The 72,089-nt window shown below is 38.1% G+C and overlaps 1 protein-coding gene across 1 annotated transcript; it reads right to left on the bottom strand.

The window, feature by feature from the left end:
- Window positions 1-39,186: 39,186 nt before the first annotated feature.
- Window positions 39,187-43,360, bottom strand: LOC133801070 (uncharacterized). The gene is made up of 3 exons (XM_062239203.1): window positions 43,068-43,360; window positions 42,535-42,950; window positions 39,187-39,963 (listed from the first exon to the last, which is right to left on the bottom strand). Exons 1-3 carry the CDS (start codon window positions 43,230-43,232, stop codon window positions 39,525-39,527), a joined length of 1,020 nt encoding a protein of 339 aa, XP_062095187.1. The 5' UTR covers window positions 43,233-43,360; the 3' UTR covers window positions 39,187-39,524.
- Window positions 43,361-72,089: the final 28,729 nt, after the last annotated feature.

A 72,089-nucleotide genomic window follows, 5' to 3' on the forward strand; every position in this document is an offset into this window, starting at 1 on the left:
GCTAACCAATCCATATCAAGGATTATATCGAAGCCAATCATAACCAACCCCATCAAATCAACTGATGAGTCATTTCTCACCATAACCTAACCCATCTCTTAGAATTACCAATAGAGTATCACATTCCCATCACAACATAACCATGTAATCTGCATAACAAATCTATGTCTCTCTAGATGCAACAAGCAAAGAGTAATCTGGCACCAAAACTAGTCGGCATGATACAAAAATCAAAACTAGAAAGTTGACCCGCCACTACTGAGGAACCAGCCTCAATCTCAGTCTCAGTCTCTGACTCTGACTGCATCTGAGCAAACACCCGAGCTGGAGTTGAGCTATCCACCCCCTTTTGCTCATCCTTCCTTCGCCTTGGGAAATTTCTCCTGAGGTGCCCAGCTATCCCACACAAGAAACATTCCCTTGCTCGACATTCTCCCAAATGATGTCTTTTACACCGAGTGCATTCTGGGTAGATTTTCCAATCCTTGTCTTCGCCCGATCTAATAAATGGAGGTATCACTATCCGAGCTCCGTGCTCTCCGGAACTCTCCTTCTCAATCTAATTTCCTGTGCTCTCAACAGCAAGAGCCTTTCCTACCACCTGAGCGTAGGTAGATATTTCATGCATTAGGGTAACTCTAATGCCTTGAGCTATTATGGGATTCAACCCCTGGATAAACCATTCTTTCCGAGCTACATCTGTGGGTATCATATCAAAAACAAACTTGGCCAACCCATCAAATCTATTAACATACTCGGTTACCGTTGCATTTCCCTAAACTAGGTTCAGAAACTCATCCGTCTTAGTAGTCTTGACTGCATCATAGTAATATCTTTCATTAAACAGCTGCCTAAATTCTTTCCAATTCATTACAGTTGTATCTCATGTTTGGGATACAACTTCCCACCACGTCCAGGCATCATCCCGCAATACATGTGTAGCACAGATCACCTTATCATGACCTACCACCCCCATATTATCGAGGATGGAACTGATCATGCCCATCCATTGCTCAGCTCTTAATGGATCTAGGCCTCCCTCAAAGACTGGAGGGTAATATTCCTGGAATCTTCCACAAAGAAATTCCCACCTGTTATCAACCCTATGCTGAGCCAATACTGGTGCCATTCCCGACATAGCAAAGGAAGAGGTGTTCCCTGATAGAAACTGTTGTTGTTTCAAACACCTGATCTTTTCCTCTTGCCTCTGCAATCTTAATTGTATATCTATAAACGCCTGGTGGAAATTATGAAGGGCAGGTGAAGAACTCAAACCTTGGCTGTAATTCCCAGCCTCGGTATAACCACCACCAGGTCTCATTAACTGTCTTAGGTACATAACCTCTTATTAAATCTGCAGTCAATAACTTCACCCAATAAACATGATGAGCATATTCAAAAGCTTTCCCCACGGGAACAGTCACACAACACCACATTCACAAACCACTGCAGTGCTAAAAACACGCCAACAACATTCATATATCAATCATAACCCCTGCTCTTCCAACATACATACCATCCTCTCAACTCCAGCATACAAATAACACATTTATATAATCACTAAGCAGGTAATCACATAATCATATCAATAGTCAAGGGCTAAGCCCTAACAGCTCATGCTCCTTAATACAGTATGCAAGTAAAGCATTTACATTCTATTTAAGAAATTAAGCACATAACCACATAAATAGTTACCATACCCTAAGTGAAGCTTGTCTTCAGTGATGAATGTACATGCCCAGCTTGTCTATAGGAACCCTTAACCTTGACTCACTCTGATACCAATTTGTAATGCCCTACTACCTAGGGACCGTTACGATGTGCATTTAAAACAGTGCTAAACTTGCCAAATGAGTCATTTGGCCATAATCGTGTAACTAAAGGAGATTAACGGTTTAGGGTTAAAAATTTTGGTCAAAGGTACAATGTTTCACTAAAATGTTTACTGTATACATATGTGGTGGTCGAGCAGCCGCATATGTACACATCGTCACCTAAGCTCTCCAACTCAAGGATGGTCTAGCTTTCTTTTGCCTTTACCTAAACCACATAGCACTCGTGAGTTGAGGCTCAGCAAGAAAACTCAGCATGCTCATAAACAGATAATAACATATCACTAAATCATAATAAGCATGCCTAGCTATAATAGCCCTATTCATGCATGCAGGCAAGTCCAAATAAATGATTATGGGGTCCTGCGCCCTGTGTAGATGAGTGTCAAGTCAATCTAGGGTCCTGTGCCCTAAATAAATGACTAATGAGTCTATCTTTGGGGACCTGCTCCCTAAATAGATGACTAATAAGTCTATCTATGGGGATCTTCTCCTTAAGTAGATGACTAATGAGCTTATCTCTGGGTAGGTGACTAATGAGTCACTCTCTGGGTAGGTGAATAATGAGTCACTCTCTGGGGCTTTGCACCCTAAGCCATGTGATATTTCAGTCACCTGGGTTTTTTGGCCCTGACTCTAAGTAACTAGCCTTTAGACTAGACAAGCGGTTTAGTTTTCTTCGACCAATGGGTCGATCAAGCATTTAATGCTCATGTTGATTAGATCTAATCATTTTGGTTCTGCGTTCAATACTCTAATGCCGCTCTTGACTCGTACGTCAATTCCATACGACCAGCGCTCAGTACTATTACCGATCATGACTAGTACTAACACCAATGCCATTTCTGACTAATGAGTCAGTGCCACTCACAAGTAAGCAATGCAACAAGGCATATATCATATGTCAAATATCTAAATATAAGGCATTCAGCATGCTTACTCAACAATCACCAGCATAATTATGATCATGCACATTTACAGAGATTCAAGCTCTGATAAATGTAATGACCCAACTATTTCTAAGACCTTGGACCATTAAAACTACTAGACATAGCTACTACTCTTGGTGAAAACATACATAAGAAATAATCATAACATTATTGAAACTCTAAAATAATATTGTATCAATAACATAAAGTGTAAAATAAAATGTGATAGGGTATGGGATCCCATTGTTTACAAAACATAAAACATAATTTTAAATACTAATTGTGAAATTACATTAAGAAAACAGAATTTAAAAGACTAAAAATAAATAACTTCGTCCTCGATCGACATGCAGTCCATTCATTCCATTCATCCTCAACACACAAGCCAAGCTACCAAGAATCCTTCCGCCTCCATATCTATTTTCCTGCATCACACTAGAAATAAAGGAGTGAACCTAATGCCCAGCAAGGAAAAATATACTAACAATCATATAACATAAATCATAAACATATACTACCATAACTTTAACCCATAAAAAAATGGTAATCTTGGGGTTTGCTATCTAAGCAACTATAAGCCCCAAGCAACATAAAAACATTGGGGTTTGCTAGCTAAGCAACTATAAGCCTCAAGCGACATAAAAGCATTGAGGTTTGCTAGCTAAGCAACTATAAGCCCCAAGGACTACAAGACATATTCATATATATCATAACATATAAGCATATAAATTATATCCTATTTTCCTTACCAAAAGCCGAGAAATTTGGGAACAGGACGAGATTTAGAAACTTCTATAAACCAACAGTAGAAAATGGTGAGAATCTTTAAGAATAAAGATAAATATGGGAACTAAACCATCAAGAAGAAACTTACCAAGAAGGGTCTTAAGTTTCAAGAACTTAAATACCTAATCAAGAATCAATAATAAGAGTTAGGATCTAAATAAAAGAAGCTAAAGAATTATAAAGAATTGGACATAAGGAATAGGAATACCTTGAATAACCTTATGAATTGGTCTAAACCTCAATATCGAAAACACTCTATTTTTCACTTCCCAAGTGTTTATAAAAGCTTAGAATGATTAAAGCTTTAACACAAAACCCAAGTGTATCTCTCTATAGTAACACTAGCACCTTGGAGGCTCTAATCAAATGCTTGAAGAATGAAGAAAATGGCTGAGTACTAGGTCCTATTTATAGAGTTCAAGGAGTGAAACTAACCCCTTTCAATTTGAATAAATAAATTATTATAAAATGAAAAAGATTTGAATTTTCATTCAACTGACGTCCATAACTCGATCAAAATCGTTCAAAGGCGGGTCTAAATGGTTAAGGGTGTTTTTAAATTTCAAAAAAATCAAGCTTCAAAAATATATCACTAGGGGCGATATATCACCCACCTATAGGCGATATATCGACTCTACCCTAATCTCAAGCCCCGATTCATACGTTCTTGCAAAGTCGACGTGTTTTCCGTATCTTTCGTAGGCGATATATCGGCCCTTATGCTGCGATATATCAGCATACGTAGATATATTAAACAAGTATTTGCACTTTTTCAGCATAATTTGAATTGGATAAAGAGCTTTGACTGAGTCATAATACGATCCTAACAGTTGCTGGAAGGTTCTAGAGCTTCTAGATCTTTCTTTCATTAAAATTATTCATCAAAAATACTTAATCCCTTAATAATCATGCTTATGACAACTGTCATGCTCTTATTGGCTTTATCTAAACCTTAGGTGATAATAAATAATATATCTAGGACCAGCAATATTAATTAAACCTTATGTTATAATTAATATTCTTAAACTATAGGTTAAACTTATAAAATCCATAACTGTTGCTATGAGTTTCTAACTAAGTCCCGACTTGAATCAAAATCCACGGTAACTAACATACTACTAACTAATACTAACTACTACTACTACTACTACTACTACTACTACTACTACTACTATCTAGCTAGCCTAAGTAAACATTCTGGGACTCTACAATTCTCCCCTACTACAAAGAATTTCGTCCCCGAAATTTACTTACCAAAAAATTCCAGATACTAGGCTAACATGTCCTCCTCCAACTCCCACGTTGCCTCCCATTCAAAACTATTACCCCATAGTACTTTGACTATCAGAATACTCTTAGACTGTAATTCCTTCATCCCTCTATCTAGGATGCTAACCGGTCATTCCTCGTAACTCAAGTCTTTCTGAAGTGCTATCGTATCGTACTTGAGGACGTGAGATGGGTCTGACACATATCTACGCAGCATTGAGATGTGGAACACATTGTGGCTATCTGCTAGAGCTGGCGGTAGGGCTAATCTATATGCAACTGCTCCCACTTTGTCCAATATCTCAAAAGGACCTATAAACCTAGGACTAAGCTTGCCTTTCCTCCCAAACCGCTTCACACCTTTCATAGGAGATATCTTTAAGAAGACTTGATCTCCGACTTTGAATTCCACATCATGCTTCTTGGCATCTGCATAACTTTTCTGACGGCTCTGAGCAGTGAGCATACGTTTTATAATCAACGCGACTACATCCTGAGCTTCTCTAACAGCTTCAGGTCCAAGAAGTTTCCTTTCTCCTACCTCATCCCAATGTAACGGCGATCGACACCTTCTTCCATAAAGTAACTCGTAGGGTGCCATCCCGATCGTTGACTGGTAGCTATTGTTGTAGGAGAATTCTATCAGCGACAAATACTTACTTCGTGATCCTTCGAAATCAAGTACACAAGCGCGCAACATATCTTCTAAAATCTGTATGGTACGATCAGACTGTCCATCAGTCTGAAGATAAAATGTCGTACTAAGACTTAACTTGGTACCCATGGCTTGCTGCAAGCTTCCCCAAAATCTCGATGTAAACACCGATCCTCTATCGGATACTATTGTCTTAGGAATTCCATGCAGTCTTACTATTTCTTGAACATAAATGTCTGCGTACTAATCTGTTGTAGGCAGGAAATTAGTTGACTTGGTTAGTCTATCTATTACTACCCAAGCCGAGTCATGCTGCTTATTTTTTCGTGGCAATCCCATCACGAAATCCATAGCTATGCCGTCCCATTTCCATTCTGGAATACTAAGTGGTTGCAATAAGCCTGCAGGTCGCTGATGTTCTGCTTTCGCTTGCTGGCATACTAAGCATTTAGACACATACTCCGCTACATCTTTCTTCATTCCTGGCCACCAATACATTGCCTTAAGATCGTGATTCATCTTAGTCGACCCTGGGTGAACTGAGTATGGAGTATTGTGCGCTTCTTCGAAAATCTTCATCTTAATCCCTTGATCATTTGGCACACTTACCCGATCTTTAAACCTCAAGAACCCCTGCCTTTATATCGAGAAATCGGTGGCCTTGCCTTCTTTAACTACATCCACATGTGATACTAATGTGTCATCATGCCCTTGCCCGATCCGTATATCTTCTAACAGACTTGACTGGATGGATAAGTTAGCCAGTTTACCAATGACTAGTTCTATTCCGGCATTGATCAACTCCTCCTGTAGCAGCTTTACTATTCCAGCTAACATTGCTAGACTTCCATAGCTTTTCCTACTTAGTGCATCAGCAACTACGTTTGCCTTTCCCGGGTGGTATAGGATTTCTCAGTCATATCCTTTACTAATTCTAACCACCTGCGCTGCCTCATGTTGAGCTCCTTTAGAGTGAAGAAATACTTTAAGCTTTTGTGATCTGTATAAATCTCACACAGTTCTCCATAAAGATAATGGTGCCAAATTTTCAACGCAAAGACCACCGCTGCCAACTCCATATCGTGCGTTGGATAGCGCTGCTCGTACTCCTTCAACTGCCTTGAGGCATAGGCTATCACCTTGTCATTCTGCATCAGCACACAACCCAAACCTTGCTTCGACGCATCACAGTAGACTACAAACTTGTCGTTGGGTGTCGGTACACAAAGTACTGGTGCTGAGCATAACTTATCCTTACGCAACTGGAAGCTCTCTTCACACTTATCAGTCCAATTGAATCTTTGTTGTTTTTGGGTCAGGTTGGTGAGCGGAGTGGTTATCTTAGAAAATCCCTCTACAAACCTCTGACGCATTCTTCGGTCTTGGCCAATCCTTCATAGCCTCTACCTTAGATGGGTCTGTAGAAACTCCTTCCTTGGATACAATGTGCCTGAGGAATGCTACTTGCAAAATCCAAAATTCACACTTCTTGAACTTGGCGTAAATTTGATGCTCCTTTAGTCGTAACAAGGTCATCCTTAAATGCTCCTCATGCTCAGCTTCGTCCTTTGAGTACACCAAGATATCGTCGATGAACATTACAACGAATTTGTCCAAGTAATCCTTGAAGACCCTATTCATTAAATCCATAAATGCAGCTGGAGCATTGGTAAGACCAAAAGACATAACTAGAAACTCGTAATGTTCATAACAAGTTCTAAAAGCTGTCTTAGGAATATCCTCTTCTCGTACCTTGAGCTGGTGATATCCGGACCATAGATCAATCATTGAAAACACAGTTGCTCCTCGGAGTTGATCAAACAAGTCATCAATTTGGGATAGCGGGTATTTATTCTTAATTGACACCTTATTCAGCTCGCGGTAATCTATGCACATCCGCATGCTTTTGTCCTTCTTCTTCACAAATTCTCCCCATGGTGAATGGCCCAGTCTAATGAAACCCAACTCTAAGAGTTCTTGTAGCTGCGTATTTAACTCCTTGAGTTCGGTAGGTGCCATCCAGTATGGTGCCTTTGATATAGGCTCGGTGCCCGGTACTAGCTCGATTGTGAAGTCAATTTCCCGAGTTGGCGGCAACCCTGGTAAGTCGTCAGGAAATACTTCTGGGAATTCTTTTACAATGCGGACGTCTCCAACTTTTAGTGGTGTTTCTTTTTCCACATCCGTGACACTGGCTGAGAATGCTTGACATCCTTTTTCTATCATCCTTTGAGCTTTGAGGGATCAAATAAGCAGTGTGCGTAGTCCTGAAACTTGTCCCATAAAGCATAATCTCTGGCCGTCAGGAGTCTCGAACGTCACTTTCTTGTGTTTGCAGTCAATGGTTGCGCCATGCCTTGCTAGCCAATCCATGCCCAGTATCACGTCGAAGTCCTTGATCTCTAATTCTATCAAGCCTCCTTCTAGTTCTACATCCTCAATTTTGATTGATACACCTCGTACTATTTGTGATGATAGGACTACTTAGCCCGAAGGCAACTTTGTTACAAACCTAGTTCTAAATCTTCCATAAGGTTTGTCTAATTTCTCTATCATTCCTAACGAGATATACGAGTGAGTGGCTCCTCAATCAAATAATACTGAACATACTTCATTGAGGTTAGAAATCTGACCTGTGACTACTTTATTCCTAGCATCAACTTCTCCCTGGGTTAAGGCAAAGACACTGGCAGGAACCATCTTGTTGTCCCTTTTCTCCTATGGCTTGAGCTGGGGACATTCTTTCTTTCAGTGATTTTCCTTACCACTATTGTAGCATCCCTTGGTGTTTGCACGACATTCACTAGGATGTTTCTTTTGGCACTTAGCACATTGCGGATATTCTACATAACCCGACTTATTGCCTCCATTGTTTGTCTGTGCTCTTTTATCGTTGTCGGACTGCTTGTTGTCAGGATGTCGTCTCTTCTGACCATTACTATTGTTGCCAGACTAATGGTTGCTGTGGTTTTTGTTCCAACCATTCTGAGGTTGACTCTACTGTTTAGGCTCAGGCTTACTACACTACAAGAAAAAACAGTATTCATAACACTTAAAAAGTGCTATCGGGGACTATTGATAGCACTTCTGAAAATGCTAACATAGCCCATGTTATTAAAAGTCCAGTCTTTTCTATAACATTTTTTGAATGTTATGTTCGGTGTTATCTTAAACTATTCAATAACACATTTTTAGGTGCTATAATATTCAAATAATAACATTTAGATAGAGTTTTTGATTATAAATTTGAAGTTTAATCTTGTATTTTTTTCATAACACTTTTCAACTGTTACATTTGATTATTTTGATAACATTTTTAGTTTGTTATATTATATAAACCATAACGATTTTTTACGCTTATAATATGCTTTTAAATCATAACATATAGTAATAAAATTTTAAATTTTATTTTGATAAATATACTTATATGGTTTTTTTTTTAATTAAAAGATTTTCATTATTGTATTTTGATAAAAAAAAAATTCAAAATTAATCATAAAGTGTAATTCTCAATAGATTGATAAACCATAAGTATTACATTAAACAATAACTAATTCAAACCATGAATGTGTCTACTTCATGAGATCTTAGTTCTAACTTAAGTTTGAACGCATAACATAATAAAGTTTTATAATCTTGAACAATTTTTACTTCAAAAATGAAAAATAGAAACATTACAAGATACACAAAAGTAAACCATGCGTGAAACTTGCTCCATCCTTCAATTCATCATCCTTTGTGCACTTGTCTTTGTTGTGAGTCCATTTGTTTAGCTACAACAAAATTTAAATAAGTAATGCTTCAACTTAAAGTTATAGTAAACTAAAAGAGTACATAAAAAAAGTTAATTACCTAATTATAACTTTATCAGCTGGCCATGCAATTATACTACAAGCAAAATCTGCTCTATAAAAAGATAATATTAGGGCCTTCTCACCTTAAAGAATGCAACCGTCCAACAACAGCAGACTTCTCATGCCAAAAAAATGGTGTGGGTTTAACATGCTTCTTGATGATAGACTGCATAAACATAATACCAAAAATCAGCTTGACCCAAATTATATATTTGTGTTTGTGTGTGTGTATTATATACATGCGTTTATAATCAAAGCAAGAGAAACTGGGAGCATCAAATAAAGTAAGTTTTCTCATTGAAAAGTTTCCATCAACACTTTTTCTCAAATTAAAAGGTAGGTGTAAAAATCGGGTCATTTAAAAGTTAAAAGATGCCATTGGTGCTCAAAACCAAATGTTTGTTTTCCAATCCAATCACACAATTTAATTGATAAAGCTGAGATGCCAGGCATCATTAATGCCACACAAACAATTACTCTAGAGTCCAGACTAAAACTAACAAACAAGGTTAATAAACTGATTCATAAACACAAAAATAAATCATTGGTAATGAAAGTTACTACCACCAATTTTTTTTTTTTAACTAGGCTCTCCACCTAAAAAATTTGAACAAGAAACCATAGCAATTGCTATGTAGGTGCCCAGGAAAAATTTGAACAACAGATCTTGTTGGAGTAAATTACATGCCTCACCATTTGAGCTACCCCTCTTAAGTTACTACCACCAAACCATATCTTGGCTAACCAAAATGTGAAATTCTACTGCAAGACTTTCATTATTTTTCTTATAAAACCAAAACTGTTGTTGCAAGCACAAGGTTGTGAAAAATTACCAGTTTTGAAAGATCAAGGCCAGAAAGTTTAACACCTCGAAAACTAACTTTCTACTTAAGACAACATTGATTTCCTCCATAAGTCCCTGCAATCAATAATTTATGGTTGGCCAGCAGTCACTTATGATGAGTAACAAGAAGATGAAACATGGAAAATCAGATATATTATATCATCTTACATAAGTAAACACACGAAGCTGAAGGAATATAAAATGAAATCTGAAGGAATAATATGTAAACTAAATACCATTTCAGGATCCTGACACACAGTATGCCAACCACTGAACATTGTAGCAAGCATTGAATAAGGCTCTCGTTGAGTCAAAGTATCAATTAAAACAATTGTAATGTTAACCAGATTGTAGCAAAGTATCAATTGTAGCAAGCATTCCAATCAATATAATGCTAACCAGATTGTACTTTATTTCCTTAGACTTTGTATATATGTTTTGCCCTTCTTTATGATCAATTAAAACAAAATTTAAACACTTCCACTTAGTGTCATTATGTCTAATTTTCATATGTTGGTGAAATGGTCTTACTAGCAAGAAAGTGACAACTGTTTTAGGTTTAACTTTCATAGAAGTAATTGAGCAATTAGGATTATCTGATATTAAATTGAAATTTGAATTAAAAAAGATACCTCACACAGACAAATTTGAATTAAATTGAACTTGTGGACTTTTGTAGATTTCTGAGGCTGGAAGACAACCTCTGTACTCGACCACACGCATACCTCCTTCCACTCCAAAGCTGAAGCTCCTTCGCTTCGATAATCCCTAGGCGAGTACAAAACTTGGAGCGTCGAATGCACTGTGATTTCGAAAGAAAAATGCACATGATGACTTAGAGAAACTGAAGACTCAAATAAAAGTTGATAGAAAAAGATACAAAGGTTAGTGTGTAGATTAGATGTCTCAACCACAGCTAATTTTTATTCAGAAATGGAAATGGATTTTCACCTAATCCAAGCATGCTTGTCGATAATCAGACGACTGACTTTAGATCTTTTGATATTTCTCAAGGCATGGAGATCTTCTGGCTTTCCCTTGAACTCCAGAAATTCTCCAAGTACATATTTATTACCTTTGAGCTCCACCCTGTGTGCAAACAAAATAGTAAAATCTTTCAGTAGTGAAAGCCAGATATCATGGAAACAAATGGACTATATTTGACAACCCCTGTTCACTGAGATGCCAAACACCCTTACTTGTCTTCGGAGAATCAATTTTTAAATCTAAAAATAGAAAAAAATAATAATAATAATTATTTAGTATTAACACCAAACAACTCACAACTTATGTGAGGCGAGTTGACAGTAAAAAAATGAAGAACTCTTCTCTTTCTTTGCAGCAAAGATGCGAGATTATATCATCATAGCCAAAAACTCTTCTCTTTCCATGACACACAAAATAAGTACTCATAATACTTATGAAAATCATATAACAAAATTTTATATTTGAAACAATCATTTCTTTATCAGTTCAAGATTCTACTCAAGACCCCACAAGACCAGTGAAAAGATACGTAAAGAAAGTGCAATAAGCTTGTCCTTTGGCACCATAATCCAACAAAGCAAAACGCAGAAAAAATGGAGAGGTTTATACAAGTTCAAAACATTAAGTATAATAAATAACAAAAATGATACAACAAGAGCAAATCAAACAGAATGCAACAAACATCATCAATGATGGAATCTTGTAGAATCAACATGTTTACCTGAGGATGCTCTGCATTGAAGGGTGGAATACCAACAATCAGTTCAAACAAAATCACACCAACTGACCACCAATCGGCAGTTGTACCTGCAGGGGATGGTAAAACAAAGGATTAGTAATCCATCCATCTTAGTAACTGATCACCAAACACAAGAATCACAATCACAGTACAACATCATACAAGCTTACGGCCTTTAAACCTTATCCCAATACATCATAATGAATAACACAGAATGATCTCACTACATCATAATGGATAACAAACTTATCTCCCAGATAACTATACTATTCTAGGCCACTAAATTAATTGGAGTTTAGTACAAATAAATTGAAGAAATTCAATGCACCTCAAACAGAAAGATGACTATACAAACCATGTCTTGTTCCCAATAGTACCTCTGGTGCCAAATAGTCAGGTGTGCCAACAGCCGAACGTTTCTTTCGTCTTTCTTGCTGATGCTCAGGCACAGATAACTCGGGCTCATCTTCCACCATTAGAGATGTGGTACTTACGGCTGGGCCGGATAAATCATCAGTACTGTTGATAAGACCAACCTTTGAGAGCCCAAAGTCGGTCAACTGTTAAGAAAATGAAGAAAGAGATCAAATAAAAGCTTCTCTTTTTTATTGTATTATTATTTTTTTAAATGAAGTAAATCTTTGGTAACAAGTGCAAAAAAGGAATTCCAAAAGATAAGGTGAGAATGACATGCACTTTCGGTACCATAACTAGGACTACTCAATATTGCGAGAATCAAAAGTAAAGCATTTAGAAGGCTATACGTCAGTGTGTAGAACACACACCTACATTCTAAGATGTGCAATAACAGAAACCAACTGGAAAAATTTGACTAAAAAGCATTTGCATACCACAAACAAAAAACCACTGAAGAAATAATTCCATGTATAAAATGGAAAGCATTTAGAGTGCTCATGCAGGGTGCAGTCACACCGCACAGCATGCAAGCTCATAACTGCTCACCCTCTTTTATTTTATTATGATTTGCATTTTGTGCAAATTCTCTTACAACATTTCCATAAAATCAAATTTTGTGTTGACAATGAGCATTGAAATTGTTTTAAAAAAAATGTATACTCATCTGAATCAAAGGGAATTTTTTTTATAAGAAACACAATTATGTAATAGATAATCACTTATTTATTATTGAAGATGAGAAACAATATGACCTCAAGCCAAGCAAATGCATGGGACTTGTGAGTATTCAAATTGACAGGCATTCAGGATGTAAGCTTAAATCAATCAGGACTTATGAGTATTCAAATTGACAGGCATTCACAACTTCTTACATAATAACCTACTAATAGATGTAAAGTACATTAAATCAAGACCAATGTAGTTTTAACACTGGAGATGTGTATTCACTAGAACAGGACAGCCTAAAAACATACATAAATGCACTTGTGTGCACACTCCTAAAAACATGCCTGTGCCAGTGTAAAAGATATTTACCTTAATATGACCATCATGAGCAATTAAGAACCTGTGGCAGATAGCACAAATGAACATTCCGCCAAGATACTTTCAACTGCATTTTTCTGGATCATGTCAGCCTTTTTAAGAACCTGTGGCAGATAACACAAATGAACAGTTGTTCAGTGCTTATTTAAGAAACATAAAGAACTACAAGGAGAGTTAACTGTGCAACATGAGAGAGACTCATGGGTTAAAAAGTGAGTAGATAAATATTCAGTAAATCCCTGTAATTTTCACAAAATCATTTAGTCCACATGCGTCACTGATTCAATCTAGTAAACTACTTGCTTTTTTCAAGCATGGAACTAAGTAGGCAAAGAATTAAGTAGTGGCTTACAAAGGGAAAGCTGTCTAAGAACGCGTAGCATAAAATAGATGAGAAACTATCAGGAAGATCAATATGATTCACAGAAAAATAGTACAAAAAGATAAAAGAATTATGATCCTCATTATTTAAGAGAAATTAAAAAAGAAACCTTTATGGCAAAAAAGTCCCATGTTGTTCTCTTTTTGGCCAGGAAAACCCGTCCAAAAGCCCCCCATGAGTATTTTAACATAAATAGATTAGAAAATTAAATATCTTTAAACCAGTATACAACCACAAACACTTAAGAAAACAAATTTTTTGACATTTATCTATATCACTCTCTTGGAGGCATTTCAACAAACACATTATATGCAAACAAGAAAGCTTTATCATAAGCATCATTCGAATTTCCAACATTTAACTTCAAAGGCCAAAAATCTATTCTCTTCCCCTGTTTTATAACAACAAGAGGTTCTGACTAAAACACTTGAAAATCAACTTCTTCAAACCCAAAATATATCATATTCAAGTTCTAGAGATACCCTATTCGGAAAATTATTGGAGACCTGAACTGAAAAAAAAAATTAGCTTGAAGACCCAAAATATGCCATTTACTCAGTATATATTATGTGTTTTATCATGAAGTCAGCATATCAAAAATATCAAATTCAGGGCATATATAGTTGACATTTAAACACTCAAGAAACACTGGAAAATTAACTTTTTCAAACCCAAAATTTATCAACTTAATTGAAAACAAAAAATATTTTACATTTAATCACACAACAAAACTTACTTCAATAATATCATAATCGAAACATCATCAATAGTTCTAGAATCAAATAAAAAAATACACATATAAATCCCAACGCAATATTTTTTATACATATAAAGAGAGATGGGTTGAGCTCACCTAGAGAGAGAGGGAGAGGGATAGATCGTTGTCCTCACAAAGCTCATCTATGGCATTGGTGGCAGCGGCTTTGAAGGAAAGCAGGGGCTTGCTGCTCAAATGGATAGATCGATCGAGATGAGAAGATTAGAAATTGAGAAACTATTGATGGAGAAAAGAGAGTGAGAGTGTAGCGTCCAACGGATGAGGAAGTCTGTTGAGAAAAGGCATTTGGTTTCAAGAACGGATATTAATTTGAAATCTGAAAAAAAAAATGAAACATATACCTCACAGTCACCTGGGTTCTTGCTTCAATCCCTTCAATCCCTTCCATTGAGCAGCTGAAGCACACCATGACCACACCATTGCTGAAGCGATGAGCTCTTGTCCTTTTCCATCGCTGTGTATCTCTATAGCTAGCTAGAAGCAAGAACCCAGGTGAAGGGTGAGAGTGGGAGAAAGCCGACTGGAGAGTGGGAGAAACCCAGGAGAGAGACTCTGAGAGAAAGAAAGAGCGAGTGAGAGTGGGAGTGAGCCGACTGGAGTGTGTGAGAGAGAGAGGCAGCGTGTAAAGGGTTTTAGTTTTTTTCTTTTTGTCATTTTCATTTGGCGCCCACTATATTTTCATTTGGCGCCTATTGCTTTACACTTAATAAAAAAATATTTTCTGTATCTTTTTTATTTGTATGTATCAATAACGTTTTGAATAATATGCTATATTTTGGTGTTATATTTGGTCAAAATTGTTGTAGTGCTAGCTTCCTCCTGGCTAACATTCGCCTGAAGCCTTTCTACTTCTATAGCCGTTTCTAGAATATCGGCATAAGTAGTATTTCCCGGGTTTGCTAGCTTAACCCCTAACTCAATCTTTGGTCTAAGTCCTCTAACGAACTTGGTAACCCTCAGAAAGTCAGTTGGAACTAACTCTGGTGCAAACTTGGCTAATCGGTCGAACTGCCGAGCATACTCTGATACCGTCATGTTGCCTTTCTTCAGACTAGCGAATTCCTCGACCCTTGTAGTGATGGCTGCCAAGTTGTAGTACTTTTTGTGGAACAGCTCCACAAATCTAGTCCATGTCATGGTGGCGACATCGTGAGTCTGCTGAACTAAGTCCCACCATATTCTAGCATCTTTCTTAAGCAGAGACGAAATGCAGGATATGCGGTCCGCGTTGCCGAGATTCATGTGCGCTAGGATCGGCTCTACATTTCTGAGCCACTCTTCCGCCTCGAAGGGGTATGTTGTCCCTTCAAATTTTGGAGTGTGTTTCTTACGAAACTGCTCATAGATTGGCTCCATGTACTGAGCAGGGTATGGCGCATAGTTCGCCATTGGCCATCCCCCATAAGGACCTACTTGATGGGGTGCTAGAGCCATTTGCTGAGGTTGAGCAAAAGGCGGAGGTAGAGGTTGAGTCTGAGTCTGTTGTCGTTGTTGTTGCAGCAATTCCTCCACTTGTTGTCGAAGTCTGGTAATTTCTGCAGTGTTTTCAACCAACGACGGTGGCAGCGCACTTCGGTTAGCAGCAACACGTACTCCCCTTCTGCGAACTGGAGGGGCTTCATTAGTCTCAGGAGCGATGCAGGAGGCATTGGCATTGGTGCGTGCAGACCTTTTGAGCGACATCTTCAGCAGAGTTCTAATAGTCGAGAAAAACATGTTAGAACTTACCCTAATAGGCTCTAAAACAAAACTTAATCTAAGCAAACATAACTCGGGCCTATTAATTATGATTTTTTTTTGAAAAATTATATAAGCCTTCTTTATAATTAAGGTGTGTTTCTATACTTAGAAAAATAAGCCATCTTTATTATTTTCTAAGTGTGTTTCTAATCATCCTATATGACTTAATTCTCAGGCTCGAAACTCGTTATTGCTCCAAAGTTAACCATATTGAGGGAGGGTTGGGATTAGTAAAATCGTTCCCACTACTATGGCCCCCTAACTCTCAATATAGAACTTGGTCCGTTGATTTGTATCCACCCTCACCGAACTTGGTCATTATTTATTAAATTTATTATTTATTATGATTGTAAAAAAAATCAAACTCATACATGTCAACAAAATAACAATTATATTTATTTGGAAAAAGGTTTTCACTATATACAATCATAAATGCAAAGATAATAAATAAAATAAATAAAGAAACTAATCTAATCTAAAAATCAGGATCATCTACATCCGACCCTTCATCTAACATATCATCATCTATCTCCTCATAATCATCATTATCTTGAGCCTCAAAATCTCCTCTAAGGAAGATTCGTAAAAATTCTATGTTTTTGCTCATTTGTGAATTGGAATTCCATCTTAGAGGTGAACTTAAGTATGAGAAAATAATATCTCATAGCTACCGATAATTTATCTTTATCATCTATAGCCTCCCATATTTCTTCTAAAGCTGCAATTACAGTAGGATAATCTTTAAAATGTCTAATCACTAAAACATATTGCTCCATTGCTCTCATCATGATTTGTTTAGTTGTTTGGAGGTGAGCTATCTCTCTGTGGAATAAGAGTAATCTCCGAGTGATTCTTTCTAGCACTCCTACTGTATTTCTTGGCTCTCTAATTCGTTTCAAGGCCTTAATGGCTCGGATATCCTCATAGGTTAAGGCTCCATCCATTCTTAACTGAAAGCATAAGGCTAAAATGTTAGATAAACATATAAACATATTAACTATAACATAAACACTTACCTTGGTAGTTAGAATCGGAGCTTGAGCATGTGTATTGAGGAAAACTTCATACAAATGAACCGTTTGCTCTGATACAAACTGTAATGACCCAACTATTTCTAAGACCTTGGACCATTAAAACTACTAGACATAACTACTACTCTTAGTGAAAACATACATAAGAAATAATCATAACTTTATTGAAACTCTAAAATAATATTGTATCAATAACATAAAGTGTAAAATAAAATGTGATAGGGTATGGGATCCCATTGTTTACAAAACATAAAACATAATTTTAAATACTAATTGTGAAATTACATTAAGAAAACAGAATTTAAAAGACTAAAAATAAATAACTTCGTCCTCGATCGACACGCAGTCCATTCATTCCATTCATCCTCAACACACAAGCCAAGCTACCAAGAATCCTTCCGCCTCCATATCTATTTTCCTGCATCACACTAGAAATAAAGGAGTGAGCCTAATGCCCAGCAAGGAAAAATATACTAACAATCATATAACATAAATCATAAACATATACTACCATAACTTTAACCCATAAAAAAATGGTAATCTTGGGGTTTGCTATCTAAGCAACTATAAGCCCCAAGCAACATAAAAGCATTGGGGTTTGCTAGCTAAGCAACTGTAAGCCTCAAGCGACATAAAAGCATTGAGGTTTGCTAGCTAAGCAACTATAAGCCCCAAGGACTACAAGACATATTCATATATATCATAACATAAACATATCATAACATATAAGCATATAAATTTTATCCTATTTTCCTTACCAAAAGCCAGGATATTTGGGAACAAGAATGAGATTTAGAAACTACTATAAACCAACAGTAGAAAAGGGTGAGAATCTTTAAGAATAAAGATGAATATAAGAACTAAACCATCAAGAAGAAACTTACCAAGAAGGGCCTTAAGTTTCAAGAACTTAAATACCTAATCAAGAATCAATAATAAGAGTTAGGATCTAAATAAATGAAACTAAAGAAAACTAAAGAATTATAAAGAACTAGACTTAAGGAATAGGAATACCTTGAATAACCTTATGAATTAGTCTAAACCTCAATACCAAAAACACTCTATTTCTCACTTCCTAAGTGTTTATAAAAGCTTATAATGATTAAAGCTTTAACCCAAAACCCAAGTGTATCTCTCTATAGTAACACTAGCACCTTGGAGGCTATGATCAAATGCTTGAAGAATGAAGAAAATTGCTAAGTACTAGGTCCTATTTATAGAGTTCAAGGAGTGAAACTAACCACTTTTAATTTGAATAAATCAATGATTATAAAATTAAAAAGATTTGAATTTTCGTTCAACTGACACCCAAAACTCGGTCAAAATCGTTCAAAGGCAGGTCTAAGTGGTTAAGGGTATTTTTAAAATTCAAAAAAATCAAGCTTCAAAAATATATCACTAGGGGCGATATATCGCCCACCTGTAGGCGATATATCGGCTCTACCCTAATCCCGAGCCCCGATTCGTACGTTCGTGCAAAGTCGACGTGTTTTTCGTATCTTCCGTAGGCAATATATCGGCCCCTATGCTGCGATATATCTGCATACGTAGATATATTAAAATTTGCACATTTTCAGCATAATTTGAATTGGATAAACAGCTTTGACTGAATCATAATACGATCCTAACAGCTGTTGAAAGGTTCTAGAGCTTCTAGATCTTTCTTTTATTAAAAATATTCATTAAAAATACTTAATCCCTTAATAATCATGCTTATGACAAGTGCCATGCTCTTATTGGCTTTATCTAAACCTTAGGTGATAATAAATAATATATCTAGGACCAGCAAATTAATCAAACCTTATGTTATAATTAATATTCTTAAATTATAGGTTAAACTTATGAAATCCATAACTGTTGCTATGAGTTTCCAACTAAGTCCCAACTTGAATCAAAATCCACGGTAACTCAACTGGGTATAGGATGTCGCTATAGGATGTCGAATCCTACTCAACTGGGTAGTAGGATCAATCCCAGGCCCTTAGAGTTAAGTTCCAACGGCTAAAAACCAACTCTGGCCAAAAATGCACAAGCCGGTCGCGACTTTGCCCTGGTGTCGCGACTTGCCCCCAAGACAGAGAGCCTCTGGCTGGGCTTTAGGGTGTGAGCCGCGACTTGGCCCCTCTTTGGTCGCGGTGCGCCCCTCAGGCAAAACCCTCCTGGCTCCTGGTTCATCCAGATCGCGACTTGCTAGAACAAGGTCGCAACTTGACCACGAAACCAACCATTTCCTACGATTTTTCTCATTTAAAATCCTCCAAAAACCTATCCAAACATATTCAAATCCCAAAATCAAAGTTCCCAAACATCCTAATTATCCAAAACCATTAAAACCCAAGTCTCAAACCATCCAAAAACTCATCAAAACATAAAATCCAATCAAAGCTTAAAAACTTTAAAACTTAAGACTTAAAACTCGGATTACCTTCGATTGAGTCTTTTCCCAACAAAATTCTCTGGCTAATAAGCTTCTAATCTTCCCTACAATCGGTATGCCTCGATCGTTGCTTGAATCCGAGTTCTAAAACTCGAGTTTCCTTCGAAAATGTGAAGGAGTGTCAAAAAGGGAACGGAGAGAGAGAGAGAACGTTCTAAATGTTATTTTATAACTCTGACAAGTTACTTCGAGCTTAAGTAACCTCAAGCAAATCCTAATGCTCGGGGTCCCAAAAACGCCCCCGGGTAAAATAGTCAAAATTCCCAGAATTTCCCCCTGATCTCACTAACTCCCTATTTATCATCAAATATTGATTTCCATTACCCAATATCCCGATAATGTGCTAAATACCCAAAATACCCATTGACTCACTCTGAGTCAAGTATGGGTACTGTTGTGACTTACCCACTAGCTTGCTCCCAAGGATCGTCTTGTGCTGAGTAATCCAAACATAACCATATAATAATTTAGTACCACACACATACCACGTATATGCCAAATATACTCATAACTAGCCAAATTATGAAAATTTCCCTATTAAACAGAAATGGGCCCACGTGCATATTTAATACACCCAAACATGCATATCAAGTTATATTATAATATTATTCGCATAATAACATAATAATACACATAAATATCATATAGTCACATAATTCCATAATTTTCCATCCAGGCCCCCTAACCAAGGCCCTAAGCCTTATTAGGAAATTTGGGACGTTACAGTACTATTTTTGCAAGGATCTCTTTTAGGACCCTTTTTGTCTAGACGGCTTGGTGGTCATTCTAGACTTATTGGGGGATACCTTCCTTGAAGCCTCACCCCCTGTGGGGATGTCAACCTTTGGTGGGAGGTTATCTTTGTGAAGCTTCTTAATTCTCTTGATATTCATAAGGGTAGCCAATCCTTTTGAATCCAAGAGACAGCTTGTCGAGTTTTCTCTTCTTCTTCTTTTTTATTTTTTATTTATGTATGCCTCCTATTCTGCCCCCCAAGTGCTTGGTGAGATCCATTCCATTGAGCACTTTGATAATTTCACTCCCAACAGAAACTTTATCTGTTATATAAATGCTTGCATAAAGAAGAAATATAACATGCGAGATAGGAAACACTTTCATTTATAGCAAGTAGATTACAAAGGTATGTATAACAACATTGCATCTGCTGTGAGGTTATCTAGGCAACCTCTTTGATTTTTATCTAATAAAATTAGCATAACACAAACAAACTAAGTAAGGATATTTTTGCATTGGATGCGAAAGTCAAACTGGTAGTATTTCTTGAGATGTTCCGCGTTCCATACTCGGGGTACTACGGTATCATCCAAGCGTGCTAGTTTGTAAGTGTTTGGCGGTATCAGCTGGGCGACTTAGTAAGGTCCTTCCCAGTTCGCTCCTAGCACACCTGCCCCTGGGTCTCGTGTGTTGGGGAGTACTTTTCTCAGCACTAAGTCTCCTACTCTGAATGCTCTTTCTTACACCCTAGATTTGTAGTACCTCGCGGCTCATTGTTGGTATGTTGCCAATCTTAGTTGTGCCCTTTCTCTTCTTTCTTTTAATAGGTCTAAATTTGCATCCATTGTCGTATGGTTGACTTGGTCCTCGTATGCTTGTACCCTGAAAGAACTAATTTTCATCTCAACCGGGAGGACAACCTTGCATCCATATGATAAGGTGAAAGGGGTCTCCCTGGTAGTCGAGCGCAGCATGGTTTTATAGGCCCAAAGCACATTGGGTAGCTCACCAACCCAAGTTACCTTCAGTTTTTCTAACTTCATTTTTAGGTTCTTCTTGAGAACCTTGATAATGGCCTCCACTTTCCCATTGGCTTGCGGATGTACCACAGCTGAGAAGTTTCTCCTTATTCCTTTCTCCTTACAGTACTCCTCGAATGTTCCCTCCTTAAACTGAGTGTCGTTGTCAGAAATGATTTTGTAGGGAACTCCATATCTGCAGATGATGGACTTGTTAACGAAGGTGGTGATCTGCTTGGCCATTATTTTGACCAGAGGTTCTGCTTTAACCCACTTGGTGAAGTAATCTACCGCTACAATTGCGTACTTTGCTCCTCCTCTACCCACGCGGAGAGCGCCAATCAGGTCTATTTCCCAAATAGCAAAAGGCCAAGGGTTGGCCAGGCTTCATTTGTGGGCTATTGAGAGTGGTTTGCGTGTCTTTGGCATTTGTCACACCTCATTGCGAAGTCGCTAGCATCCTTCTCCATAGAGGGGTAGTAGTACCCTTATCTCATGGCTTTCTTGGCCATGGATTGCCCACTCGTATGGTTGTTGCACTCGCCTTCTTGTATCTCATACAGAACTTTCATTGCTTCCTCCTCACCGACACATCATAGGAGCGGGACAGAAAAACCCCTCTTGTACAAGACTCCATCCACTAGGGTGTACTGGACGACTTTGTATGCCAGCCTTTGAGCTTCTTTCTTATCTGTCGATAGGGTTCCATCCTTCAGGTATTTCATAATTGGGTAGGCCCACGACTCTCTGGGGGTGTTGACCATGTGAACATCAGATTCGACGATACTCAACTTGGATAAGTATTCCACAGGTACAGACTCGAGCGTATCTCCATGCGACATTGGTATTCTTCACTCTTGGGATTTGCTCTATGGTATACCCCTCCAAACGATCTAACTAGCCTTTTACCCTCGCCAGGTATGCAACCATCTTGGGGCCCCTCGCATGATACTCACCTCTCACCTGAAACACTAACAATTGTGAGTTGTTAAAAATGTGCAAACGCATTACTTATAGCTCCTTGGCCAACCGCAAACCAGTTAGAAGTGCTTCGTACTCTGCCTCATTATTCGAAGCCTCAAATCCAAACCTTATCGCACAATACATCTTGTGCCCCCCGGGCCTAGTCATCACAATGCCTGCCCCAGCTCCCCCTTTGTTGGACGCTCCATCTACATGGAGACTCCACTCCTCGAGCTTTCTTTCTTCTTCCTTACAAACTGATTCACTTTCTTCTATTCTCCTTTGTCATTTGGTCTATAGGAGAACTCAACTATGAAGTCTGCAAGCACCTGCCCATTTATGGAGGCGCTTGGGGTATAGGTGATGTCGAATTGACTAAACTCAATTGACCATTTCAAAAATCTCCACGAGGTTTCAGGTCCATGCAAGACCTGCCTCAAGAGGTTGTTAGTGAGTACCTCAATCGCATGGGCGTGGAAGTAGGGCCTTAACTTTCTTGAGGCCACCTCGAAGGCATACACCAACTTTGTGTATCAGTTTTTTATGTCTACTAAGAATTTACTGATGTAGTACATGGGTTGTTGGTGCTTCTTCTCTCCTTTGATCAAAGCAGCGCTTATGGCATGCTCAGACACTGCTAAGTACATGTATATCCTCTCGCCTTTTTTGGGTTTGCCAACAGGGGTGGCTTTCTGAGGTGCTCCTTCAACTTAGCAAAGGCCTCCTCGCAGTCTTCATCCCAAGCGAACTTTTTCCTTCCTTTTAGGATGTTGAAGAAGGAGAGGCACTTGTCTGTGGACCTCGAAATGAACCTTTTGAGCATTGCTACCCTTCCCATTAGACATTGCACCTTGTTCTTGTTATTGGGAGGATTCATATCTAATAAGGCTTTAATTTTTTCAGGGTTGGCCTTAATGCCTCTAGAGTTAACCATGAAACCCAAAAAATTTCCTGACGAGACTCCGAAAGTGCACTTGAGTGGGTTGAACTTCATCATGTATCTTCAAAGCGTGCCGAACATCTCACTAAGGTCCTAGTTGAGTTGTCCGACCTTTTTGGTCTTCACCAACATATCATCTACATATACCTCCATATTCCTTCCTATATGATTAGCGAACATCTTGTTCACCAACCTCTGGTAGGTGGCGCCTGCATTCTTCATCCCAAAGGGCATCACTCTATAGCAATAGAGTCATTTATCTGTCATGAATGAAGTATGCTCCTCGTAAGCTAGGTTCATGGGTATCTGGTTGTATCCAAAATAAGCGTCCATGAAGCTGAGTAACTCATGTCCAGCTATTGCGTCCACCAATTAATCTATTCTCAGAAGCGGGAATCTATCATTGGGGCAACCCTTATTGAGGTTAGTGAAGTCCACATAAGTCCTCCATTTTCCATTTGGATTCGGGACTAGTACAGGGTTCGACACCCATAGTAGGTAGAACACTTCGTGGATGAATCCATTTGTTTTCAATTTGTTGACTTCCGCCTTCAAGGTTGCATATCTCTCTAGGTCAAGTGCTCGCCTCTTCTGCCTCACAGGTCTTGCTTTGGGTTCGATCTTTAGGTGATGGCACATGATGGAAGGGTCTATCCCTACCATGTCTTCGTGATTCCAAGAGAATACATCAAGGTTATCCTTCAAAAACTTTACTAATTTCTCTTTTATGTTGCCTTGAAGGTTTTTTCCCACCTTCAACTTTCTCAACGGTTCCTCCATCACAACAATCTCTTCCAATTCCTCTCCAGATTTGGCCCTAGGCTCCTCTGTGACACGGGGGTCTATCTCCTGTGGGTTTGTGCCTCCATGTATCACCATCGCCATGGGTTCTTGTGGCTTTACAGCTGTGTGGAGGGAGGTGTTATAACACTCATTCGCTTCTTTTTGTTCCCCTTTCATGCTTGCTATTCCCCCAAGAGTCGGGAATTTAACAACTAAGTGATATATTGAGGTTATCGCTTTCAATTCTCTTAGGGATGGTCTCCCTAATACCGCATTGAAAGTTGAAGCGCAATCTACTACGATTAATTTTTCCATGACAATGGTTTGTCTGGGTTGCTCTCCCACGGTGAGGGCCAATTCAATTATTCCTAAGGGTCTTGAGTCCCTAGTGAATCCATATAAGGAGGTATGGCAGGGTTTCAAGTTCCTAATGCCCAAGCCCATCTTCTCCAAGGCGAGGAGATACAAGATGTCTACGGAGCTTCCATTGTCCATGGGACTCAATGTACCCTCATATTGGCCAACTAGACAGTCAGCACCAGGGGTTCGTTGTGGGGGAAATGCACCCCTCGTGCATCCTCCTCTGTGGAAGGTGCATACCCATGCCACCTACATGGGGGACTAATGGTTCTAGATGGCCTCCATTAGGTTGGACAACAAGGGATGACACCTCCTTTTCTTCTCCAGGGGTTGGATGCTCCTCATGTATACCTTCATTCTCCAGCAGAGGAGGGTCTTTCATAGAAGCTCACAGTTGGTCTCCGTCCAGGTGGATCTCAATATCTTATTATTCACGTAGGCGTCTTGAACACCTTGTCATTTTTCCTTGTTGGAATTGATGAAAGAACAATGGCTTGATACTTGTTCTTCCCATAGATGGTGCCAAACTATTGACGATAAGAACTCACCAATGGATTAAGGTCGGAAAACTCGAAGATTTAACAAGAAACTTATGAGCTTAGAAGAATTGGTAAAAACTTACAAAAAAATTGCAGAAGAACAACGGAAGAAAACGTGTATATTTCTCTTAGAGTAATCTCGTATTACAATAATTTTCCAACCCCTTTCAAAGATCAAAGAAGGCCCTATTTATAGGGGAGCTCTAGTGGCTCTTAGTACAAGAATGGTCTCATGGAGACCAAGAAACAGTAGTACTATGGGGCACTTTAGAGGATCATGGCACAGGCAGTAGTGGTGTCGGGCTTCAGGCCTATCGGCCATGTCTAGTTCGTACTCCATACTACTCAGACCTTTTTGTACCTCTACTTTATCTATATCTTGATGAGCCCTTGAGAGCTTAAGTGTAAGGTGCTCATAGCTTGAATCTGAGGAGAGACTATGCCTTCAGACTATATGGACCTATTGGGCTAATTTACTCTCAAAATCAATGATGGTCCTAAGCCCGTACTCCAAGGTTTTTGAGATCCTTTGAATAACCCTCCTAGCCTCTAGGAAGCTTCACAGGCATTATGTGGTCTTGTTCAGGGTGACATTGATGCTTGGGCTCCCGGGGGGGCCTTGAGGTCGCCCCCCCAGTGGAGGTTTCTCCTGTCTTCTTGAAGTACCTTTTGGACGCCCGTCTCTTGCATGGCTTCTCTTTCCATTTTTCAAGGCTCACAACCATTAATTCACTAGCGAATAATTAATCTATAATCAAATTATATATTTGAGCTCAATAACTACTCAGTTCCAGAATTAACCCTTAAGGGAACCAATATTCGATCTGTTAGGAAAGTATGACTTCCATCATTGTAATCCATGCTCCTATCCATTCATGATAATGAATCTCCAAAACAAAATTCATTAGCCTCATTATACTAAGAAACCTTAACAAGCGAATTAAAAGATCCAATAAACACAAACATGAGTTCATGAGTACTCAGGATTTAGACTGATCTACAAATAATCATCTATTATGATAAGAATTAAATCTTTATGTCAATCTTCAAGTTTATAAAGATAATTAATTTTCATCGGTCCTGTCATATATAATCTCTATTATATACAACGCATCTACTAAGATGTTTATCCACATCAATAATTTGAATCTAGATCACTTGCATCTCGTATGCTTAGTAAACCGCACTAGTAACCATTCATTAAAGATTCCTTACTTTAATGTGTTACTAACTATTTTATTCATTATATATGGTCTTAATTCTCTCATACTAATACAACATCATATTATCATGAATGAATAAGGAATTTTCTTGATATTATTATATAATTAATTCAAAAAATAATTATGACATTCAAATATAATAAAATCGTACTTTTATTTAAACTAATAAAATGTCTTTTCATGCTTTTAGGATCTTAATCCTAACAATCTTATATGGTGAAATTTGATTCTTCTTCAGAGGAATCTGGTTTAGAATATGACAAGCGGATAGCAAGGCTTCTCCCCATAATGCAATACTCAAATTTGCATGCAAAAACATAACGTTTATCATTTCTACAAATAATCTATTATTTCTTTTTGCTATACCATTTTCTTGGGGTATATAAGGGGTTGTACATTCATGTATTATACCATACATTTCATAAAACAAGTTAAATTCATTTGAAAAGTATTCACCACCCATATCACTTCTTATTACTTTGATTTTCTTTGCCAGTTGATTTTCAACCTTGACTTTATAGATTTTAAACATGCTAAAGGCTTCATCCATATTCTTAATCAAGTAAACAAATGTGGACCTAGAACAATAATCAATAAAGATAATAAAGTATCTATGTCCACCCCTAGTTATCATTCCATTTAATTCACATAAGTTACTATGTATCAAAGCTAACAAATTAGTTTCTCTTTTAACACTAGGATAAAGTTTCTTAATTATTTTAGATTTAACACATGTTTCACATTTGTCATGCTCAAAATCATAACATACAATTAAACCATATTTAGCAATGTTTTTAATTGTATTATAAACTATATGCGCGAGTCTATTATGCCACAAAGTAGTAGAATTTAAGCCAAGAATATAACATGAAGATGTACAATATTATTGTCAAAGCTAGAGTATTGAGTACAAAATTGAATCGTGCCATTACAAATATACCCATTTCCCACAAAGTAATTTCCATTGGAGAAAATTATCTTACTATACTCAAGCAACGCTTTGGTTCCCGATTTTCTCAACAAATTTCAGCTTACAAGATTTCTACTCATATCCAAAACATATAACACATTTGTAAGAAGAACTTTCTTTCTGAATGTGAAGAAGAGATCCATGCTGCCCTTTCCCATCATCTTAGATCTATGCTCATTCCCCATTTGGATTTCATGGCCATCTTTGGTCTCTTCAAAACTCATGAAGATTCCTCTATCATAAGTTATATGAATGGTGGCACAAGTGTCATACCACAATCCTTACACTTTGCCTTGAATGGCATTCACCTCACTCAAGGTTGCAACCAACTCATCTTTGGTTGTGTTGACGTTGGATCCAAAGTTGTTAGACATTTAGAATTTGCATTCCCTAGAAGAGGGATCACTCTTGCTACAAACAAAACAAGGGCCTTTGACACCCTTGAATTGCCCTTCTTTCTTCCTTGGGGCTAGGTGGTTGTCCTTATTCAATTGGGGAATCTTGTGAGCTTTCCCCTTTGATTGAAAGGATTTCCTTATGGCATTCACCTTGGATGTCCCTCCATTGGACTCTTCCATACACTTGTCTCTAGATCGAGACTCATTTTCAATCCTTAGGTGTTTTAGGATTTCCTCCAAAGATATCTCCTCATTCTTATGGAGAATCTTCTTCCTATAGCCCCTCTAAGATAGAGGCAACTTGGCTATTATAACACCCACTATAAAGGACTCCAACAAGGTTATCTTTAGAGTAGACAACTTATTCAGAATAATTTGTAATATATGCACTCGAGGAAGTAGAGGTTTTTCATCAAAAAATTTAAATTACATGTAGTGAGTAATAAGGAATTTCTCAGTACCTTATTCTTTGGCTTTTTATTTATTTTCAAGCACCTCCCAAATGTCCGTTGCCGATGCTATGTTGGTTTAGAGATCATAGAGGCAATCCGAGAGAGCATTGAGGATGTGGATGTTGGGAGTATAGCTTATTATCACAAAGTTAATATGATAATTCAAAAGAATTAAACTCTAGATAATCTCATAAACAATGGAAGAATAACACAACTTGAGACAAGGGAAAGATAGGACCTTTCTTGAGAGAAACCTTAGTTGCATAAAATCATAAAGTTATGATTTAATGTAGTAAATCAATGGAGATGAACATGAAGGCTTGACACAATAGAATTGTTGTCCAAAAAACTCTATTCCTAGCCTCTCATAAGAGATTGCTTGAAGCTACTACAAAGGTGGAATGAGTCTTGGGATTAACAAGCCTTGGTCTTCAAACAAATCAAGCTTTCTTGATGAATATTTTTGAGAAAACTAGTAATCTTTGTGAGTTAGAGAGATATGAAGGAGAATGGGGAGTGATCAGTTCACCAAAATCTCAAATGAACCCCTTAAATAGTGTATGAACCATTATTAGTGTTAACCAGTGAGATTAGAGCATTTTAAAATAAGTTTTGAAGCCAAAACACGTAGCTATACGGGTCCGAACGAATGACCCACATGATGTGTCACCTGGCAGATGATGCATCGCCCTAATGCAGGCGATGCAACGCTTGTTGCACTGACTTTTGACCACGTACATTAGCCCAAAATACCTCTGAATGCCACCAAAATGTTTAGGTACTCTTATATACTCCAAAGAAACACTTTGGACCCAAAAATATAATTTTAAAATGCCTACAGCAAAAGTAAATCTGCTCATGTTGACTTTAGTAAAATAGTGTTGATGCTCAAAATCTCACCAAGGTAAAATATGATATCGATGCCATGAAGCCCCCATTTACACGACATAGAAGCCATGGCCTCGCTCGGTCACGCTCGGCCACCCGGACGCGAGACGCCAACGGCCTCGCTCGGCCAGTCAGGCACGGACACCATTGGCCTCGCTCGGCCACGCCCGCACACCAGGTGGCCTCGCTCGGCCACGCTCGCGCACACCAGGTGGCCTCGCTCGGCCACGCCCGCGCACACCAGGTGGCCTCGCTCGGCCACGCCCGCACACTTGGTGTCCTCGCAAATATGGGCACGCGTCATCTAGGCCTGAATGGCCTCGCCCATGCCCACGGAGTGGCCTCGCCATCCAGGCCCCGTGGTGGCCTCGCCCATGCCCATGGAGTGGCCTCGCCATCTAGGCCCCGTGGTTGTAACGCCCTGGCTACCCCAGAACAGTTACAGTGAACGGTGGACCGGAAATTTGACTCGTTACCTGAGTCCTTTGGTCAAAAACGTGCTCTAAGTGTAATTAGCAGGTTAAGGTACAAAAAACCAATAAAAAGGAAATGGAGATTTTATTACAAACTGCTCTGCAGAGCGAAACAAAACATTTACAAGTGGTTCTCAGTACAAAATGGTCACTAGTGTTCGAAATTTACAATCCCGCCGACCTAAGCGGCAAAAATAGGGTAAACCCCCTAGTTCCTCTGAGAACACCTTGACCGTGGTGGTCAAGCGACCGCATATGTACACACCACCACATCAGCTCAACACTCAAGGCTAGGTGAGCTTTTCTTTCCCTTTACCTGCACCACACAGCACCCATGAGCCAAAGCCCATCAAGAAAACATAACACTTTTCATAACATTATCAAATGATTATCATTATAATCATACTGAACATAAAACTTTCAACAAACAAGTGAACATCACATGATTTTAGCGGGAGAGTGGCTGCTAGGTAAGCCACTAGCCTCCAGGCTCTCTTTTCTAGCGGGAGGGTGGCTGCTAAGTAAGCCACCAGCCTCCAAGCTCTGTTTGTTCATCGACCCTCAGGGTCGGTCATGCATTAATGCTCTTTGAGCCATTCAATGCTAATGGTCGATTAGATCTAACCTCCGTTGGCTTGCGTGAACCACGCTAAGTCCATCCTTGACTAATAAGTCAGCGCTAAGTGACCAGTGTCCAGTATCACCGCCGAACTTGACTAATAAGTCATAGCTTCACAGCTGACACTAACACCTTTGCCAATTATGACTGACAAGTCAGTGCAACGTGACCAATGCCCAGTACCACTGCCGAACCTGACTAATCAGTCACAGCTTCACAGTTGATACTAGCCCCTTTGCCAAACCTGACTAATTAGTCAGTGCTATGCTCACGTGAACAACATATGCTAAGCATTCCATGTTCAATCCATGTCCATATTACATAACCAACATGCCTCACAAATATCCATGCATGTCACACTTGGGGTGCAGTTTTCTTACCTCTGGTTCGAGCAAGAACAAATAAAAGAGTGACCCTGAGAACGATCGACTTTTTGGTCCTTTAGCGGTTATGGTCATAACCAAATTATGGGATTCCATCAATAAAATGAATAATAAAAGATTCCCAAACCAAAACCTAACCTCCGGGACCTCAAACACTACTCAACCGGGTAGTAGGTTCAATCCCGAGGCCTTAGGCTTGAATCCCCATGCTAACAAGCTCACTTTGGCCAAAAATGCCTTAAGGGTCGCGGCCCTCCTTGGCCATGCCGCGGCCCGCCCCTCAGACAGAGGCGCCTAAACCCAGCAGCTCCCAAGGGCCGCGGCTCACCCCTGCCATGCCGCGGCACAAGCTCCATTTCAGCCAAAACCCCTGTTTTTCTTCCCTTGCGTTTTCTCATGGAACCAACCCTTCAAACCCAATTTAAACACCACCCAAACCTCTCTCAAACACCCATTTAAACCTCCAAACATCACCCATAACTCTTCCCCAACATAACCCAAGTAAAACACCTCAAGAACTCCCCTTAATTCCAACTTTTCACACCAAATTCTAAAGCCGAAAACTATGAACGAAAACAGAGCATACATGGAAACTAATGGCTAAAATATTACCTCAAGTTTAGGTTATGGTGCTCTTCCACTGTGGAACACTCTCCCAAAGTGTCAAGACCTAGCTCCAAAGCTCAAATCCTCAACAAGATCTCAAAACTCACAAGGAAGATGGTGGAAGGTGAAGGTACGGGAAGAAGAAGATGAGAACTCTGTTTTGGGTTCTGTTTCACAGCCATCTATACATCATATATATCCAAATCACAAATGACCATAATACCCCTAGGTCTTTAAAAGTCTCTAAAGCCAACTCAAGGGCAATTTTGACATTTTCCACCTACACCGTTAATCATAATTAACGCTTCCCTTTTCCCGCTAATCTCAATATTCTCAAACTCCAATATTTCACCTCTCGTTACCCTTTAATACCCGGTAACATTCTAGTCATTAAAACACCCCGAGACTCACCCCGAGCCCCGAGCTTAAACCCGTTATGACCAAACCGATATTTAACATTCCTTGATCGTCTCATGCCAAATAGCTCGAACAAACCCACATTATAATGTGGTCTTAAGATATATCACCAACATGCGAACAAATAATCAATTTACCCTCAACGGGCCAAATTACCATCACACCCCTGTAATAATAAATATGGACTCACATGCATGCATTTCACATCATATCATAATATAATCAACAGATACATGCATTTTATCAATTAATAACATAATTAAGCAAGTATGGCCCTCCCGGCCTACTGTTCACGCCGTTAAATACATCGGAGAATTCGGGGCATTACAGTGGTGGCCTCGCCCATGCCCACGGAGTGGCCTCGCCATCTAGGCCCCGTGATGGCCTTGCCCATGGCTCCAAAGTGGCCTCGCCATCTAGGCCCCGTGGTGGCCTCGCCCATGGCCTCATGGGGGTCACATCTGCAGCACACTCGGCCTCGTGAACAGCCAAGAGAGTCGCGCCATCAATAAGCCTTCCAAGGGGGCCTCGCGAAGGAATGAGAGCTACGTCACCTAGTGGCCACGTGAGTAAAGCCATGCACCAAGGGTCCCATTCCTTACACCTTGAGACCCCTATGCTTAGAGGCTCCAGTACGAGTCGAATGGGACATACTTGTACGACCTAGTACTGAGTATGGACACCGGTATCAGTGGGATTGCTGGGATAAGAGTTATGGCCCGTACGTCTATGGCCAAGGGTCAGAGTCGACACCACTACCACCTGCGCCACTATGCCTGCCACCACTCATCAGACATAGGTATAGACAAGTAGTGGAGACATCCTCCTGACACCTGCTCCTATACTGGATGTACGACCACAACCTCTGAATCCACTCCCCTGACATAGTACTTATGTACCACTTGGTCTCCTGGACCACCATGTACCTAAGGCCATTAAAGCCTACTATAAAATGAACTCTAACACCACCTGAGAGGGGGTTGGAAATTTTACTGTAGCAAAGGCTTGAGTGTGAATGAAAGACTGAATTCTCCATTATTGTTCTATCATTGTTCTTGAGTTATTGTTCAAGTTTCTACAGCTTTTCCATTAGTGATCTTGACTTGATAATTTTTCCAACTCAACTTAGTTGACGAGTTCTCACCGTCAACAAGTAGTTAAGATTTTGCACCTCTTTGTGCATAACTAATTTCACTATGTATTTAACCAATCCTAACAATCCCCCACTTGGTTAACTACATCATCCATCTCTAAACTAAACGATATTAGTGCATAAAATAAAGTATCTTTCAGTTTGAACTTTATCTTAGTGAAAATACTGCAAAGCTTTATCGAAATGCTAATTATTTTTAAAAGATTAAACCGAGCATTCCTAGTGATAAAACTGGTAGTATCTTACACATCTCTACCTGATTACTCATGTGTTTCCCACTTTGCACGCTCAACACTATTATGGCCTTTTTCTCATCCATTCATGAACCATCCAGAGAGAAAACTCCTACTCTCTTCAGAGGCGGCTCCACCTCTAGGTTCATATAGGTAAAATTCTTACAACATATTTGCTACAGTTAGAGATGTTTGTTGCTATTCAACTGAATTTCATTAAAATTCTTTGGCTTAACCCTCATGTCTAGTAGCAACCAGCATTAACCTCTTCCATATGGGACTTTAATTTGTTAATGTTGTCAACCATTCCCTTATCAACACATGTTCTTACCTTTTGAACTCTACACTTGATGTATACAATTTTTTAGTTAGGTTGCCATCATTGGGGAATCTATTTGTCACGGAGTTTTAGTCCATCCCTCTATTTGTAGAACTAACAAAATCTCTCCCTAGAGGTTTGGTAAATGGATCTGGTAAGTTCTCACACGATTTGACATACAAAATTGATATGACTCTCTTATCAATCAATTCTCTCATTTAATCACGTCTTAGACTTATGTGTCTAGACTTCCCATTGTATATTTTATTTTAGGCTCTAATCAAAGTGGCTTGATTATCACAATGTGTCGAGATTTTCGATACATCAACCACGATTAAAGGCATCTCCATCACGAGATCTCTAAGTCACTTGGCCTCTTTGTCAGTTGCTACTAAAGCTACAAACTTGAACTCCATGGTTGAGTGACATATGGATGTTTGTTTCTTAGATCCCCAAGAAACCGCACCCCCACAAAGGGTGAACACCTAACCAGTTGTAGAGAGATTATCTCTTACACCGGATATTCAACTAGCATCGGAATATCTTTCAAGTATCTTTGGAAACTTTGAATATTGGAGGTATAGTTCTTTGTCAAATTAAAAGGTGTGACAAAATCATACTTTGTCAAAGTGTAACATTAATTTGAAGTGTACAAATCTATATATGGATTTGTAACTCTTGTAACTCCTAAAAAGATTACCAATTAATGTGTAAGATAAGAGTTACACATTTCTAATTTTGAATTTTTCATGAGCTATTATGTTTAATAGTTTGGTGGAGATGTAATTTTGACTGCCATTAGGTGAATGGAAGTTACAAAATAAAAAAAGATTGAATTGGGACATTTTTTGGGGTAAAAATGCAATATTGGAGGTTGCTCATCACCTCCAAGTTGCGGCCTAGGAAGCTGACAGTCGAATCCCATTTTGTATTTTTCAACAATTTGAACGTGTGAAACACTACAACTAACTCTCAAATATTCGTTTTAGTTCCATAAACACCCAATTAATCATTGGTAACAACCAAGGGAGTTGGTGGAGTTTGAAATTCAAAGAGTGAACCAAAACTCTATAAATATAGACCATTTTACTCACTTGCATGTATGTAAAAAAACACACTACATAGATTAGTTAACACTTGTGATGACATGCTCATCTTTAGAATACTATGCTGAGTATGAGAGAATGCTTGATAAATCCTTAGAAGCATTTCTAGAGATTAATCCGAAAGTGTTCTTGTGAGGGAGGAAATATCTTTTTAGACAAAGATTTTGAACATTGTTTAAGTCTTGAGATCTTCATCTTCTACCTCATATCCTTATGATAATTTACATAAGGTATGTAATTTCTTTTATCATGTATCATTTACTTATGTAATATTATATATATTTTGTCTTAATTTTAAGGATATGTAACCATTTGATACTCTGTATTTTTACAAAGTATCATTTTGGTACTATGTATTTACAATAATGCTCATTTGGTAACTTATATTTTGAAATAGTATATTTTTTGTACCCTGTATTTTAAAATCGTACATACTCAAATTTAATTAATATAATTTTACTAATTTAATCAAATTGATCTCAATTATATGAGTTCCAAATTTAAATTTAATTACTTAATTACATATAATTTATAGGAGTTTTGTCATATTGACAAAATTTTATGTATCAAATTTAAGTTTATAGTACCAAATATGTACGATTTTAAGATACAAGGTACCATATTAGCATTATTGAAAACAGAAGGTAAAAAACGATACTTTGTAAAAACATATGGCACCAAATGAGTAAATTCCCTAATTTTAATTATAAAGAAAATTACATTTTATATGAGTTTTTTAATAAAGTTTGCAAAAATATGGTTTTTTTTTCAAAAATATATATATATATATATTCTATGGCTTCTTTTAAGAATTTTCACTTTTATGGGTTTAGTTTCCCATATTTTTGTATAAAATGTAGTTTATGTCATAGTTTTACTCTTAATCAAGTTTCTCATATTTAGTTAGTTAGCAATTGTGTTTTCCATATTTTATTTTTTTCTTTAATAAATTTTCCCATACAAATTAAGAAAAGTATAGTCCTCGTCTTTTTGTGTAGGAATGGCATAAAAGTCATATTTATGAAAAATCTCATTAATTATAATTACATTCATTGTTATATTTCTCTAATAGTGTCAACCATTGGCCATACTATTGGCTCTTGCCACACTGGATTTCTATGACAAGTGTTTCTAAGTCCACGATGGTGTATGAGCCAAGAATGAGATTCTTAAGGATGTTATTACCAGAAACTCAATTCTTGAGGATGATAAAGTCAAGATTGTGGTTCTTGAAGATTGTATTTAAGACAATGATTCAAAAACCTCATCTTCTTTAGATGTTGTGGATTTGCCTCCACTTATGGACGCCCCGTTAGCTTCTTTCAAGGAAGAAAGTTCGAAATCATAGTTCGTAATTTTTGACTACCTAGGAGTTGGGGTCGCATGAATTTCTTCCTTTTTCTTCCTACAATGAACGTACCTTTTCCCACTAAGGAAATTACTTCTTCTGATTTGACAGAGTTTGGTGGCATTCTATTGCTATCTGTTTTGTCACAAATTTCAGTCCAACCATGTCCCGTAATAAAAAAAAGTTCTTCTCTGATGACATTTTTTCTGGATTTGTTTTATTATTTTTTTTATCTCTCTTTTTTGTTTGCCTTAGAGCTTGTAATTTTCATTTTTTTTTCTTCCTTTTTGTACTTTCTTAGTTGACAAATAGTGTTCATTTCTCATAAAAAATTATTGAAACTAAAATTAAAAAGAATATTAGAGCACGAAATAAATGATGAGTTACTGAAATCTTGAGAGAGAATATAAATATTGACGGCGATAATACCTAAAAATTTTCAAAAGTTGCACTCTAATACCTAAATCTTTTAAATTTATAATTTTGGTGCATCCGTTAGTACTCACTATTAACTGTCTGTTAAGTATCCACGTGGCACATTTTTATTAGTCTAATTGGTGGCGATAATATCCAAATCTTTTCAAAAGTTACACTTTAATATTTTTTTTTATTTGCGGTTATACCTAAATCTACAATTTTGGTGCAACTATTAGTACTCATTGTGAACTGCCTGTTAAGTATCCACATGGCACATATGGATTTTTGGATGATTTTATACTAAATTATTTAAATACTTTAAATATTATAAAAATTATTTAAAATTTTAAAAAATCTACAAGATTATTAAAAACTAATTAATAATATGGATTTTGGGATGTTTTTTAGTTTCAATTTTAATTTGGGTTGTTTCGAATTTGCATATTTTAGTTTTATTAATTACTTTCTAATAATCTTTTCGATTTTTAAAATTCAAAATGATTTTTATAGTATTTAAAGAATATAGAGATATTGGCGGCGATAATACCCCAATCAGTTATAAAGTTACACTTTAATACCTAAATTTACGAGTATAAAAATGTGTTACGTGGATACTTAACGGACAGTTAACAGTAAGTACTAACAGTTGCACCAAAATTATAGATTTATGTATTATTACCGCAAAAAAAAAAATTAAGTATTAAAGTATAACTTTTGAAAAAATTTGGGTATTATTGCCGTCAATATCCCTATTATATTATTTTAATTTCTATATTTTTTTTTAGGAAATTGCATTTTATATGAGATTCTTAATAGAGTGAAAAAATATGGCTTTTTTTAAAAAAAAAAAAAAAGTTAATCTTAGCTTTTTTTAAGAATTTTCTCTTTTATGGGTTTATTTTCCCATATTTTTGTGTAAAAGTTTATTTATGTCATAGTTTTACTCTTAATCAAATTTTATTATTTTGGAAGGGTATGTTTGTAATTTGATTATTATTTTTTTAGCTTATTTTTTTTATATATTACTAATTTTATATTAAATTTTTCTTTGGTTGTTTTGCAATTTTTTTTTATTTTTGTAATATGAATTGTGTTTAAAATTATTTTGTATTTATTATAAACATTTTTTTTCCATTTTTTTTTTAGATTTTACGTTAAGGTAACTAGTAACTTGATTGATCTTTGACAGTTATATAAAAAAAATCATAGAGTTAGGTTAAATAACATGTACCAAGAGGGGTAACCAGTTATCCTGAGAGAAGTAATTTTCTGCCATAAGAGGGGTAACTAGTTACCATAAGAGGGGTGACGGGTTACTCATATTAAATATGAAAAGAAACATCAAATTTGGAGGAAAAAGAGGAAGAACACTTCATTAAAAAAGGAAGAAGAAGTAACTATGATTTTAGTAACATAGGTAACAAGTTACCATAAAGAACCCAGAAATATACACACAAAAAGAACGTGAAGGTAACCAGTTAACCCCAGAAATATACACACAAAGAACCGGAAGGTAACCATTTACCACAGATCTAAAGATAAAAAAAAAATAGATCCACCCTCTTTCCCTTCTCTCCCATCTTCTTCATATAATTTTTTTTTCTAGATTTGAATGTTCCCATCAGGTAACTGGTTACCCATTCACGTTTTCATATTTGTATTAGTTTTCTTTCCAAAATTTGGTGTTCCTCTAAAGGTTACAGTAAAAAGAAAATGCTAAAAAAATTGATTTGAATTTTTTTGTTTACAAATAGTGGAAAAACTATAAAAAAAATTACAATAATAAAAGATAATAAGTAAAAAAAATAGTAAAATAAATATGTAATGTTAAAATATGTGTGAAAAAAAGGAAAGAAAAATAAAATAGAATGAGAAAAGAATTAGTACAAAAAATGAAGAAGAAATAAGGAAAGAAAACTAACAAAATATATAAAAAAAAAAAAACAAACAAACAAAACAAAATAAATGATGAAGGAAAAAAAATAGATGAAGGAAAAAAAAGTAGATGAATGAATAAAAATGAAAAGAAGAAGAAGAAAAAAAATAATGGAAAATGGAAAGAAAAATATGAATGAAAAAATTTGTAGAAAAAAAAAAGAAAAAATGGAAGAAGAAAAAAAGCTCATATTTGTGAAAAAAGAAAAAAATTGGAAGGAGAAAATAATAAATACAAAAATGAAGGAAAAATAGAATAAAAAAAGGAAAAAAAATAAAGAAAACTGAAAAAAAAAATATGAACAAAAAAACAAAACAATATAAATGAAAGAAAAAATAGATAAATGAATAAAAATGAGAAGAAGAAGAAGAGAATGGAAAATTGGAAAGAAAAAAAGGATGAAGGAAAAAATTTGTAGAAAAAAAAAGAAAAAGGAAAAAATAGAAGAAAAAAATAAGTAAGGAAAAATAACTGGAAAAATAATTAAAAAATGAAGAAAAAAATAAAAATTGAAAAAAAATAAAATAAAATAATCTTCAAAATCAAAGAAAACATAACTATGATAAAAAAATGTGGCATTTTCATATTTTAATTAGCTACTAACTATGTTTCCTATGCTTTAATTTTTTTCTTTAATAAATTTTATCATACAAATTAAAAAAAAAAGTATAATTCCTATATTTTTTTTTAACAAAACCCATATTTTTTAAAATTTCTCAATCTTTTTACAGTTTTGTTAGACATAAAAAAGTGCCCACCAATATTTATTCATCTATGAAAAGTATAATATTGAATTAGGCCAATGTTTACCTAAACCATTTAAAGTTTATGAAGTCGTTACAAAAAAAAAATGTTTTTTTTATTACTTGAAGTGGCATGTGATGAGTGGGTTAAATTTAATAATTTTAATATTTTAAATTATAAAACGTGAAATGATTTAAAATTCAACCATTTATATTATGCCAAGTTGAGTAGTGTGGAGTGCCCTTCCTCGTAGCATTAATCAATTACAAAAATATTTCAACAAGAAAAAATAGCCCCAAAAATACTATTTCATTTAAATCTTTAGCCATATTTAAAACGTCAATTCAAATCATCAACAATAGCCTTTAAAACCTCCAACTTTTATGAATAATATAATCAATAAAAATACGGTGAACATATTAATTTTTAAAAGAAACATTTACAATTAATGCTTAGTATTTGTCTTCAATAAATATATGTAAACATAAAATATACATAAAAGGGAGTCTTTGCCAAGAGTTAAAACATAGTTTGCAAGAAGTTAATCATGGCATGTCAATGCTTCTTCTACAAGTGTTATAACTTAAAAAAAAATGTCAAAAATAGAGAATTGGTGGAAAAAATAAATGCACGATTCCTACACAATTGCTGTTCAAATCTCCCGATTTCACAAAGCATAAAACTTAACTTTCCAAAATATAAACTACCAAATAAAACAAATGCAAACTGAGCACAAATATAAAAGATGGTAATGGAGGTACCACCTCCCGCGTTTTTTATGAAGATAATAACCGCTTGATGCCAGATTTTTGATCTGAAGTAAGCCTGGAAGGGAATTTGATGTTGAATTTGATTCTCAAGTTTCCCTTTTTGGTGGGTTCTTTAGGAATAGGCATTCCCTCCCCTTTAACCACTTCTTCATAGGTGGGACTGATAATAGAGTTGATCGGGATCGTCAGATTTCGACCGTCAAGGGTTGTCAACTGCACTGTGTAACCTGTAAGAGCTTCAACGAGAGATATCTTCTGAGTTAAAACAAGATCATTGCCATCCCTCTTGAACACTCCATGAGGCTTTTCATCAATGATGAATACGAGATCTGCTGGTATAAATCCTCGTTGTTCGTTTCCTTTCTCGGGAAAAGTTATTTTAGTTCCTTTCTTCCAACCTGGCTTGATCTCGATTGTTAGAATTTCCTCCACTGTATTTGGTCTTCTGCACAAAACATAACAGAAGTAGCAAAAGTCATGAGAAGTTCCAGTCTTGTATTTTGGATGCTCTAGAGAATCATTGATCGCATTTTCAAATGTATTTTGTATGTAATTATCATAAATCAACAAGGACAAAAACTGCACAGCACAGGGCCAGAAATAATAGAAGACAAACAACATAATGCTTGATCAGTACGCAAAAGGGCTAAATCACTAATTAATTGCAACGACTCCACTACATGAAAACTTCTGGTTACACTAAGTCATTGCCTAGTATTATTAGGGGTCATCATGTTAAAGGGAAAAGGATTCAGGGAACATGATTATAGCATCAGTCTGAAAGCTTCCTACTTTTTAAAAACTTTGGAAAAACAAAATTATAGCACCAGGGAAACACCCGTACCAAAGACAAATCCTATATATAAATCATAAGACTCCAAGAATAAATTTCAAAGAGAAAGTTTCTTGGAAAATTTTAAAGAAAAACTAGTTGAGCCTAAACCCATTTTCTGTGTTTTATCAGCACCTTCAAGAAGTGAAAAAAAAAATCAAAGAAAAAGTATTGCAATTAGCAATCCACAAGACAAGTTGACCAGCGGTCCAGTCATTAGAAAATCCTTAAGGGCAGTCTAATGCAAGATGCATCTAATGAACCAAGGACAAAAATAATTTATGGACAAGTGGTCATCCATGACTCAATTATAATGCAAATCCCATTACTCATAGTTAGGTATACTACTCCTTATTATGACTAGGGGATAAACTTCAGAACAGACTTTAGGCACCATAGATATGTCATATGTGTGCAGTAACTTTTTTATGTCCCACATTGAACACATGAAATTGGCCCCAGCATGCTGAACAAATCTTGCCACTACTGTCTATCAAAATACATAGTACTAAGAAAAAAGAAGTGTAGGTAAAAATTTCTCCAACAATCGTTTTGGCTTACAAGGAAAAATATTGGGGTGTTAAAATAATAATAATGACATTTAATTTGAATCAAGATGTTATTAAGGGCAGTATATGTATATCCTATATGGTAACAGTCAGTGCGTTATTATTAATTTTTCTATTTGGGCCAGAGGCCACTTTCCAATGATACCATCTAGTCAGTCACATGGGAACTAAAGTTGTGACAGCACATGAGTTACCACAACAAATTTTGATGTAAGAAATATTTTGACTCACATTCAGTGTAAGCATGACTTAGTACGCAGAGAGAGAAAATAAAGAAACCGCCAAGTACCTATGCAGGAACTGGCACCAAAAATGTAAGTAAGAGAGATTTTTCTTCATGCTCCAGAACTGGATAAAATTAGGGTATCAAAAGCTCACAAAGCAAATTTAAGTTTGACTGAGCATGTGATAGATTGAAAAATTACACCACAGAGAAAACACCAAATCATACAAAGAAACTAGTAAATATTGCAACAATTGGCATGTTATAAGTTATCGAGGATGGTAACAGGAAATAATGAAAAATTAATTGCAACAGTTGCCATGTTCAGTCATCATGTATGATACCCAGGACACATACTGAAAAATAATGCACATTTGACATATCTTGAATAAAAAAGAAAGTATGAAACGCAAAGTTATCATAACTAGGAATAACATTATTGAGACAACTGTAAATTTGATGGTCAAGCAATGAGTTACAATGTTATGATGTTCAAAGGTCAGTGTCAACAAGGACTGGAGCTATCAAACATACAAACATATTTACATAGGGAAGTACATAAAATTTCACATCACAGTTTAAAGGGACAATTTATTACACACCATGTCGAGTAAAACCCATCATCCTACAAGGAATGCAGCTGTGACTACAACGTTAAAATATTTGACTACAATGTAGAGTAGAGATATCAGTGAAAAATGTTTTAGTTTATGTTAATGTTGCTTTGTAATGTATATAGCTGTATAGGTGCAACATGAAATCATTTTTTTTATCTCTTTTCTTTGTATTACTCCTTATATTAATACAAAGGAGATTCTTTTTTAAAAGAAAACAGTGAAAAATGTTTGATAATTTGGTAGCATTCAGCAAGGCTAAGATAACAAAACGAACCATCTAAGATCTTAACAGCAAAGTACACTTCTTCCATGAATGTAGATGGAATCTTTAAACTATAAGGCATGAACCTATACACATTGAAGAGCAACGAATTACCACAGATTCTTATAGTATAATCAACCTAAAAATATTATAAATCCACAGATACACAATACAATGGAGCAAATTAATTAAAAATGGATAACTAGTAGTCAAGGACCAACATAACTACAATGTCCCACTAATTAAACATCGATCACTAACAGTTAACGAGCATTAATTCAAAATCACCAGCTAATAATTAAGTTTGTTTGCCCATATTTTGTGAATTTAAAGTTCTTAATTCTTACTTCTAATATTTAAGGCTAATGACCCAGATGCATGCAAATCTGAAATCAAAGCTTATCACACTCATCCAAGACTAACATTGATAAAAGTATTAGATAGTTTGTCATAACAAGCTAAAAGGGAGGTCTCAAATAGTAAATATCAACTCCATGGAAAGGCTCGACTTACCCACTGGAATCTGTAACATCCCTAGAAATCTTCATCTTCTTGGTGGTGCCCTTATACAAATCCTCCAAAGTACAAGGCAATGTCCGCTCTATAGGCTGAGCTTTCCTCGGCGCATTCATAGAGCCCTCCCCACCTCCACCCCTAAAAGAAGCGAAAATGTCATCACTAAACATACTCCTTGAGAAAGCAGGCCCACCCGCCCTAGACCCACCCATATCCCCCATTCCCCCAAAACCCGAAAAACCAAAAATCTCCGAGAATATATCGTCGGGACTCCGAGTATTGAACCGAAACATCGTCGGACCACCCTCTTGTCCGCTCGAAAATCCTCCGGGCCCCGGCGGAGGAACTTGTCCCTTCAAACCCTCCTCTCCGTACTGATCGTACACTGCTCGCTTTTGCGGATCACTTAAAACCTTCAAACAAAACCAGCCAATAAAAGTAGAAATAAATTAAGCCCAATAAAAATAAAAATAAAAAATCTCAAATTTCAAATCATCAAATTCAGAATAAATCTCAGCTCGAAATCTCACATCGTAAGCCTCAGAAATTTGCTTGAATTTAGCCTCAGCTTCTTTCTTATTGGAAGGGTTTTTATCAGGGTGCCACTTCATGGCGAGCTTTCTATAAGCTTTCTTCAAGTCATCGTCTTTAGCGCTCCTATCTACCTGAAGAACCTTGTAGTAATCGACACCCATAGCTTTTCTCTCACTCTCTCTCTCTTTCTCTCTCCTTGAAGCTTTCTTTAATGGCGTTTTTGGGGGTAATCCTGTGATTCTTTGTTTCGTCTTTGCCGGAGTTTGGTTCTTACAAGAAAAGAACTGGTGGTCTCATGTGAGTGATGAGTCATCTACAACGAGGTGTGACTACTGGGCCAGGGCTTTTAATTAATGGGCTTTTATTGGGCCCAATTAATTCATGTTAAACGACACCGACAGATCTTGTTGGCCCAACAATAAATTATTTAAATTTAATAGCCCTTTCCTTGAAACGAATTCTAAAATGTTTATATAGCAAAAAAAAAAAAGTTAGATCATGATACAATAATAATTAAACTCTTAGACTAAATAAGTATCAGTTATAACGTTTAAGAAAATACATTATTAAATTGAGAAATACGACTCGCGTTATTTAATAACATGGTGTTCATCTCTTTCTATATATAAATTCATTACCATGTACCATTATTCGATGTATGGCTACAAGAGCAAATGATTTGTCGGAGAATATATTGATAATTCTATTTAATTGTCAATTTCATGATAATATTGGAAACTATAATTAGGCTATCAATTAAATATTTTTAATTTTACAAAAAGAAAGTATAAGTGCTAATGCATTATTTTTAGGTTTTTAATAAATTAATAAAATTCTATTTAAATTATTTTGAATCAACTAATAAGTTTTTTTATATATACGTGAATGGAAGACTTCTTAGTAGTTACTATCCATAAATGGGTACTAACAATTATGATGATGTGACAACATAGTGACTTGGTATAGTAAGGCACCAACAAGTAAATATTTTTTTCTACATTAGTTTCGAATTTAGTTTTTTTTGTCATAATTAATATTATTTCCAATCAATAAGAGACACTGGCTATATTTAGAAATTGACATGTATTTGAAAAATACAAAATTTACAATATTATATTTTCATAATAAATACACGTTTTTCATCAGGTAACCCTTCCAAAAATTTGAAAAAATTAAAATTTATTTTTAGAAATATTAATTAACAACTACAAATATGGATCATTTTATCTTAATTCAATTGTTAATATTAAAGTAATCATCCACATGTAGTAACCATTAAGAGCACACACATACATATTGTTGACGCCGTTTTTCGTCAACAGTGAAAGAAGAGCACGTAAACAACAAACAGTAATGACCAATTAAAAAATAACAACACAAAACACGATTTTTACGTGGTTCAGCAGTTAAATCTGCCTAGTCCACGAGTCTCTGTTATTAAACTCAAGATTATCTCTGAAAATTCTTAAGCATGAATTCTTCAGAGTTTTCTCTCCAAGTTCAGAATTTCGGTCATTTACAATGGTGCATGACCTCTCTATTTATAGAGAAGGTTGCAGAATACTATCCCACATATTTTGAGTAGTTACTCTTTTTGTATAAATAAAATAAATGGCTTTAAATGCCTGCAATCCGATATAAAAGGAAACGTCCCCTGAAGACCAGGGGGCGTATAACTAATCGAATAATATCCCATGATTTTATGGGATTTACAATAACAAATGCAGAACACGCCCCTTATAAACAACACTTATAGATATTCAAAGTCATTATCATATATCTCCAAGCCCTTAATCTCCCAATTTTCTTATCAGCTTTCGAGCTAATGACATCTCCCGAGGTCACACGGCTTCGAGATCGTACGTAAGTCAGGCTCGGACCCCCTGATCCGAGGTCATTCCTGAGGATAGATGCGTCACGGGAGCTACCTTTCGAGATCGTGAACGTTTCGAGGCCACCACGTTCGAGGTCGTCTCGAGTCTTGCAGGCTCGATATTTAATCCTGGAGCATACTTTGAACTTTACGAGTTCATTCGCTGCGAATTCAGCTTTCGAGGTCACCTTTAACATGGCTCGAAATCTGGGTATAATATCTTGCCCCCTCAAAAGTATTTGTTCGAATCCTAAGAGAAGGAAACTTTTGAACTACTTTCTTCAAGAACCGTACCGTCATACTCCTGAAAATGGACACGCGTCAGTTGGGTATTGCTCACTTATGATACTTGAGTACCTTGGAAACATGCCCACGATCATTCGTCTGCCACATTTTCGGTACCATCTTATCAGTAATCCCCATCCACTGGATCTTGCAAGGATTTCATTCAACGCCCCGGATTAATCCCATTTTTCCATCTATATATATGAGACCCCATTCATCATCTTCTTTTTTATTTTCGTTCATCAGGAGCAACAAAAGAAAAGGATGAAACCAGAGGCCATCCTAGAAAACTTATATCCCGTGCATGTTCTCTCAACCAAAGAAGCAAAGAACCCCCAGTTTGTTCGAGTCCGTGAGCTCTTATTTGCAGCCTCTCCTTCAGTCAACGATCTCTCTGCAATCGCCATTATTGTGTAAGTGTGCAATCTTTGTTTTCCCTTTTGCTAGTTTTTGTTCGTACTGTTCTTGCTGTGTCTTTGAATGTACTAGTTTATTTTCTTAGCATAATACGATAGGAGATTTTTATCCGATAGGCTCTTATGTTTTTTTTTTCTAGATTTCCATTCTGAATTTACATCACTGGTTCATACCCAGTTTTGATGTTTGAGCAAGATTCGTGTTTTCTGGGTTTTAAAATTTCAAGAGACGTTTCTTGTACACCAAGATTTCGGGTAAAAAACCTTGGCTTTGACAAACGCACGAAACCCAAGGCTGCCTTTTCTGGTTATCCGCCACTCTTTTCCCCCTGATTTTCGGGACTTTAAAAAAATTATCCACTCTCCTCCCTTTCTCGTGGAACGCACGTCCTGACTCTTTGTTCCTAAACTCCGAGCTCGTCCTATCGAACCCTAATTCTTGCATGCATGGCCCTCATCATTTTTTCTTTCTCGCTAGATGTCACAGAATCTGGAAAGACGGTGGGGGTCGTTGCTGGCAATCCCTTACGAGCCAAAAACCCCGAGCCCGAAATCGCTGTTTGCTCGGAATCAATGCCGGATTCGGGAGTACGAGCTTGCGCGCGAGCAGGAGGATATTCGAGCTCATTACCGCCGCCAAATAGACGAGGTCATAGAGGGGAAGAGGAGAACTCTTCGGGAGGCCCTTTATCCAGAATTCAATTCAGGGCCTAGGCCGATTCCCCTCGACCCTGCACTAAAGGTCACTGTCGCATATAGTCCAGGAGAACTTCAATTTTCATTGATGGGGGAGCCTTCTTCCTCGCAGCCGAGGAAAGAAATCTTCGAGGCCGAGCACTATTGGAGCTCGGTTACCTCGACTAGTCAGATAACTAACATCTTGGCCCATCATGGCCTCAGCTTGTCAGGTTCTTTGAAGTGTCGAGCTCCGGCCGACCACGAACGAAGTTGTTTCGCCCCTGGGGGCCGCGACGCCAAGCTGAAATACGCGGCATGGAGCCAGGAACACATGAGGGCGGGGGCACTGTTGCCTTTGAAGTCTTTTTTCAAGGACTTCATGGATTTCGTTGGGTTGGCTCCATTCCAGCTCAACACCAATTCTTACAGGGTGCTGTCTGCCCTGAGGTTGCTATACCACGAGCTGTCGTGGGAAGGGCCTTCGCCTCAAGAGATTTTATATCTCTTTTGTCTGAAAAGCAACCCCTCCTAAGCTCGGGGAGGAGATGGCTTTTATTATCTTTCGAGCTATCCCAAAGAGAATAAGGTCTTTGAAGATCTTCCCAATCATCCGCCTGATTTCAAAGAGGCCTTCTTCTGGACAGACGGTCTGTCCCTGTCCCGACACTACTCGTTCAGGCGGATTCGTAAGTATTCCCGTTATCTTTATCTCTGTGCTCGAGATTTTAGCTCTTAGATCCGTACTTAGTTGAAATGTGTCTTGCTTTTCAGCCAATTTTCAGCGTCCTACTCCTAACGAGACAATGAAGGGACATAAGGAGACCCTGCTCCAACTCCCTCATGGTAGGAGGTCTCTCCTGTACCTTTTACATGAGGATAAGCTCCGAAAATGCGGACTTTTGGGGGAGGGCCAGTCTACCTCTGACTGGTCCAATAAAAAGTATGAAAACTGGGAGTAGGTGCCGCTGCCCACAAGCGTCCTCCCTTCGAGGAGAGAGGTGAGGTCCCCACTTCCAGTTCGCATAAGGAGTCCGCCGTCGGGTAACGAGGCTAATGACGAAGCCTCGAGCTCAGACTCGGATGAAGGTAAAGCCCTCCATACTTCGAGAATGTGGTCCCCCACCTTACTAAGGCATAAGCCCAATAGGTTAGTCTCATGCCCACATGATAGATACCACTTCTACATATGGAGTTGGGTAGACAACTGTGTCCATAGGTTTGATAGTGGGCTCGGGAAGTATGACACCATGTATACTTCGGACGAGGTGTGGAACGGGATAGCTGTCCAATACGGGACCAACGATTATAGGGACCTTTCGAGGTTATCACCCACATATAGGGAAGGTACTCCCCCTGCTTCTTCTGAAGATGGGGGAATTTCATGGTCCCCGAGCTCTAGTTCCGGGAAGAGTTCCAGTTAGGTCTTTTCTTCACTTGGTTTTTTTTTTCCAAGCTTATTATCATTATGTCTAACTCTGATTGGAACTGTGCAGGTGCCATGGACTCCGACCTCGACGCTGTGCTCTTTAGCGATGAGGGATCCGGAGCTCAGAAGAGTAAACGTCCGAGAATCCCGCGGAGGTCCGACCGACCACCCAAGATCCCCAGACGCCACGAGAAGACCCCAACAGCCCAGACCACTGCGAGCACAACCGAGGAATTGATCGTCCAGGTTGATGCGTCTGGCTCAACCGTGCCCATCTCGCTTCCTCCGACCGATACTCAAATAACAGTCGGTCGGCCCCCGAAGAAACCTTCTGTCTCCAAGGTTCAGCTGCCGACGGCCCCACCTCATATTGAGGAGTTCGTGCTTGATGGCGCCGCTGGGACCCAAGGGGATGTGCTCAGCTCGGATGTCCTCTCTCGAGTGGGTCAGAGCTTTTCAGGCTTCAGCGCCGACCATTGGGACCTCGTGCACAAGGCCTCGGACTGCAATACTCTTTATGATAAGAGTATCGAACTCACTGCCGCGGTAGCCTTCGCAACTCTCCTTTAAATGTTTGTGTCTCAGCTCGCGATCTAATTTGTTCTTTGTATTTCAGGCCCTCGTCGTTTCAGCACAGCTTAACTATAAGCTCACCAACGAGGTGCACACGAGCATGTCCCTGGCCCAAAAGTCGAAGGATCTCCAACTTAAGATGGCTGACAAACTCAAGGACTCGAGGTCTGAACTTGAAAAAATGAAGACCCGTCTCGAGGAGCTGGAGAAGGTGAATGCCGAGCTTGAACAGGCGAAGACTCGTCTTGAGAAGGCCAATGCCAAGCTCGAAGAGGAGAAATCTGCTACCTTCGACATCATGGAGAGCGAGAAGGCCCACCTCCTGGACGAGTTTAAAGAGCAGAAGGAGAAAGCGGTTGACCAGGCCATGTACAAACTTTGGGCTGATAATGCCGACCTCGATACCAGCTTCCTGGGTCCTCTCGAGGCCAAGTATGTTGAGCGGTGGAATGCCCATCTTGAGGCAAGTGAAGCTGCTCAGAAGGATAGTCATGCTATTCGTCCTGAGGGGTCCGGTGCTACTGATGCTGAGAAGGCCAAGGAGACTCCTCCTTCTTAAATCTGATCTCGGGGAAATCACTTATTGGGGCTGCGTCCCCTTATTTTTGTAACTATTTTAATTTATGCCCATGGGACTGATACAATTTCTTTTCACATTGACTATTATATGCTTTACATTTCTTGGCTCGAAATATTTTGCACATTTTATATGGATGAATCATTTATGTTTATTTATTCATACAAACATATTGTGGATTTAGGCTCGAGACTCGATGCATTCATGCATAGTTTGTTCAAATTATCCGCTCCCGACCTCGTTATTCATCAAAGTCGGATATTACTTTAACCATGAACTCGAAAGTACTTATATGGTATGTAACGTGAATGGTTTGGTTATATCTCTTTTTTTTTTGCTTAGTTACTTTTCCTCGTCCTCGGTTTTTACTCCAAGGTTAAGAGTTTGAAACTATTTTTCTTTAAGATACTCCAGCCTCGATCTCGACTTATCCCGAAGTAGGTTTAGGTTCCTACTTATCGTCGATTAGTTTTTTGGCTGGTTTATTCCAAACCTGTTAAGTTTGCACATCTGGTTAACTCCAAACGTTTTCTGTTTTTGATAATTCGGTTATGTCCGAACTATCTAAGCTCGCGTATCTGGTTTTATCCAAATACTTTGTTTTTGATAATTCGGTTATGTCCGAACTATCTAAGCTCGCGTATCTGGTTTTATCCAAATACTTTGTTTTTGATAATTCGGTTATGTCCAAACTATCTAAGCTCGCGTATCTGGTTTTATCCAAATACTTTGTTTTTGATAATTCGGTTATGTCCGAACTATCTAAGCTCGCGTATCTGGTTATATCCAAATACTTCATGTATTTTTTATTTTTTAAGCTGATGGCAAATGATGCTCCCTTAATATCCTATGAGTGTGACCATAGGTTATTAAATTAAGAGAGATTGCAAAAATAAAAAATAAAAAGAGATAATATATTGAATGGAATAAATCTTTATTTGATGGAAATCAAAAAGCAAACAAACTAATACAAATAGAAACTCATGGTTATAGGCAACACTTTTCCTACACTACTGATAGTAAGGTCTAAGGTGTTCGCCATTCCATGCTCGTGGTACCAGGCTCCTGTCCAATCTCGCAAGTTTGTACACACCGGGACGGATGATTGACTCTATCTGGTATGGTCCTTCCCAATTCGGCCCGAGCACCCCAGCTGCTGGATCTCGCGTTGCCAGGAATACGCGTCTTAACACCAGATCTCCCATTCCGAACTTTCGATCTCGAACCCTCTTGCTGAAATACCTGGTAGTTCGTTGCTGGTAAGCAGCGTTTCTCAGCTGAGCCTCTTTTCTCTTTTCTTCAATCAAGTCTAAGGTTTCCTCGAGCTGAGTGTGGTTTGAACTTTGATCGTAAATCTGAGTTCGGATTGTTGGGATTTCGACCTCGATGGGCAACATTGCCTCGCAGCCATATGCTAGAGAGAACGAGGTATGCCCTGTTGATGTTCGAGCTGTGGTCCTATATCCCCAAAGGACTTGGGGCAATTCTTCGGCCCACCGTCCTTTCGCATCCTCCAACTTTTTCTTCAGAGAACTTTTGAGAGTTTTGTTTACAGCCTCGACCTGGCCATTCGCTTGAGGGTGGGTTACTGATGAAAAACTCTTTATTATGCCGTTCTTTTCACAAAAGTTGGTGAACAAGTCGCAATCGAACTGGGTTCCATTGTCGGATACGATCTTCCTTGGTACCCCATACCGGCACACGATGCTTTTTACCACGAAATCAAGGATCTTTTTTGAAGTTATAGTCGCCAATGGTTCAGCCTCCGTCCACTTTGTGAAGTAATCCACGGCGATCACAACATATTTTACTCCGCCTTTACCGGTCGGGAGAGAGCCTATGAGGTCGATGCCCCATACCGCGAAAGGCCATGGGGAAGTCAACATGGTCAGCTCGGATGGTGGAGCTCGGGGTATCGTGGCGAATCTCTGGCATTTGTCGCATTTTTTCACGTACTCGAAAGAATCTGTTTTAATGGTTGGCCAGAAATATCCTTGGCGTATGATCTTCTTGGACAGGTTATGCCCGCCGGTGTGATCTCCGCAGAACCCTTCATGAATTTCTTCAATGATTTTCTTAGCTTCAGGAGGGGTTACGCACCTAAGTAATGGCATGGAATATCCCCTTCTGTATAGCTTTCCGTCCAAAATGGTGTAACGGGGAAGTTGATACATCAACTTTCGAGCCTGGTTCCGATCTTTTGAAAGGACTCCATTTTCGAGATAATCAACTATTGGGGTCATCCAGGTCGGCTCTGCTTCGATCATACACACATCTTCCTCTTCTGGCTCGTTAATGCTAGGTGCTGACAAGTGTTCTATGGGTACAACATTCAGCTCTTCATTTTCGGTGGATATGGCGAGTCGAGCTAAGGCATCTGCATTTGAGTTCCGTTCTCGGGGAACCTGTTCGATTGCGTAAAACTCGAAATACTCCAATGCGGATTTTGCCTTCTCCAGATAAGCTGCCATTCTTGTGCCACGAGCCTGATATTCTCCTAGGATTTGATTAACCATGAGCTGGGAGTCACTGTAGCAATGTATAGCTTTAGCTTTGAGCTCCTTTGCTATACGAAGTCCCGCGAGTAGAGCCTCGTATTCGGCCTCATTATTCGACGCTTTAAAGCCAAATCTTAAGGCAGAATGAAATCTACTCCCTGTGGGGGTAACCAGAATGACCCCTGCCCCCGCTCCATTTTCATTTGATGAGCCGTCGACGTAAAGTTTCCACAGCTCGTGGGCCATGGTTATTACCTCGTCGTCGGCTATTCCAGTACATTCCACTATAAAGTCTGCCAATGCTTGTGCCTTAATGGTCGTTCTTGGGTGGTAGGTGATCTCGAACTGTCCGAGCTCAACAGCCCATTTAAGAAGTCGACCTGAGGCTTCTGGTTTAGACAAGACTTGTCTAAGCAGTTGATCAGTCAGCACATGGATGGGATGCGCCTGAAAGTAGGGGCGGAGTTTACGAGATGAATGAATTAAACTGAGCGCGAGTTTCTCCATCAATGGGTATCTTGACTCTGCCCCCAGTAATCTTTTACTGATGTAGTAAACGGGTCTTTGCACCTTCTCTTCTTCTCGAACGAGCACTGCGCTTATCGCGTGTTCGGTGGTTGAAATGTATAGGTACAGTATTTCTCCCGTTTCAGGTTTCGACAGGATGGGTGGTTCTGCAAGGTGCTTTTTGAGCTCCTGAAAAGCTAGCTCGCATTCCTCCATCCATTCAAATTTCTTACCTCCCCTTAATAAGTTAAAAAATGGAAGACCACGGTCCGTAGATTTCGAGATGAATCTGCTTAGGGCTACCATCCTGCCAGTCAAGCTTTGGACATCTTTGTGCTTCCGAGGTGAGGGCATGTCAATCAGGGCCTTGATCTTGTCGGGGTTAGCCTCGATTCCACGAGAGTTTACAATAAAGCCCATAAATTTTCCTGAAGACACCCCAAAAGTGCACTTCTGAGGATTTAGCTTCATGTTATACTTCCTGAGCACGTCGAAGCACTCTTCGAGGTCATCAACATGGTTCTTGTTGAGTTGAGACTTGACAAGCATGTCATCAACATAAACCTCCATGTTGTTCCCTAGTTGCTCTGAAAACATCATGTTTACGAGCCGCTGGTATGTGGCTCCAGCATTCTTGAGCCCAAATGGCATGACATTATAGCAGTATAGCCCTTTATCCGTGATGAAGCTCGTATGTTCTTGGTCGGGGGCATGCATGGGAATCTGGTTATATCCAGAATAAGCATCCATGAACGACATCAGGCCATGCCCCGCCGTGGCATCCACGAGCTGGTCAATCCTTGGTAACGGAAAACAATCTTTTGGGCAAGCTTTGTTGAGGTCGGAGTAATCAATACAGGTTCGCCACGTCCCATTGGGCTTTGGGACCAACACCGGATTGGCTACCCAGTCAGGGTAAAAGGCATCCCTAATGAATTGGTTTGCCTTTACCTGTCAACCTCCTCCTTCAGTGCTTTCTTTCTGTCTTCGTCCAGCTGTCTTCGCTTTTGTTGCTTCGGGGGAAAGCTTTTGTCTATGTTCAATGCGTGGCTTGCTACATTCGGGCTTATCCCCACCATGTCTGAGTGTGACCACGCGAAGACATCCTGGTTTTTCTTCAAAAAGCAAATTAATTGCTATTTTGCCTCATCTTGAAGGTGTTTTCCGACCTTCACCTTCTTCGAGGGATCAGCTTCTTCGAGCTGAATTTCTTCGAGCTCCTCTAAAGGTTCGAGGTCAACTCTCTCCTCAATCCTTGGATCAATCTCTTCGTCAATCTCTAAGACCGTTCCGTCTTTGTTTTGTACGATGACGAGTGCTTGTGCGCTCGTCTGTTTCTTTCCTCTCAAGGAGATGCTGTAGCATTCCCTCCCTGCTAATTGGTCTCCTTTCAATGTCCCGACCCCGCTAGGGGTTGGGAACTTAAGGGCCAAATGCCTTACTGATGAAACTGCCCCCAGCCCGACCAGGGCGGATCTCCCGAGCAGCACATTGTAGGCTGATGGTAAGTCTACTACCACGAACTCCATCATCTTGGTTGCCGAGACTGGGTAGTCTCCCAAGGTCATGGGGAGCTCGATGGATCCCATGCAGGCAGTTTCTTCTCCTGAAAATCCATACAAAGTAGTTGCACACGCTTTCAGGTCGCGAAGGGAGAGTCCCATCTTTTCGAGGGTTGCTCTGTAAAGAATGTTGACTGAGCTCCCATTATCTATGAGAACTCGGTGGACCCTTTTGTTGGCCAGCTGAAGAGTAATGACCAGCGGATCGTGGTGAGGAAACTGGACATGGGATGCGTCTTCCTCGGTGAAGGTTATTGGTTGTGTCTCAATCCTCTGGCTTTTTGGAGCCCTAGGTTCGGGTTCATAAGGAGACCCGTCCCCAGTCTTCAGCTCATTAACATATCTCTTTTGGGTGTTCCTGCCCACTCCTGCGAGATGAGGCCCTCCCGAGATGGTTATTACATCCTCTCCATCTATCGGCGGGGGCCTGTCTTCTTCCCAAGCTCGGGAACTATTGTTTTGTGTCATCGAAGGCGCGGCTACTCTCTGGCTCGCGGCCGCCTGATTAGTATTCTGGTTTTTGACATATTGCCAGAAGTAACCTCTCGAGATTAATCCTTCGATCTCGTCCTTCAGCTGTCGACATTCATTGGTTGTGTGGCCGGTGTCTCTGTGAAATCGGCAATACTTACTGGAGTCCCTCTTGGACTTTTGATTTCTCATTGGGTCCGGACGTCTAAAGGGGACCTAGTTTTCATTAGCCAGGTATATGTTCTCCAGAGACTCATTGAGCTCGGTGTACACTCTATACACGGAGAAATATCTCTCCCCTTTCTTTTTCTTTCCTCCCTCGGCTTCGGGGTTACTTCCTTCGTTCTTTTTCCTCTTGGAGGGGTTCTCCGTGGCAGGCTTTGGAGCTGCTGGGTCCATCGAGGCTGAGGCAGAGTTGATGTTTATCGTTGTAGTTTTGGGCTGGGAAGTCACATTGAGCGTCGACCTCGCTTCCTCTACATTGACAAACCTCTGCGCTCGTCTGTTAAACTCGGTTATGGACCTTACCGGTTTCCTTTGCATGCCGTCCCAAAGGGCACTTCCCGGCATTATGCCAGCTCGGACAGCCATTAGGTGCCCACTGTCATCCACATCCCGAGCTCGGGCGACTTCCAGATTAAATCTTGTTAAGTAACTTTTTAGTGTTTCGCCCGGCTGTTGTCGGACATTAGTTAAGGTGGATGCCTCTGGTCTGACCCCCATCATTGCTCTGAACTGCTTCTTAAAGTCTTTAGACAACTGCTCCCAAGAATCTATTGAGTGTCTCTTATATTTTTCGAACCAACTTTTGGCAGGTCCTATTAATGATGCTGGAAACAGCATGCACCTGAGCTCGTAACCCACGTTACTGGCTCTCATGATAGTGTTGAACGTGCTCAGGTGACTACACGGGTCGGTCTTTCCTTCGAACGTTGGGACGTGAGGGATCCGGAACCCTTGAAGAAATGGAGTATTGGAAATATGAGGAGCAAATGGTTCGAGCTCCTCGTCAGAGTCTTCATACCGATCATTCTTTTGCTCGTTTTTCAAAAGCTTAAAAGCCTTTTCAAGCTGGTCAATTCTTTCTTGGACGGGGTCCGCAAGAGGCATTGTCTGGAATCGGCTGTCATCGATCACAATCCCAGGCTCGCGTCTCCGCAAGGGATCTCTACGCCTATTCAAGCGATTCCTTAAGTCCGGATTCGTTTGGTCACCATTACCCCGACTCTGACTCAGGTGATCTCCCAGGTCGTGACGATTCTTGCGGCTTCCGGTATTCTTACGACCTCGGTCATGCTTACTGACCGACCTGGTATCTCCGGACTCATCACTGGTAAAACTCATTGCTTGGTTATTTCGTGATGGATTCTTCCCACGTCGCCTCATCTCCGCCGTGCGAGACCGAGACGTTTGACTTTTCTCAGATGGGTCGCCTCTCCGCTCCTGGAAAGCCTCCCTGTTTCCTTGTCTTCCCCCCGCACGCCCTTCCCCCTGATCTCGAACGGGTTGAGCGTTCCTGCGGGGGGGCGAAGGATATCTTATGGGTGATGGAGGGAACCGTATAGGCGACGGTGGCTGCCACCCATGTCGTGGCCTAGAGGGTCCAGAATTTGCCCGAGATGGGTCGGTCGCATTTGGTGCGCTCCCAGGTATCTGAGTCCGAGCCTCTGCAGGGGTTCTGTTATTCTCAGTTCCTGCAGGCACTTCCATAGGCGGGTTAGCCGGGGCCCGAGCCCGAGTACTCCTCTGGGGCCTAGGTGGAGCGGATGGCTCTGCTGGTGCCGGAGGTTGAGTCGGCCTCCTCGTGGCAGCGTCTTTTCGTGGACGCCCACGGGGTCTACGGGGAGGAACATGCACGTCCCTTGGAGGAGGGACTTGGTTTTCGCGCGGAGGCGGGGGCTAAACCACTTGCGCCTCTGCGGCTATCCTTGTCAACTCCTCATTCCGTTAGTTGGCCTCTGCCAACAGCTGCTTCAATTGCCGATTTTCAAGTTCCACTATAGGAACATACCGCTCAGGATTGTAATACATATCCTCATCCCTTGGTGGAGGAGGTGGTCCCCGGGAATCAGAAGACCCACTTCTCTCTTCAACATCCGGGTTCTCCATTGGCTGTTTTCCAGGACGTCTTGGGTAATTTTCTTCAGGTGTGTTCTGATTGTTAGTGGCCATGACTTTTCAGGGATGAATGCTTAAGGCTCTCAATGAAAGCACCAAACTTTTGACGCCGTTTTTCGTCAACAGTGAAAGAAGAGCACGTAAACAACAAACAGTAATGACCAATTAAAAAATAACAACACAAAACACGATTTTTACGTGGTTCAGCAGTTAAATCTGCCTAGTCCACGAGTCTCTGTTATTAAACTCAAGATTATCTCTGAAAATTCTTAAGCATGAATTCTTCAGAGTTTTCTCTCCAAGTTCAGAATTTCGGTCCTTTACAATGGTGCATGACCTCTCTATTTATAGAGAAGGTTGCAGAATACTATCCCACATATTTTGGGTAGTTACTCTTTTTGTATAAATAAAATAAATGGCTTTAAATGCCTGCAATCCGATATAAAAGGAAACATCCCCTGAAGACCAGGGGGCATATAACTAATCAAATAATATCCCATGATTTTATGGGATTTACAATAATAAATAGAACACGCCCCTTATAAACAACACTTATAGATATTCAAAGTCATTATCATATATCTCCAAGCCCTTAATCTCCCAATTTTCTTATCAGCTTTCGAGCTAATGACATCTCCCGAGGTCACACGGCTTCGAGATCGTACGTACGTCAGGCTTGGACCCCCTGATCCGAGGTCATTCCTGAGGATAGATGCGTCACGGGAGCTACCTTTCGAGGTCGTCTCGAGTCTTGCAGGCTCGATATTTAATCCTGGAGCATACTTCGAACTTTACGGGTTCATTCGCTGCGAATTCAGCTTTTGAGGTCACATTTAACATGGCTCGAAATCTGGGTATAACACATATATATATCTTCTATATAAAAAGTGTGTAGACAACGAAAATTATTAAACGATTTGTTTTATTAACTTTAATAGAATATTCTAAATATTTAATAAAATATACTTTTAAAACTAATTAAAATAGATATTTATTAATTATATTAATATAATTTAAATTCAAATGTTGTAAAATATCATTATTATAATAATATATAATACAATTTCTCAAAATATATAATAGAAGATTAGATATTTAATAATTATATTAATATGAATTCAAATATTATTATTATAACAATATTTAATACTAGACTATATATTTAATACTTATATTAATATAAATTTAAATATTATAAAATAACATTATAATAATATATATAATACATAATCTAAATTTTTATTCAAAAAAATTATCATTTATGTTTAAAAAGGTTATCATATTATATATATTTTAAAAAAATCATAAGCAATGATTTTGGTTTAATTTTTGTATTGAATATGGTTATGTTATTTTTTTATATATAATATTATTTATTTATTTGAAATTTATATGACAATAATAAAAATAATTAATAAATTTTATAAATAAAACTAAACAAACGTGCGTTGCACGTTGTTTGTATCTATATATATATATGAAAGATTTCTCAATGGTTACTACCCACAGATGGGTACTAATAATTATGATGATGTGGAAACATAGTGACTTGGTATAGCAAGTCAACAACAGGTAAATATTTTTTTTCTACATTAATTTTGAATTTATTTATTTTACTTTTGCCATAATTAATGTTGTTTCCAACTAATGAGAGATATTAGCTATATTTAAAAATTGACATGCATTTGAAAAATGAAAAATTTACAATATTATATTTTCATAACAAATACACGTTTTTCATCAAGTAACCCTTCCAAAATTTTGAAAAAATCAAATTTTATTTTTAGAAATCTTAATTAACAACTATAAATATGGACTATTGATCTTAATCCAATGATTAATGTTAAAGTAATCATCCATGGGCAGTAACCATTAAGAGTGCACCTATATATATATATTATAGTTGAACAATGATAATGTGACCACACCCAAATTATAATGTTGGATATTTTTAATCCAAATATTTTTATATTTAGATATAAACAAGAGATTTTTTTAAAAAATATACTTTTTTGGTGTTTTTTTACGGTCCTTTATTTTTTTTCTTCAAAAATAATATTGTTATCCCCAAAATTTCAGTTCGATGACATGGCAATCAGAAGTGACAAGTGGCAATGCATGGTCAGTAAATGACACATTAATAGTCAATAAATGTATTGGCTCTTCAGAGTTGTGATATTACTGGTCATGAAAATTGTTTATCTGGTTTGGAAGTGATTTGACCGACCAGGTAGAATTTTTGTCTGACCGGTAAAGATTTTTGACTGACCAGTAAAATGTTCTGGGCGATCAGTAAAATGTTCAGGCCGACCAGTGAAGTATTTTGCTAGACCAGTAAAGTGTTTTGCTAGACTAGAAATGTGTCATGCTAGACCAGAGATGTGCCATGTTAGACCAGAGGTGTGCTAGAGGAGTGCTTTGCTTATGCCGACTGGTGAGTTGTCTTGGCCGACCAGTCACTTCGGGGATGGATTTGGTCGGTCCACGGATCAGAATCTCAGAAGTTACCGTCTAGTGACTCTTCAGTAAAGCTGCCTCAGTAACAGCTTCAACCCGAATCATTCTCAACTACCGCGGGAATCTCTCAGATATCTCGGAATAATAGCTATTGATAACTCTAGAAATTAAAGTTATTTTACCACACTTTTTAAGCTAAAAATGATTTAGTTCTTAAGTTTTTAATTAAATTATTAAGTTTTAATTACTTTTTGAATTTATTAGCTTCATTTTAATTTTATAGATATTTTTGTGTGTTTTTATAGATATTTTATTATAATATGTTGAAGTTTAAATTATGTGTAATTAATATAGTTTAGTTATAAGTAAAATAAAAGTGCAATTTTATTGATCTTTATTGATAAATTAAATTAAGTTTTAATTAAGTATTTTCAAATAATTAACATGATTTATTTATAATTGAAAATATTTGATTGTTATTTAATTTAATTTATTTATGGTGAAGGAACTATGGCAATTTTCAAGAAAGAAATGAAGAAAATGGCAATTTTGTGAAGCAAGCTTCCCCAGGCCCAAATGCCAAGCCCAGCCGAAGGCCCAGTTGCCTCTTGATGCACCACCTCCAGCCCCTTGCCTCGCCAGCTGTCGCCTCCAAGAAGTAGCTCTTCACATGCATCCTTCAGCCCGAAGTCTTCAGCAAGGAGCCAGCCTCACGTGATGCACCAACCTCCAAAGCAGCTCCATCGCCAGCCGTATATCTCCATCCCATTTGCATCAATCTAAAGTTCAGCAGCCATTTGATTTATTGCTCCAAGCCCACCGTGGGCCTCCCATAGCATTCCGGCAGCCCAGGCCCATTCCGAAGCTGCCTCTTCCCAGCTTGCATATATGCCGAACCACTCCAACATTTGGCCCAATCTAGCCTAGACCAAGCACCAAACAACCACCAAAAAGACCCAAAAAAAAAAAAAAATCACATTTTCATTCCCAATATTTTTCACTCAAATATCAATTCACTTTTCCCTATTTTTCTTACCTAAATAAACATTCCTAATTTATTTTTTACCCTAGCTTTTCACTAATCTTTTACCCAACCAAACATTTCATCTTTCCAAAACTCTTACACTTACTCTATTTATCCTACCACTTCCCAACACAATTAAATTAATCAATTTATTTATTTTAATTTGATTAATTTAATCTCCACATTTTGCCTATAAATAGAGTCTTGTAAGACCATTTGGGGGGCTCTTCTTCTTCATCTTTTTTTTTTCAACATCTTCTACACATTTTTCTCTCTTCTTTTCACTAGTTTCTCTCTACCATTTTCATCTTTTGAAGAGCATGTCAAGTATGTTATTTTGTAATTTTTATCTAGTTATGAGCTTCTAATCTTTTTCAAAGGTTATTAAGATGATGATGAAGCAAAATGTAACTAGATAGTATTTTTTATTGTATGTTGATTTCCCATTTGTGTAACATTGTTTATGGATTTTTCTATCAAATATATGCATTTTTCATCTATTATTGAGTGTTAAAGCATATTACACTTAGTTCTTCATTATGCAAAAATATGATATTCTTTGATTAAATGTTTTTCATTAAATTGTTCACATCTAATTCTTAGAGCATAAGTATCATATTTTGCCTAAACATAATCTCTTTGATTTTTTGTAGTTTCATTAGGTTGTAACACAACTAATGCTTAGAAATTATATCTTATATAATTGAAGAAAAATCCTACATTTTTTAAAGAGTAACTTGTGCTTGAATAGAAAATATATTTTGAAAAAATATATAGTGTGATTTATTTCAACTATATCAAAACTTGGGAATCAATATACTTATAAATACTATTGAACTTGCATTTTGTGGACTCTAAAATCTTAATAATCTTATTTTATATATCTCATTTGAAAACCATTTCTTCTATTTAATCTTAAATCTTTTTATTACTTGTCTTTTATTTTTCTAAAACAAAATCTCATCAAATATTTGGAACTAGGTTAGAATATTATTGCTTTGTTTGAAATAGTTTCTTTTGATGTTAGTCAACTCCCATGGGTTCGACCTCGTACTTACATGAACATTATATTCCGAAACGATTCGTGCACTTGTGAGTTTAATTATTAAAACACCCTCTTTGGGATTCAATAGCTATATTATTGTAATTTAAATCTATTTATACTTTATTAATTAAAGTCTTTTGGAAGAATGAAGGACGCAGTCAAAGGGATATATCTGATGTACGATCCATGAGCCTATAAATAAATGGCTCATGGCATCATTTAGGGGGGATCTGATCTTTGGAGACTGAGAAAAACTCTCTGGTTTTGAGAACTTGGGACGGTTACTTGGGGCATTCTTGGGACATTTTCTAAGGGAGCTTAGAGAGAGAAAGCTTGTATTCTATAGAGAGAGAAACTCTGTATTTTTCTACTTACACTTGAGAAACTCAGTTGACACAGGTTCATCTGATCTTAAGTATAGATAAATATATATATATATATATATCACAATTCCAAGTGGATTAGGCTATTACCAATAAATTGGGGCTGAACCACTTTAAAAATATCAGTGTCGTGTTTTCTCTTGAAGGTTTACTGTAGTTTTGACGTCTATTCGTTGTTGGTCAAAATCGTAGTCAACAACTACCTTAAGTTTTCGGAAAATACATTTTTAAAGTTCTATATTTACAAAAATACGGTGTCAATGAAACAACTAAAAAACAATAATAAGACAACAACTAAACATTAACCCTGTTTTTTTTTAAATCAAAATATATCTGCAAACAACTAAACAACAAATAGACAACAATATAACAACTATAAATAAACTTAAACAACTAAAAACCAACATGAAAACAATTATACATAAAATCTAAACAGCACAAAAACAACAATAAGACAACAACTAAGCATTAACTCACTGCATACTACACACATTTAAAAACAACAAATGAAGAACAACTAGAAGTCAATCCATTGCATACTAACATTTTTTTTTATAAAAAAAATCAAAGTATATCTGAAACAACTAAACAACAATTAGACATCAACACAACAACTATATATAAACTTAAAACAACTAAAAATCAATGTGAAAACAACTATACATAAATCTAAATAACTAAAAAAATAATGTGAAAACAACTATATACATAAATCTAAACAACTAACAAACAACCCAATATATATTAAATATAAACTAAATTAAAATTATACTTAAAAAACTTAAATTAAATTAATAAAAAATATACTAAAAATAAAAAAAATAAAAAGGTTGATAATATGTCTTATTACTCAATAAATATAAACATATAAATATAAATATAAATCATTATAAATATAACAGTATCTATATAAATATAAATAAATAAACAAAAATCATTATAAATATATTTATTTTGTCGTGATCCTTTTAGAATTGTTATTCTTATTATTCAACAAATGTTAGCTCCTAAATTTAGGTGCAGCCTTTGTTGACCTTTCAAGGTTAATATTTTTTTTTTCTTTTCCGAAATTTACTAAGTGATAGAGTTGGCAGAGTTTTGGCTGAGTTGCTTTATTTTTATTGCCCAACGTACTATGAACAACAGATAACATAATGTTGTCTATTGAAAACAAATACAATAGTCTTCCTTTAACATAACCTGAGGTTGCATGGATTAGTACGTAAAAGTGTAATAAACAAACGATGAACAGTAAAAAAGTTTAAAATGTTGTGTGTAAGTAAAAATGTTAAAATATGAATTTTTTGTCACTTTATGTAAAATTTCCTATAAACAATATCCTTAATACATAAACATAAATTTTGAGGCTTTACCCCATTTTGTATTTTTTTTATGTGTGCATATTTTTTTAGGTGTAATCATAAATGTGCATATAAATTAAATCAGTGATGGAGCTAGGATTAAAAGATAAAGAAAACCAATTTTTTAATAAAAATCATACTAATATACATACAAAAATATATAAATGTATGAATTTTTGTTTAATTATAAAAGAGCCAATGTGCATTTATACATATATTCATATTAATATACAATATACAAAAATATAGAAAAAAAAAGTTAGGGGCAACTCCACCTAGCTCCATCATTTTGTAATATATATAAGACTTTGCTTGTGTGAGGGCACCACTTTTTCCCTCATGCCTGAGAGCATTTTGTAGTCCATTGATTGTTTAAGCAATGGCTAGGATTTGTTTGATTAGTATAGGTTTGGGTGTAGTGGATTTTGCTTGTAACCAGGTGAGGGCATTTTATGTGAGGGCATTTTCTATTATTTTAATGTTTTTATTTTGTTGTTAGGGTATTAGGTGTGTATTTTCTTGGCCAATACTTTACCAAACCAGTCTTCCCCTCTCTTCTATTTTTGATTTTGTTGAAAGTGGCTTTGAATCTGCTCGTGTCCGAGGTTTATGGAGTTGTTTTTCAAAATCCTTGTTGTTGGGGTTGGTTTCGATTCCGATCATCTCGTAGAGGATCTTGTGGATTTTGGACTATTTTTATCAAACCCATTTTGTCACGTTTTATCTCTCCTTCTCTTTCAAATTCCCCTTAGTTGCTCTGTTAGGGGGACACACTCTTGGCTTTTCGCATTGTTCTTCATTTGAATCACGACTACATAACTTTAGCGCAAACCATGATATTGATCCTAGTTTGAGTGTTGAACGAGCTCAAGAGCTAAGGAATACATGTCTGAAGCCAAACAAGGACAAAAACGCAAGACAATTCTTGGACTCAACTTCGTCCAGCTTCGACAACGACTATTACAAGAGTTTATCCAAGGAAAAAGTGTGTTTGGACTGGACCAAGCTTTGGGTGGTGATTTCAGAACTAAGTGGATTGTGGAATCTTTTGCTGGGGGAGCAAAGTTTGTTCTTTAGAGAGTTCGTGACTTCCATGGCCAAACTTGGAAATGTTTGGGTCATTGAGAATGGAGAAGTTAGACAGAAATGTCGCGTGGTGAACTAGAGATCAAGTATAAGAGTTATACTACTCTTACAAAAAAAAAAAAGTTTTCTTTTGGGAGAGAGACTAATAAGAGAATGTTTTTATTGATTGATAATCAGATTATTGTTTGTTTATGGTTAATAGCGGCGTACCAGAAGATATAGTTCGAAATTGAATAAGAGTGATATAATTATATGTTTTTGAGATCAAACATTTGAATTTGCTATTATCAACTCCTTTGTCAATAAGAACTAAGGTGGTTAGAGTATTGTTGACGCGGTTCTTCGCCAACAGGTAATTAAGAAAATAAGAGGAAGGGATTAGTGCTTATGTTGAACTGAAATAGATGAATGATCTTTGTAAATGGAATGGTGACACAATCACGTTTTTTAGGTGGTTCAAAGGTTAAAATCCTTCTACTCCACCAGTCAATATTATTGCTATATGCTTGGTATTCTTTTACAGGGTATTTCTTACACAATAGAATCCAACCATTTGCAACTCCCAGGGTCTCCATATTTATAGGAGAGGGCACCTGGGAGTTGGTAAGAAGGTCATCCCATGACCTTCTTACCTATCATGTCAACTCTGTGACATTCATGATTAATTCCTAAAACCTGACACATGAAGTGTGGTCTAATCAATAGGTAAGGGGGATAATGGGCCGCACGGCCCGACCCAGTCGTGGGTGTCTGAATACGCACGTTCATGCTGCGTGTCCGAGAAGTCAAGGATATATCAGACACGTGATGTCTGATATATGCACGTTTACCTTGTGTGGTTGACTTTATAAAAGGTCATATCCTCCAACTCTAGCTCGTACCACGAGCTGGATGCTTCCCTTGACCTGTGGCCTTCAGAGTCCAGACTCAGTCCTTAAGTAATCTTGGCGAACCTTTAGGTTACCTCGAGCTAAGGAGGTAAGATCTTACGATGGCAGCTCCGGTCTTGGGGATGTCCACGTGGTAGACATGATTAGGCCGTATCTCAGCACGCTAACAGCCCGTGGGAAAATCAGGGCGTACAAGTATCATTAATATAAATAATTTTTTTATAAATATGATTTTTCAATAATCAATTTAACTTTACCTTAATAAATTTGCAAGAACAAAACCACAAAAAAAATTATTTCCTCACCCGAAACCGTATTTGTGGATAAGGAAAATAATAAATAAATGATTAAGGAAATATTATCCTACAACACATCTTATTTTACCCCATAGGCCCTCCCTTTCAACCAATGAAACCTCACAAAAAGTTGTCCTCAAGGTTAAGACAAATCCAAGACTTTATATATATATTCTATATAAAAATTATGTAGATATCGAAAATTCTTGGCTTTAACGATTTATTTTGTTAACTTTAACGTAATATTCTAAATATTTAACGGAATATTCCATTAAAACTAATTAAAAATAGATATTTATTAATTATATTAATATAAATTCAAATATTATAAAATATTATTATAATAATATTTAATATAAGACTACATATATAATAATTATATTAATATAAATTCAAATTCAAATGTTATAAAAATATCAGTATGTTACACCCAATTTTCGAGATAAGAAGTTATGACCCCGAAAATTGGGCTCATCAGGTGTGAGCTCGAAATATATGCAGACATCATATGGTTCAACTGTTAAACCTCTCTGAAGTAAAACAACGACCTCGAGGATGTGTAACCTCGAATATTCTCCGAGCTCACGATAGGTAAAGGCACGACACTTGAATATATTTTTAACCAATTGTCTCCAGGCAAGATAGCTCGAGCTCGGGAAGTGCAAGTTCGGATGTGACAGCCTTGTCAGCACCTGCCTATCCCGAGCATAGCGTGAAGTTGAGTGGCAAGCTCGTGACTGACCCATAATCTTGATAGACTCAATGCCAATCGTTGATCTCGAAGACCTGATGAATCACCTGGGATAGCTCATTACGTGTGAACATGCCACTGTTGTGTAATACCAATATTTAAGGGATATCATTTAATCTGTTATCTGTTCCCGATCTTCATGGGATGTTTCCGTGTATATAGGAGATAATGCATTTAATATCATTATTTCAATTGATTTATAGAATATCTTCCCGAAATATGTGGGAATGAATTCTGCAACCTTCTCTATAAGTAGAGAAGGAATCACCACTTGTAAACGGACCGATTTCTGATTTCTGGAGAGAAAACTCTGGGTAATTCATCTTTGAAGAATTTCCAGAAAACTCCTAAGTCTTAATAACATAGACTCGTGGGCTAGGCAGAATTAACTGTTGAACCACGTAAAAATCCTCTTGTTTTTCTTCACTATTCATTATCTTCATTGTTTTATTGCTAAATTGCTCTCCAATTTAAGTTGACAAAAAACGGCGTCAACAGTTTGGTGCTTTCATTGAGAGCATTAAGCGGTACGTGCGTAAGTCTGTACAGTAAATAAAGCCTCCCTGAATCAACAATGGCAGCGAATGATCCCATGTTCCTGAGGAGGAAATTTTAGATGAAGTTGACTACCCCCGACGCCCTGGAGAGCAGCCTATGGTGAATTTGGACCCTGACGAGAGGAGTGGTTCATCCGACTCTCGGGGACCACCAGCCCCCAGGGATGACGAGAACATGTACTACAATCCTGAACGATATGTCCCGATACTGAAGCTCGAAAATCGTCAACTGAGAAAGCAGTTGGCAGAAGCCAAGAAACGTAACGAGGAGTTAGCCAGATTAGCTGCTGAGGCACAGGCAGCTCAGGCCCCACCTCCGCCAGAGGCCCAGGCTTCGCCTCTGCCAAGATATTCATGTTCCACCACGTAGGCCTCGAGGGTGGCCGTGCAAAAATTTTGCCACCCAAAGAACGGAGCAACCTCCGCCGCTAGCAAAACAGCCTACTCCGCCAAGGCCCCGGAGAAGTAACCGGGCTGGAGCTCCTACCGACCCAGCTGCGGAGGTACCGGACGAAGTAGGGAATAACCACGCCCCCACGGTGGCTTGGGCCCAAAATCTTGGTATAGCGCAGAGCGTTCCTGAACCAGTTTGAGAAAACTCGGGGCCTTCTAGGCCCCGTAATGGATGGCAGCCACCATCACCCATAAGGCACCCACCATCGCCAATAAGGTATCCCTCACCAACTCGAAGAAACACACAACCGACTCAAGGTGATAGGGAAAGACGAGCTGGGCAAAGGCGTGGAAATGGGGAGTCTGCTAGGGAGCATAGAGGTACCCAACCCACGAGAAGCCAAATGTCTCGGTCTCACACTATTGAGATGAGGCAACCGGCAAGGAACCCATCTCGAAATAACCGCGCAACGAGCCATGTCAGTGAAGGCTCGAGAGACACTAGATCGGTCAGTATGTATGACCAGGGACATAGAAATGCTGGGAATCAAAGGGATCACCCAGATTTACGAGAACACCTGAACCATAATCGGGGGAATGATAATCCGTCGAATCCAGATATGAGGGATCATCTCAATGGACGCAAGAGCCTCGTACCGAGGCGCGAAACTAGGGTTGTGATCAACGATAACCAATTCCCACTGCTTCAAGTCAGGCCCCCCGTGGATCCAGTCCAAGAAAGGATTGAACAACTGGAAAGAGCATTCAGGCTCTTACAAAATGAACGAGGTCGGGATCGGGACGAAGAGTTCGACGAAGAACTCGAACCCTTTGCCCCTCATATTTCCAACACCCCGTTTCCTTAGGGATTCCGAATTCCTCATGTCCCACCATTTGATGGGAATTCGGATCCATACAGTCATTTAAGTACGTTCAACACAATCATGCGAGCCAGTAATGTAGGCTACGAGCTCAAATGCATGTTGTTCCCAGCCTTGCTCACGGGACCAGCAAAAAATTGGTTTGAGAAGTATAAGAGACATTCAATTGCTTCTTGGGATCAATTGTCTAGGGATTTCAGAAGCAATTCAAAGCCATGGTCGGAATTAGGCCCGAGGCGTCTGCCTTGACCAATGTCCGACAGCAGTCGAATGAAACATTGAAAAGTTACCTCACAAGGTTTAATTTGGAAGTCGCCCAAGCTCGTGACGTGGACGACAGTGGCCATTTAATGGCTGTCCGAGCTGAAGTAATGCCTGGAATTCCTCTCTGGGAGGATATGCAGAGGAAGCCCGTAAGGTCCTTAACCGAGTTCAATCGACGAGCTCAGAGATTTGTTAATGTAGAAGAGGCGAGGTCAGCATTAAATATGACCTCTCAGCCCATAACTACAACAACAAACACAAACTATGCCTCGACCTCGGCGGATCCTATGACCTCAAAACCCCCTGGGGACAACCCTTCTAAAAGGAAGAAGAATGAAGGGAATAACCCCGAGGCGGAAGGGGGAAAGAAGAAGAAAGGGGAAAGATATTTCTCCGTATACAAAGTGTATACCGAGCTCAACGAGTCTCGGGAGAATATCTACCTGGCTAATGAAAACTAGGTCCCTTTCAGACGGCCGGACCCCATGAGGAACCAAAAAGCAAAAAAGACTCCAGCAAGTACTGCAAATTCCATAGAGATATCGGGCATACAACCGATGAGTGCCAGCAATTAAAAGATGAGATCGAATGCCTGATCTCGAGGGGATATTTCAGACAGTTTGTTAGGAATCAAAACCCAAATCAGGCTTCCACCAGCCAGAGGGCAGTAGCAGCTCCACCTGCCTAGAATAACAACTCCCGAGCGAGGGAGGACGAACGACCCCCTCCGATTGATGGAGAAGATGTCATAACCATTTCAGGGGGACCACATATTGTAGGATCGGGCAGGAATGCCCAGAAATGATATGTGAATGAACTGAAAACTAGTGACGGGTCTCCCTACGAACCCGAACCCAGAGCTCCAAAACAGCAAAGGGTTGAATCTCAACCCATAACTTTTACTGAGGACGATGCGTCTCATGTGTAGTTTTCTCACAACGACCTGTTGGTCATCACCCTTCAGCTCGCGAACAAGAGGGTACACCGAGTCCTGGTTGATAATGGGAGCTCAGTAAATATCCTCTACAAGGCCACCTTAGAAAAGATGGGACTCATGCTTCGTGACCTAAAGGCCTGTGCAACGACGTTGTATGAATTTTCAGGAGAAGGGATTGCCTGTATGGGATCCATCGAACTCCCTGTAACCTTGGGAGACTTCCCAGTCTCGACAACCAAGATGATGGAATTCGTAGTAGTGGATCTGCCATCGGCCTACAACATACTGCTCGGGAGACCCGCCCTAGTAGGGCTGGGGGCAGTTTCATCTATAAGGCATCTAGCCATCAAGTTCCCAACTTCTAGTGGCATCGGGACTCTGAAAGGAGACCAGCTCACAGGGAGGGAATGCTATAGCATTTTCGTTAAAGGAAAGAAATAGACAAGTGAACAAACACTTGTCATAATTCAGAATAAGGATGGGACAGTCTTCGAGATAGACGAAGAAATTGATCCGAGAATAGAAGAAAGATCTGATCTCGAGTCGTTTGAAGAGCTCGAAGAGGTCAAGCTCGAAGAAGTTGACCCCCCGAAAACTGTGAAGGTGGGGAAAAACTTTCCGGAAGAAACAAAATAGCAATTAATTTTCCTTTTGAAAAAAAAACCAGGATGTTTTTGCGTGGTCACATTCGGACATGGTAGGGATAAGTCCGAATGTGATAAGCCACACTCTTAATATTGACAAGAGCTTCCCCCCAAAGCAGGAAAAACGAAGACTCCTGGACGACGACAGGAAGAAGGCCCTGAAGGAAGAGGTCGACAAGTTAAAGGCAAATCGATTCATACGAGATGCCTTCTACCCGAATTGGGTCACTAATCCAGTGCTAATTCCGAAACCTAACGAAACATGGTGAACCTGTATTGATTACTCAGACCTCAATAAAGCACGTCCTAAGGACTGCTTCCCCTACCTCGGATCGACCAGCTCGTAGATGCCACAGCTGGGCATGGACTTATGTCGTTCATGGACGCTTATTTTGGATATAACCAGGTTGCCATGCATGCCCCAGACCAAGAGCATACGAGTTTTGTGACAGATAAAGGACTATATTGCTACAATGTCATGTCGTTCGGGCTCAAGAATGCTGGAGCCACATACCAACGGCTCGTAAACATGATGTTCTCCGAACATATAGGTAATAACATGGAAGTTTATGTTGATGATATGTTAGTTAAATCTAAACATAACAATAACCATGTGGACGACCTTGAAGAGAGTTTCCCATGAAAAGCTTCTTGTCGTTATCTACCTGTTCAAAAGATTTGAACATACTTTTATCTGAGCATACATGCCGAGTGGCACCAGTATCAATCCACCACTCCTTTGGGTTGGAATTGACTAGGTTTATCTCAGAAAACATGGCTGATAGATTTATTAGATCAACATCCTTGGAGATGTTATCCACCATGTTAGCCTCATTATTTTGTTTCTTCTTTGGCAGTCTATAATCTGTGGACTTGTGACTCGACTTGTTGCAGTTAAAGCACTTGCCAAGAAATTTGAATGGCTTTTTGGAGATTCCTCCTTTTGGCCCAAACTTGAACCCTTTATCATTGGATTTGTAGTTCTTCTTTCCCTTCGAATTTTGACCTTATTCCACCAAATTGGCTTTAGCCACATCTCTTTTGTCAGAAATCATGTTGTCTTCTTCAATACGAAGTCTAACAATTAATTCTTCAATGCTCACCTGTTTTCGTTTGTGCTTCAGGTAGCTCTTGAACTCCCTCCAAGCAGGGGGTAGCTTTTCAATCAATGCAGCTATTTGGAAGGTCTCACTTATGATCATACCCTCAGAGTGAATCTCATGCAAGATAATTTGGAATTCTTGAGCTTGACTACTCACAGATTTGGAATCTACCATTTTATAATCTAGGAGCCATCCAACCAAAAATTTCTTTGCACCAGCATCCTCAAGTGTATATTTCTGGTTTAATGACTCCCACAGTTCTCTAGCTGTTTTCTTTGTATCAAAGACTCCATACAAAGAGTTTTCCAAACCATTTAAAATGTAGCTTCAACAGAGAAAATCATCATTTGTCCAGTCTTTAACAGTCTTAATAACATGGATATCTTTTTCATCTTCTTTGAGATTTTGTTCATCATCAGTAATGAATCTCGCAAGATTCATCGTAGTCAAATAGAACAATATTTTTTGCTGCCACCTTTTAAAATTATGTCCATTGAATTTTTCAAGTATTTCCCCAGCTCTCAGAGGATGATTTGTATGAACCACAGCAGAACCCCATTGGGTATGAGCTTGAACTGTTAAGGATGGTGACTCAGATGTCACCTCATTATTCCCGCCATTTTGGTTTGCTTCAGTTGTCATTTTGTCTGAAATCACAAAACCAATAGTGTTATTTTCCTAACAACGAAAAATTATATGGGTTCGCTTAGATCAAACTTAAAGAAAATTCTCAGGTTAGCTTAGAAGGGTCAAGCCCAACCATTCGTGGTCTAGCCTCTCGTAAAATATTTCTATTGAGTATTTATCCAGCCCCAAATACATATATCTCTACTAGATAACTTCCAAAGAATACTAAGAAGGTCTAGCCCTTGCCTCAGCAGTCTAGTTTCTTTGAAAATATTCAGTTCCCAGAACTTCTCTAGTCAGATTTAAGTTCAAATGAAATTTTCGCAATAACAATACCTTTCAATATATAGATATAGAAATATCACTAATAGATATATTAAATATTATAATAATATAAAATATATTCAACATTCAAATATTATATTTAAACAAGAATCTGTTATAAGATTGTGGGAAAAATATAACGTAATTAGATATAATACTTGAATAAGCGTAATATGATAAATATAATTTTGATTTCTACTAAATTAAAGATTCATCGATATCATAATTATAAATAACACAATATAAATAGCAATTGTAATTAATCTAGACAATAATTATAATGAACAATAATAACAACAAAATAAAAAACGAGGCATGTAATACACAGTTTTCTTAAAACAGATTGGAGGTTTCGACGTCTGTCTCCCAAGATACAACGGAGAACGACAAGTAACTCAATTACTGTCTGTCTCCTAAGATACAACGGAAAACGACAAGTAAGTCAATTATTTCGCTGAACAAAATATGCCAGAACTCACACTAAGAATATAAAACTTTGAACTAAAACCATAATATAAATATAATTAATATACTTATATATCTTAAGCAATGAATTTTTATGGTTTAAACTACTAGGCCTTATTCCCTTATATAGGCTAAAGAAAAATAAAACATCTCAAAAACAATGTGGGACTAATCTCATTTTTTCAATTTAAACAAAAACTTTTAATATAATTTTCGTTATGTGCACACTTTTTATATAAGAGGTATAAATCTTTCAAATTATTTTTAATAGTTTTTGTTTTTCTAAATTAATTATTTAATAATAAATAAAAATTTCAGTTTGTAAAAAAATATATTAAAAGAATAGTGCCAACAAAAATATCACCCTTAAATAACTTTACTTCTAAACCAATTTTAGCTTAAAAAATAAAATAAAATAAAGTAAAGAGCAACTTTGACTTGAGTAAACTAGATTAAAATTCTTTTTACCCTACTGAAGACTGAAGTAGTGAGCAGCACCAGCAATAATCCTAATAATATGAAGCCACGTCATCAATTGGCTTCGAA

This window comes from Humulus lupulus, chromosome 9 (assembly GCF_963169125.1).
Source record: "Humulus lupulus chromosome 9, drHumLupu1.1, whole genome shotgun sequence".
NCBI classification, from domain to species: Eukaryota; Viridiplantae; Streptophyta; class Magnoliopsida; order Rosales; family Cannabaceae; genus Humulus; species Humulus lupulus.

Bases quoted from the DNA above. Each gene is read 5' to 3' on its own strand.
- LOC133801070 (XM_062239203.1), bottom strand. From the start codon at position 43,232: ATGGGTGTCGATTACTACAAGGTTCTTCAGGTAGATAGGAGCGCTAAA. The intron at 42,951-43,067 runs GTGAGATTTCGA...TTTTGTTTGAAG, and splicing joins AAATTTCTGAGGCTTACGAT to GTTTTAAGTGATCCGCAAAA. The intron at 39,964-42,534 runs GTAAGTCGAGCC...TGTTTTGTGCAG, and splicing joins GATGTTACAGATTCCAGTGG to AAGACCAAATACAGTGGAGG.